Here is a 72089-nt window from a genome sequence, read left to right as displayed (position 1 = left end):
CATAGAAGATGGAACAGGTTGCAAGAGGCTGGCAGGAGCCATCCCTGTGGTTACCTGTCTTCCTTGTAGACAAAAAGGTATTGGTGACCTCGACAGAGGAGGTGGACTGCACCAGCTGAGGTGGGGGTCACTAAGAGGGCTGGGTAATCTGTGGTGATGAGAAATGAGTTGGTGCCTTCACCTCAGTTGAGAACCTCTCTATGTCCATGTAAACACATGCTTTATGCAACTCTGATGGGCTTTCCCCAAAACCTTCCCAGGACGTGGGCAGCTGAAGTATCTGAGGAATGAGCCAGATTGCATAACTGTCTTCACTTGGTCCAGTCCAAGGCCTGCTGCCTCCGAGAGAGGGCTGAATTGAAAATTCTAAAGATTAATCTCCCTGATTCAGCAGGCAGGAGACTTGGAAGTTGTTCTAGTTTATACTTACATTTTGGGTTCCTCTCAAAATAAAGCAGACTGCTTCAGGACCTCTAGCATGGGGGTAAGGGGAGTTTTCTTTTTTTTTTTAAAAGTTGCAGTTATTTTAATTTGTGTGTTCGCGCCTCTGTGCACACGTGCACAAATGCCACAGCACACACATAGAGGTCAGAGGACAACTCTTGGGAAATGATTATTTTTTTCATGTAGGTCTCAAGGATTGGACTTAGGTCATCATGTTTGGGTACTGAGCCATTTCTATGGGTGTTCTTAGTAGTAAGAGTGATTTCTAGGGCAATTTGATTCTAAGGCTCCCGAAACCAAAGCAAATGCCACAGCCCCCTGGAGAGCCCATGTTTTCCTCTGCAGGGTGAAGTAACAAGGTCAACCTGTGGATTATTGAGATGGCTGTGATGATACTGGCAGTACCAGTGGACAGCAAGTTTTTTCCCTCAGATTCACTAATGACTTATTTTTCTTAATTATTCCACACAATAGCTCTCTGAAGTCAGTGTGGTGGTCTGATTGAAAATGGCCCCATAGGTTTATGCATTTGCATACTAGGTCTCCACATGAGGAATTTTTGGAAGGATTAGGTATGCATCCTTGTTAGAGGTCTGTTGGTGGCAGTGGGATTTGAGGTTTCAAAAACCCATGCTAGACGTAGTGGATCATAAATTCACCCTCTGAAACTGTAAGCAAGCCCTTGATTAAATGTTTTCCTCTATGACTTGCTCAGGTCATGGTATCCCTTTACAGTAATAGAACTGTGACTAGGACAGTGGGGATTCCATCTTATAGGTGAGAAAAACACCTCCTAGGGAAGTGAGATCACTTGCTAAAAGCTATTGTCTGTGAGTTAGAAGAGGTAGGTAGGGCTTTTAGCCAAGGCTGGCCTTGACAGAAGCCACTGTTTTTAACCCCAAGGTTTACTACATTTACCACAAAATCATAGACATGATAGGTTTTGTCTTCATGTTCAGGTAAATTGGGTAACACTGCCTGTCCTGATTAACAATGCAGACTTTTGTGGTTGATCTAATCTATTAAACCAAAAGGCAGCTTTAAGAAGGATTTCATAAGGACCCACTGTGGTAGCATGAAATTACCACATGAGGGGGCCAACTGTAGTAACTTGCTATGAATCCAGGGTCCTTGACTCCCCAGAAGCTTTCAAACTTTAGAGACAACTTTACTCACAGGATAAAGCCCACTAGGATTTCCTGGCTCCCTTAAATAAAAAAATAGAACCATTTAGCTTTGGGTCTTTAGGCAAGGCCAAGTACATCACTTGGAAGGATGATGTTAAAGATTCTTCAGATGTTACCCTATCTCTCCCCATGTTCATTCTATTCTCAGATAAGATATCCATTCATGCATCACAAATCTTCTTACATCTTCTGTAGAAATAATGCCTCTTTTCAACAATTGTCATGAGAGGTTTACAGTTGAATTCTACTGGTTTTGACATCTAGCTCCTAAATCTTAGCTCAAGAGTTGGACCATGTTAAGTAACATGAAAATGGTTCTATGAGAAAGGAAATTGTTTACCCTGAAAACAAAGCACTTAATCCAGGAGATGAGAGGATGGTAGGTACCAACCAGTCAAAAAGAAAGACATCCCCTCAAACTGAGCTCTGTAGAATCCAGTAGGAAGAAAGATATTGGGCAGGGCTGGAAACAAACTAGAAAGGACTCAGTGGATCTCGACTCTCAAATTCAGAACCAGAAGCAGAGCCTTCTGGTGAAGTTCTGTAATCCACCTACTCTAGAAGCTGAAGCAAAAAAATTGCCAAATTTATGGCTAGCCTGGGTAATATACTGACATACTATATGTAAAGAAAAAGTAAAAAGAGAGCTAAAGGTATAAATCATTGGTAGAGTGTTTACCTAGCATTTAAGGGTCAATTTTGAGTACTCATCTACCCCATAACAAACAAACAAATAGAAACACCAAATTACCTACTCCTCGAGTCACTGCTCACATGGTACAGGATGCAGGTGTTGATTGCCCAACTTTCTCAAGTCTCATTTCTGTGAGAGTGGCTTGGTATTTAACCAGATTTTGTTTTGTTTTGTTTTTTTGTTTTTTTAGAAATCTATTCTTTCTGATTTATTTTTTATTGAATGTATTTTGTTCAAATTTAAAATGTTATCCCCTTTCTCAGATTTCTCCCATACCTCCTATCCCACAATCCCTCCCCCTGCTTCTATGAGAATGTGGGAACTGGGTTCTGATGATGCCAAGTGGCCTTGGTTTCTGTTGCTTAGGTTCTTGGACTTGCCTCTTGCCATCGGCTTATGTCTGGTGTTAGCTGGTCTTGCTAATTCTGACAGTGGCTTGACCCTCCTGTAAGCCTGTGTGTCAGCACTACTGGGGGACCAGTTTTCTCCCAGCAGGGTCTGGGTAGAGAGAGCTGTGCCTGGGGTTAGCACAGGGTGCAGACAGAAACTGGAATGATCCTGTCTCAGACTGTCCTCAGCTTCTGTCTAAGGGCTCTGGGCGGGTTCCTCTTGGGCCAGGAATTTGATCAGAGGTGGTGGTCTCACCTGTGCTCTCAGATGTGACAGCACTCCTGTGAGATTGACTCTTTCCCAGTGAGGTCTGGGTACAGAGTTTTCTGGCACCAGGTCAGCTCCAGGTGCACATGGAAACTGGAAGGATACGTACCAGTTTTATGTGGGGATTTTAATTAAAACTTAGAAAATGTTATATCTCTTAATGGAGACAAATGAGAAATACGATACCCTGGGGCATGGGTGGATTTGAGATCCAAGCAGTAGCAAAAGCACCTGTCATGGTTGCAGTAAGAAGCCCTTAGGGCTATGAGAAAAGCAGAGGAACAGGGCAAAGGGGAGACTTATAGAACACTTCAGATAAAATTGTAAGCAGGTGTGGACCATCCTGTGTTGCACATTCTTAATATCTCCAGCCAGTTCAGATAGGAGTTTCACCCCATGGTGTCTGTACGGTTATGCAAACAAAGCCATGGTCAGTGGTGTCTGCATTGATTCATGAAAGAGCCATTTTAGGGTCTGAAGGGTAGACTATCTCTGCCTCTCCTAGGGGCAAAAAAAAAAAAAAAAAAAAAAAAAAAAAAAGATACTAAATGAAAGGACAATACAAGAGAAACATGGCTATTGTTGGAAGCCATTAGGAAGAATAGCAGAAGAACTAAGTCCTGCTCGGTGTTGGCCCTGCCTACCAACAGGATCTTGAGTGCCTTCCATGTCCTTGCCTGACATAGAAGGACTGAAGCTCACACACCAACTTCAATGTGTAGGACCCAAGTTACCTTAGTAAATCTTGACCTGGATAGGATGCGGGTTGATAAATATGTTTAGGATTCAGCTAAACATAACCAGGGGGAGCCTTGATTTGTGGCATTTGCTCATTTCTGTGGTATAAACTCTCCCAAGATAACCTCAACACATTTAGAGGTAGCAGAGACAGCCAACTGTAGGCCATGGTCAATACTTTCAGCACAAAGGGTATAAGTAACCACAAACTGTCAATTTGCTCAAGATAAAAAGAAATAGTCAGGAAGCAATTACTTATGAGTACTGATCTTTATATGCAATATAAGCCATGTACCCTTGATTTTAGAATCACATAGAAGTTTGAGATACACCTTGAGATGTATCTTTGAGGGTGTGTTCAGAAATGATTAACTGGGATGAGGTAAGAAGGGAGATCTTGCCCTGTATGTGAGTTATACCATCCCAGAGACTGAAGGCTTAGCCAGAACACAGTTGTCGAGAGGGGCGAACCAGCAGAGCCTTGATTTTTCTCCATCTCTTTCTGCTTTATGAGATCCTTACTGTGAACTAGGTTGATTCATTTGCCTTCCCCTCTATGATGGACCGAACCCTCTGAAACTTTCATTTCAGACCCTTTATTTCCTCCAGTTCTTTCTGTCAATTATCTACCACAGAAATGTAGCTAATGTATGTATCTGATGTTTGCATGTAATTTTTAAAGTTTTTCATTTAAACACAGGATTGCAAAGTAGCCCAGGTTGACCACAAACTCACTATGTAGCTGAGATCATCCCTGAACTCCTGATCCTCCTGTCTTCACCTTCTAAGAGGTAGAATTGAAAACTTGCACCACAATGCCCATCGCTATAGCTTTTTAGAAATAACCAGTACACTTAACAACTCGGTGGAAACCCAAAGTTAGGGAGTGGCATTGGTGGGGACTTCTGCCTGGCTCTAGTTCATGGCTGTTTTTCTGTTCGCATTCTTCCTAGGCTTAGCAGTGGTAATGTTCTTGCTTATACTTTCTTCTAAGTGAGGCAAGACCTTCATGTCTTCCTCTCCAACTCCTCGGTAGAGTCTTGCAAAGCATAGCAAATGTCACAAACAAGTAGCTCCTGGGTACAGCGCGGCAGTGGGGGATGCAGAAAGGAATCCTGGGTCCCTGCTCCAAGTCGATGCAGCCCACAATATGTTTTGGTCCTAGCAGCCATTACACAAATGGCCATCTGCTTAATGACTGTTTTCATAGCTGGGCTGACCCTTCATGAGGACAGGGGTTTTGTCTGGCAACTCCCCCAAGCCCGGTGTTTGGCAAACAGTGCATGTTCAATCAATACTTGTTGATTCTGGCTGGCTCTACAAAGTTTATAATGCTTTTCTAAACTATCCACACAAAAATACACAAATGTATTCTGCTGGAAAAATATTCCAACATTACAGATAGAGAGAAGTATCTTCCAAGGAGCCCCCATCCCAACAAGGTTCATTAGGGTGAGGGCCACGGGCTTTGGTAAGCATGTAGCCTTTACTTTTTCTTATTTGCTTTCAGATGTAGCTACAAGTGTACATGGAACCATTTTGAGGCTTGAACTTTGATTTTGAACTAACCATTGATCTGCAAGATATTTTCATAATGATACAGTGAGGTCCCTCCCAGTTGTTCCCAGCAGTCACTTCTTGTATAACTACATGACAATATCAAAACCACAGACGGGCACTGATATAGTTCTAAACTGGATTCCACAAGCAGATGTGTGGTGCTACCACCACAATCAAGATGTGGAATTATTCTGTCAACACACCGTTCTAATTACATCATCACCCATCCGTCTGTAACCATACTTCTCCCCACACCATGGTCTCCACTCATCTCATAGCCAGCCATTGGTCGGCTCTCCAGTTCTACACCTCTGCAGTCTCCTCAGTAATGTACCTACGCCATTAGGCCACGTCAAGACTCTTGACAGTACTGTTTTATTTCTCTCAATGTAATTGTTCTCAAAAGTAAACCTTTGTAAAGCATGATTTACTGTTTCACACATGCTTTTTAATTAAGCCCCCTCAGAATACACAGGTATGCCTGCATCGCCTAAACTCTCACATAATATTCTGTAAATTTAAAAAGTTAGCATATATTCATGAGGATATTGTTGCTAATAAATTCATTTCTCTTCTTTCAAAGACACGCTTATGGTCTTCAGCCCTGGGCCCAAAGATCACCCTAAGTTGCCATTAGCTAGAACTGCAAAGCAAAAGCAAACTGACCAGAAGTACCCCCAATACTAATAGCAAGAATTTCAAATCATGCAATGGATTTAATTCAGGGATTTAAAATTAGTTGGTATGCTTGGAGGTTACTCCTTATTTCGACAACCTGGAAAGAAGAATCAAGCTCTAGGCAAAGGATATACAGGAATGAAGTCACTAAGTCACTTTTGCTACTGCTGTGATAAGGTACATTGAGAAAAACAACTCAAAGGAAAAGAATTGTTTTGTTTTTATTTTTTGGTTTTTGTTTTTTTTTTTCCTTCTCCCATCCCATTATCATGATGGGGGCTCATCCACATTCAGGAAGCAGAGAGCCATGATGCATGCTGCTGCTCAGTTTCCGTACTCCACTTGTACAGTCCAGGATCTCACATAGGGAATGGTGCTGCCCACAGTGGTTTTCCTACCCCAGTGCAATCAAGATATCCCCCAGCAGTATGCTCAGAGACCTGTTTCCTAGGTGACTCTAGTATCTGTCAAGCTATGTTAGTTGCTTACTAATGCCAATAGGGGCTTCCTCAGTGCTGCAGAAAGATGTGTTATACACATACATATACTTACACACTTCAGTGCAAGAGAACATGATACAATGCCAGCTGTCTTTTGTTGTTATGTTTGCATCCCCCCCACCCCCTTTGCAAGTATCACGATTTTCTTGAGTGGCAGGTAAATACTAAGGTATCCCACGAGCTGCCCCTGAAGGTTATTGGCTGTAGGAGAACAGAGTGGAAGGAATCAGATAGATGTGAACCTCTAGAACCCTGATTGTAGTCCCACTGAGTCAGCAGACATTTCAAACTGTCAGCTACACCCAGAAAAAACCCTGTTGTGATTTCCGGGCCAGAAAGCTTGGATAAACCCCAAGCCCTAAGCTTCAGAACCCAGGCAAATCTGAATCCCAGGCCCCTCTCACCTTCCTCCTTTGCCTCTTCTTTTTTCCTCTTTCTTTTGCCAGCCATGATGTCTTATACCTTTTGTACTGAGTCTTGGGCCTGTTTGTTATCCATGTCTGGAAGGCTTGGGGCTTTATTTAGAGTTTTCTTATTCTGTGGGAGAATAAAACTGGACTCACTTTAATAGATAAAACCAGGAATCTAAACTGAAAGCAGAGGCCGTGTAAACAAAGCCCTTTTATGTGGTGACTCCAAATGAGTTTACTGTAACAAAACCAGGGCAAGTAAATATGTGAGGTTTACAAACATAAACTGCAAAGTTGCTGAAGTGTGAGGCGAATTGTGGAAGGCCCTCCTGTCTCAATCCTATGGCCTGGTTTTCTATATTTGCATTTCTATCACAGTAATCTAGGGAGGAGGGAATTGTTCTGGCAAAGAATCTCTAGTGGTGGAGCAAGTCCTTGATCGGATCAGGAGGTGTTTTGCAGGACCCACCAGGACCAATGCTTTTCCACTCTTAGGCCCATGAAAAAATTTGCTGGAGCATATCACCTTCATATCACACAATTTTGAAAGAGACTCTCAGAAATGACCTGCTTTGATCGCATGACCCAGTGTGGAGGGCTGGCCGGTGAACATGTAGAAGATCGTTGAAAAAAAGTCAACCCGAGACTGGGGGAATGCACTTGCTTTATAAGCATGACAATCTGAGTTCAGATCCTCAGAACTCATACAGATGCTCTATGGGCTTGGGGGCTGCTCTGTAATCCCAGCCTCAGGAAGTGGAGAGGGGATCCCTGGGGCAGAGGGCTAGCCAGAGCGGCCAAATTGTTGAGCTACACATGAGTCTAATGAAGATACCCTGCCTCAGCATTTAATGTGGACAGTGATCCGTGACACATGTCAACCTGTGGCCTCCACATTTGTGAACATACACATGCGTGTACAAGTATGTATACACACACTCTCATGTGAATATGTACACATACACATGCTCATACAGTGTATATATACACACATACATAAAAAAGAAAGTGCTGAACATGTAGTTCAGAGCTAGAATGCTTGTTGCACATGGAGTAAGGGAGGTGGGGATAGAGGGAGTGAGGAAAGGAAGGACGGAGGGAGGAAGAGAGGAAGGGAAGGAGGGAAGAAGGGAGGGAAAGAGACTGAAAGAGATGACGAGACAGAGACACATAGAGAGATAGAGGCAGAGACAGGCAGACAGGCAGACAGAGTGAGAACAGGGGTGTGGGTAAGAGAGAGAGCCTGTGCATGCCCATCAACTGTAGGTGATGCTGGAGGGAAACATCCCTCCTTAAATCCATCAAAGGCCCAGGGTGTGGCCAGCAGGTGGGATTCATTAAGGATGAGTGTCTTAGCCAGTGGGGTTGGCGACCTGGCATTCAACCACTCTCCCGAAGGAAACAGCTAAACATGGCGTGAAGTTTCATCTGGATGGTTCTGAGACAGTTGGATTTGGAGCTGAGGGGCAGGGGTCAAGCCAGTATGAGCACTGTGGGAAAAGGGAGAACAGGGGAGGGGCAAATTAACCTCTCTGCTATGGTGTGCTAGTAAATATTTAACAACCAGCTCTCAGGACTGCAGGGAGACCGGGTCTGCTGCCTTTGTGGCCTTCACTGGTACAAATACATCTAGTAGGGCCAAGGGAAGGCTATCAAGTCACATGGCTCCCAACAGTTAAGAACATTTAACAACCACCTCTCTCTAGTCGTTATTTTTTCCTCCCACACACTGCTGCTTGTGTGGTACAGGAAGCAGACTGTAGAGGCCTGGGAGTGAAGGGGACTGGGACTTTGTGAGAGAAAGTAGTATCAGAACCACATCTGCAGGAATTTTAAGCACATGGTTTCCCAGTACTTAAAATATGTTCCTGTTCTCCTTGTTGCACGGCAAGACCCATACGTATGTTCCACTGGTATAGCTAACTGATAGCTACTGTGCTGTGAATCTCCTGGTAGACCTCAGATGTGTTGTAATTGGTCCAGTGGTCTTTCAGATGCTCTAATTATAACAGTCTTTATACCACTGGGTGAATTCTGTAACAGAAAGAATACATTTCTATCTCCACCTTGGCGTTTTGACTTCTGATTGTGAAGTCCAATAACGGGTTGCTTCTGCCTGCGCCAGAGCTTGCTAACCATGGAAGCTTTGGGAATCAGCATTTGAACAAGACTTTTGGATGGATTTTGTACAAACTCAATTTTTAAAATAACTTCCTAATGAGGTAGATTTTGCTGAGGCAAAGGCACTGGTAAATCTTGGTAAAGTCTTCAGAGTTAGATATTTTAGTAATACCTGAACCCACAAGTGTGTGTTAACACGAAACTCGTCAACAAATGAAATGGATTAAAAGAAAATGGGTTTGGCTGACTGAGTGGATGAATGAATGATGTTTCTACAGGCTGTGCATTCTGTGAATCAGAGGGAGGCATAAAAACCAGGGTTGGGGGGCAAAAGGAGATAATTTTACTAGTAGGGAGATAGTGAGGACAGGAATGGAATGTCAAGGTCAGACCTTGAAGTACAACTGTAGTTTGTGTATCTACCGTTCAAAGTGCCAGGTACCTTCCTGTGATCTCATCTCATCCAGAAGGTCTCAGCAGGAGAGCCGTTGCTGTCATCCATGTTTCTCAGTGTGATTCAGAGAGGATTACATGCTAAGCTTAGCACTTGGAGGCAGAATATTTGCAGCCCGAGTCTCCATTTCATTGGCTCTGTTCTCCTTGGACTCCTGGTAGATTAGAATTCAAGCCTCCACTGACTGAGGTGGGGCTTGAAGACCACCATGAGGAGGACTGGTGGGAAGTTGTGGGCAGTGTGATTCCTGCTAGCTGAGCATCTGCAAGCCGCCGCGGCGCTGGGAAATACGAGCCATGTCTGTTTGGTTCCTGGAAACTGTCATTGTTGCTGGGGTATCCTAAGCACTCGCGTGGACAGATGCTATCTGCTGTAGAAATGATTTCCTTATGACTCTTCAGTAGCTTCAGCCTTGCTTTTCGCTTTATCCCATGACCATGTGGGGGTCAAACGAGGCTTGGGAGCATGTGTTCTGGGAACTGGGGCTGTTTCCTTGGAGATAAAAGTCATCCGGGGGTAATTAAAACTTCAGAATGAAAGGAGGTGATTTCGGAAGAATGTTCTCTGTGTCGGGCTTTTCTCCCTCCTCTTCCTCTTCCTCTTCTCAGCTCACAGTTCTGCACAGAGATAATGACAAAGTTATGAAAATAAAGTCCTGATGGCTGGGAGAGGCACATATTTGTATGGTGGGGTGGATGGGGTTGGGGAGTCAGCCTTCTGCCAGCAGGCTGGCCTTCATGGGAGGCAAACTTCTTGAGCCTCAGGGTCTGGAACCAACATGACACAGTGTAATTAGTGAGCAGCTTGGTGTTTTGCAGACAGTCTTTCTTTAAAGAATGTCCTGTGGGCAGCAAGAAGATAAGACCCCAGGCCAGGGTTAAAGAGGCAGGCACCGACCAAGTGGCTTTGGCATGCTCGGACTTGCACTTGTTGACCCATTTTTCTGTTGGTGAAATGAAGATGGTTCCTATGTCCCTACTGGGGGTACAATTGCTTTGGAGGACACAAGTTGGCAAAGGATCACATTGGTAAATACTTTCCTTGGACTATCACAAAGCAGTAAGTTTAAGTGTTGTTACTATAGCATAATATACTTATTATACATTACTATAAATAATACATACCTATACTGATATCTTTATACTGACTAGAGAGTAGGAAATGGCTTGAATTTATGCAAGAGATAGTTTGTATCTTACTGTGATACGTTCTATAGCATTTGTGATTTGTGGCGGTTAGTTTTTGTCAACACAGACTGGAGTAATCTAGGAAGAAGGACCTTCAATTTACAAGTTGCCTCCATCAGACTGGCCTGTGAACCTGTCTGTGAGCTTTTTTTTTTTTTTGTTGTTGTTGTTGTTGTTTTTTATCTGCTTGATGGTTGATGCGAGAGAGCCTATCCCATAGTGGGCAGCTGAATCTCCTGAAAGGTCATCTGGAATTACCTAACAAATCAGGCTAAATCGGCTAGTAAGCAGCACTCCTCCAAGGTCTCTGCTTCAGTTCCTGACTCCATATTCCTTTCTTGAGGTTTGGCATTGACTTCCCTCAGCAATGAACTGTCACTTGTAAGACATAATAAGTCCTTTCTCTCCAAGTGGCGTTTGATTGGTGTTTTATTGTCATAAGAGAAGCAAATGAGGAAAACTTCAAAATAGATAATTCTTATTTACTTAAGTGAAATTAAATATTTTATATATGTATACATTTGTATACAATGGGGATTGGTTTATGGGATTATTGAAGCCACACCCTACCCCAAATCTGCCATCTGAAAGCTGGTGAACTATGAAAGTTCAAAGTCTGATGTCTAAGTCAACAGGCCTGAGACTCTGGAGTGTGGATTCCCATGTGTAGAAGAAAAAGATAGATGTTCCAATGCACCCAGGGCAAATGGGTTCTTACCTACTTTTTTGTTTTTTCATGGCTTGGATAGTAGTTAGTAGGATGCTCACTCAATCTGGGGAGAGCCATCTTTACCAAGGCTACAGATTCTGATGCAAATTACATCTGGAAAGAGTGAGTGAAACCCTTCAATGGTTTGCTAGCAATGTGGCATCGCTCAGTCCCAGTGAGAGGTCAAGTCGGCATCACCCTGGATAAAATCATCTTCAAAGGTAAATATAAAAGCTCCAGGATACTATCATGAACCAGTTAAGGCCACACACATAGACTGCAGGGGCCCTCATGAATTTACAAAGTGTTGTGTGCACCACCTTCCCTCTTTGCGGCACCCTGATTGGCTTTTCCGCTCCATTCCCAGGCTCTGGGGTACACTTAGGTACACTGCTTTGTTGAGCTGATTTCACAGCAGTTCTAGTTCACAGAGCACCACAAAGACTCAGGAAGCCAAAACCTATAAAAGTCCTGTCTTTACTTTTGTCTCTTGACACACAGGCAATTTGGAATTCCCAGCACCATAAAGATCTCACCAGGTGCTGAAATGTGTGCAAAGTGTCTCAAGTTGATGGGTCTGGAACGTCACCCCCCCCCACTCCTTGTCACTCTGCCATTCACTGCCTTGTGTGGTTGCTTGGGATTGGCAAAATACATCCTGTGCTTTTCCCCACTTCACACACTCTGTCTCACATGGCACCCTAATACCACCACCACCTTCGCCAGTTTGAAAGTGAAAGCGAATGCAGTTCTTGGCAATCCCTCTGCTTCCCAATGGTGTCGATTGCTGTGTGACTGGCATGTGGTTTTACAGTGGCTTTGCAGTTCTCTTGGCAGCATGCAGGCATTGCTTGTGTACCTATGTATCTATTTATTAGCATGTATGGGTCTTCCCAGTCTTAGTAGATTTTAATGAGAGCACTCCTTTTGCCAATGGTAATAGTTGTCTCATTAAAATTAGTACAAAGGTCACTGAGAGGACTGAAGAAGGGGAGTGGTAATTTGCCAAGTCAACAAAGCAACCAGAGTCAAGCCCTGGAGCCTACATAAAGGTGGATGGAGAAAACCTACTTCCCAAAGTCATTCTCTGACCTCCGCAAGTAAACCATGGCATGTGTGCCTGCATATATACATCCGACACACGCTCCTCTCCTGATGGGGTCTAAGGATGGACTGAACTCAGATGAGGCTGTGTACTGGGTATGGATGGACATTTATATTAATAGTAGGATGTAAATAAATACCTCAATGTCACTTTGTTTGAATTGATGGGGCTGAGCTTGTGATAGCGCTGAGATTGTAGACTCTACATTTTAGGCTTGAATTTTTCTCTTTACCCATGTTCTGTTCATAGGGAGGCAAGTATGTTAAGGTAACTCTCACCTCTATTATGATCTTTCATTAAGTCCCTGATACCCAGATGAGCTTAACAGTAAGAACAGGAATAAAGAGATCAAGAAATCCATGAGCCAAGCCCTACTGTCAAGGCATAAGCAAACCTTAGTGCTGATCTTCCTATACCTCCTAAGAGCAGGCTCAGAAGGATCACTACTGGCTACACTATCAGCTGTGACTCCTTCCAAGTGTGCCATGCTAGTTGACAAGGTGCCTTCTAAACAATACCCAGGAACCCATCCTTGTCCTCCAACATAACTGCTCCCCATTTTCCACATGCTACCAAAACAAAATTTGTAGAGTTGAAGATGCCAGTGAATTATAGTCCTTCAGTAGTCAATCTGGACATTTTTCTTTGACTAAAGTTTCTCTCTCAAAAGGCAGGGTGAGAAGAGATCAAATTTTTATTGTATATATAATATTTATAATATATTATAATATACATGAAACATATTATGAATTTATATATTTATATATATGCTACATAAAATGCAAAAGCAGACATATTCATTGAGTTTTAGGTGAGGTTTTGATATACAGTGTGCAATGTATAAGTCAAATTTTATCATCTTCCTAAAGCACGTGTATCATTTCTTTATAGTGAAAATACCCAGAATTCTTTCTTGTAGCCACGTAGGATGGAAAGTAGATGATGCAGGTAGCTATAGTCACCACAAAGCCCAGATCCTCTTTCTCTGATTTAATTGTAACTTGTTACTCACTGATCAACTTTCACCCATCTCTCTCTTTTCATGGGTGTTTGTGTACACACACACACACACACACACACACACACACACACACACACCTACACGAGAGAGAGTCTGTTGCTCATTTTTAAACAGTTGATATTGAAATAATAGTAGGGTCTGTGCAGGACAGAAGGCCCAGAAGCTAAGAGCACTAAAGGTCTTATAGAGAATATGGATTTAGTTCCTGGTACCCACTTTGGGCATCATATAAAGGCAGATAATTCTAGCCACAAGAGATCCTTCTCTCTGGCCACCATGGGTACCTGTCCTCATGTACACATAGTCCTACAAAGTCACACCTGCACACAGATGATTAAAAACAAAACTTTATAAATGTTTAGAATTTCTTTTGTAGTCTACATATTTTGAGACATATATTCTCTCCTATCCCATATATAGGTTGTATCTTCATTCTGATGGTTCTTTACTTCTGCAAGGCTTCTGAGTTTGCCATAAATCTTTTTACTTTTGGTTTTGGTTTCTGTTTAGGGAGGGTCCTGTCCAAACCCTTGTCCATTCTAAATGTCTTTTTTTTGTGTGTGTGTGTTTTCTTCTAGTAGCTTTGGGTCTTTATGTTTAAAACTTCCATTTATTTTCAGTTAAGCTTTAAAACTGTTAAAAATAGAAATGGAGTTTTATTATTCTCTATGTGAATGCCCAGTTAATCTAGTCCTGCTTCTGAGGACGCTGCCCCTCCCTTGTCCCTTAAGGGACTATGATTTTATATGTTTCTAACCTTTCTCTAATGTTGCAACTTCCTTCATCATGTTGGTCCTGGACCATAACTGGTGCGCCTTCCACCTCTGATGCCGCCAGATTGTTGAACGTGTTGCTTCTTGGAAGGCCAGATCTGGGTAGCTTAAGGTGGCTCCCAGGGCCCTCCATGTACCGCCCATCTGCATCCATCCCTCAACATTACTAGCACCTCATAAACTTCTCTCCCTTGGTTGAACTTCCTCCCAATCCATTTGTACATCCTGCTCTCCAAAGTCTCTGAGCCACTAATTGAATAAATCCCCTCTTCCCAAATCACTTCCTTCCTGTGTTAAAACGGACTCCCTACCCTTATTGGTAAAACAATTTATCCCTAGGGCTTCCGAGCCACTCACTTCCCATGGGAAGCCTGCATGCTGTACCACATCTCAAGCATCTGTGCCAGGAATTGGAACCCCAGATCCCAATTCCTCTGTACATTTGATTATCACACTATTAAAGGCTTGATCCTTTTCTGATGATCTCTGACCCCTTTATTCTTTCAAGTTTATCTCTACAAAGTCCCTTGGGAAGAGTCTCCCAGAGAAGAACATTTTTTTTTTTTTCCCTGTAAGAAAGGCTGCCAACCAGCTGACTTTTCAGTAGGGCCACTGCATGGAGGGCAAGCTGTATTGGCTGTTACAGTATGTACAGATGGAAGAGTTTTTGTAGAAGGTTGTTCAATGCAGATATATATTGTATTGGAAAGCATAATTTTGGATTCTGGGATATAATTTTTTTTTACTCTCCTCCCCATCCTCTGAATGCACATGAATGAAACTTTGTCATTTGCCCCTCCAAATGCAGGAGATGACACATCCACCAATGTGATTATGTGTCCTCACACCTTTGGAAGCTAGCAGATGACAGACAGTATATGGGAGAAGGTGTCCAGCTGTCTGGGTCACTAGGGCATCTTCATCTAGACAAAAGTAAATACTCCTGTGGTCTTATCTCAGCCTCTTCCCTCTTTTCTGCAATCATGGCAGAAACTCCTGGAGGCCCCACTGATTATTGCTGGGCTGGTATTTTTCCGTGTCAATTTTTTTCCCCTGTTGCAGCTGGTGGAAACTTTTGCTTGACTCCTTGCTTTCTAATCTCCCTACTCCCCCACCAACTCTGCCAACAACTTCCCCATATTTTCCCACAGCTTCCCTTCAGGGCTTCCTTCTTGCATTTGTCTGCATCACTTCTGGAGAGAAGGGATGCTCCTCCAGGCCAGTTTCAAGTTCCATGTCTTGGGAGGCCTGCTTTCCTCGGTGTGTTATAGGTGTAGCATCATCCAGCATGCCTCTATCCCCCTCTTTAATTCTATACAAAACCAAGAATGACTACACACACACACACACACACACACACACACACACACACACACACACTTATTCTGCCCATAATCATTCAGTCTCATGCTTGAGTCTGTTTCTCTCGTCTGGGTGTAACTAGCTTGGGTCACGTGTTATGTTCCTGGAGGACAGTGCGGTTGATTTTGCCAAGTGTGTATGTGTGTCCATGTGTCAGCAGGTAACTGAAGTGCTCTGGCTGGAACAGCTCTGCCATATGGCCTGTTTTACTCAGCCAGGTGTAAAATTTTGCCCTTGGCTAAGTCTACAAAATGTCTCTTTCAAACTGACTGTTCCTTCCCAGTGTGGCAAGACCAGGAAAGGTGTTGAAATGTTTCAAGAATAGAGATGAGGGTCTTGGGGCACTGCCATGTCCTGCCACAGAGAGGGGACCTGCCCTGTAGTCTTCAGCTCTCAACCTCTCACGCTGGGCTTTTCAAAGGGCTGCCATGGGAGACCTGTTCACTAGTCCCATGGAACCATTTATAGAAGCCAAGCTGCCCTTGGCTTCATGTGGAGAGAGACAGACCTTCCCCATACAATGGCCCACTGTTCCCCAGAAAGCCTAACAGAAAGGCAAGAGGGAACAGGGCACAGCCAGCCCCTCTGTAGGAGGATAAAAGCTCTCCTCATCAACCCAAAAGGCATCTCCTGTCTACAGCCTACAGAGTACTGTACTACACCGGGCTCTTTGATAGAGCCAGTGGCACAAAGGACATTGTATAGGCCTTTTGAAGCAGATTCAGGGCCAAGACCACTCCCCCCTCCAATATAGACCTGGGAAGAAGAAACTACAGAACCTAGGTTGGTCCTTGCATTTCACAAGTTGCATTCAATAGTACGGGTCCCTTCCTGCCTATTTTAGGCTCCTAATAGCATCTCTTCATTGCTGATACTATCCAAGTCTTCAATTCATGTGGTCCTTAGACTTCCTTTGGTGTCTCTCCCGCTGGTTTCTTGCAGTTAAATCAATGGGTTTCAGGGACCTGAGTTCAGAGAAATTTGGGGCGGTCATTCTTATCTGGTCTGTTCTTTATGGGTAAAACCCACATTTCCTCCCATACTTTCAACCAGGTCTCTGGGGAAGGCAGGGGGAGAGACAAGCTTTGTTTATACCCTGTTCATGGCCAGCCCAGGTAAAGAGTCTTGGCATTGCTAAGTGTCTCTCTGGCCTCTTATGTCCTTGAGAATGGTCTTTATTTTTTCAATAATTTTTCTGATCTCAAGCTCCTGGGAACTTAAGAATAATCTTAAGAATTTCCAATAATCTGGCTGATCTCAAGCTCCTGGGAACTTAAGAAGCTCTCACTTTGCGACAAACTGATCACTAACCTAAGCTATTCTTAAGCTGCTCTGTGTGTGTCTGCCTGTCTGTCTATCTGTTTTAAGTCACCAAAGAGATTTTGAAATGCAAGCCTCTAGGCTGCACAGAGATTGTGATTCTGTAGGTTGATGTAGAGGCTGGGAAAGTTTACTCTATTAGGCCTGCTATGATATTAGCAAAGTAGTCACCAGCTTCTACTGGCTAGCTTACTGATAGGCACAAATTATCCCCACTTCCTGCTAGACCTCTGTCTTTGTTCCTGATAGACCTGTCTTTGCTGCTTGGACCTCTACTCTTTCTTTCCTTAAGCTGAAATGACAACTGCTTTTCTGGTCTAATGGTGTTGTTTCTTCAGACCCACGCTGTTCAGAGGGTGTTTCTGAGGTGAGCTTTATGTTGGGTTATTGTTGATGTGCTTTTGTATGGTATTGCTCATAGACTACCCGGCTCCTTCCCATGCCTGATTTTCTGCTTTTACATGTTGCCTGCATGTTTTTTATCACCAACATAAAAGAGCACATGTGCTTTATTTGTGTATTTTCTTCTAGGAACTTCTATTCTGCCCCCTGTTGCTGTTGTTTTAGTTGTTCAGAATTCAGATGAATATGTGAAAAGTACTGGCTTGAACAAGTGAATAAGAGAAATATAGGCATACTTGCTTATTTGATATATGCACAATTATTTCCAATATCCATATATTCCAGGAGTTTATGCCAGTACCATGAAATCCAGGAGTTTAGCAGACTCTACAAATAAATTCATGATATGCTCCCTAGTGGTAAGAGCAATGTGCTCTAGATCATTGTAGTATGAATTTTAATAACACAAAAGGATGCATCCATCCTCACAGAAAACTTCTGAAAAGCAAACAAAATCCTAAAACCTTTCAACTCAGAGTAAGAAAAAAAACAAAACAAAAACATAAAAATTAAAAACCTTATCAGGGAGACGGGTTGACTTGGATTTCTAAGGAGATATCAAGCGGGGGTGATGGTACAGATTTGATTAAGGAAGCCAGGCATTCAGATTCACATTGATATGGGAGAGAACAGTGGGTTAGAAGACAGAGGCAGGAATGTGTACCCAGCCAGGAGAGACTTCAGCACCTGACAGTCAGGCTCTGTGACAAGAATGTCCCTTACATTAACCTGCTGACTGACATCTGAATTCACATTCCATGCAAGCAAGGGGCCAGGAATCAGATGCTGGCTTGAATCCAGAGGCTGATGTGGGCTCAGAACCTGCCTGAGAAATGGGACAAAGGAAAGACATTGGCCTAGAGAACACAAGAAGAGATGTTGCTAAGGTAATTCTTGGGGTTGGGGTGAGGGACCAGGAACAGACCAGACACAGAAGGAGGGGGTTTGAATGTGGATCCCGGAAGGTGTCAGGCTTCATGCTTAGAAATGGAGCCCTGGGGTCAGAAAGGGAGGAAGGAATTGGTCCCTGAGGCCTTAGATGGAGGGGTCAGTTTGTGGGGCACCCATGTCTTTGCCTGTGAATAGAGAAGGAGTTGTTAAAGGCGCCAAGCTGATTTGGACAAATAAAGATTTCTTTCTGAGGCTCCTTGTGTGTTCTCTCCTGCTGGCAGGACCACCTACCCCTGGCTGAACCTCCTCCTTACTCCATGTGACCAGTGAAGTTCTGGGTACCGAAAGCACTTGTGTGGAGGAGACTGCCCCCTGGGCTCTGTGGTCCTTCCTCCAAATTTCTTTTCAGTCCTCGGGTTTTTCCGTGATACTTTTCCAGGCAGTGGAAGAAGACAGGACCCAAAACATTTAGCGCAGCACAGTGGTCATGTAAAACTGGAAGGTGGTTTCAGTGTCCCCAGTGAGACACATTTGCTAGTGTCTGCAGCCCCCAAGATCCAGGTTTTACAAGCTATCTGGGCAGTGCTGAGAGGGGCCCCCGTGTTTTTCATATTTGGACTCTCCCACACTTGCAGCCTGGTGGGCGGCTTGCACTTTAAAGTCAGAAAACATTCCAGCCCCTGCCCGTTAGTGTGACTCCTGATACGCCTCATAAACTATTCATAAAACAAAACGATTCCAGCCTGAGTTGCCTTTCCCTTCTTCCTCCTCCTGGGGTTTATTCTCCTCAGCTCTGTTCTGCCCTTCCACCTTCCCAGTTAACCCTTAGGGACCCACGTAACCAAGCATTGTAACAGATACAGTTCCACATGTTGTAGTACCAATCTCGGGCACCCCACTACCATCCCAAATTCCTCTGACGGCGGTGACATTGTTTTTCTGCATAACCTTAGGTTTTCAAGATTAAGATACCATGGAACACATCAGCAAAGATAATCCTTCTGTTTTTTTTTTTTTTTTTTTTTTCCCCTGCTCCACACGGGCTGAGAAGGTGTGGCAACTGGTTGTCATTGGATGGCTTGAGCTTTTCCTCTGTCCACAGGCACAAAGCATGCTTTTAGAGGAAAGGATATGCTCGTGGACTAGAAATGAGGAACAGTGTGCACCATTCTCTCTTTAACAAACCATTGGCCCGTGGGGCACTTTGCAGGAGTTGCAGTAATGTGCAGAGCTGTATTTAAAGCCTGGATGGCCTAGTTAAGCCTCTGTTTAGCACTCAACTACTACCACCTACCCATACATATAACCATTCATCTACCCACTTACCCAAATATCCAGCTACAATTGTCAATTCATCTATTTACACCCATCACCATCTGTCCATCCATCCATCCATCCATCCATCTATCCATCCATCCATCCACCCATCCATCCAATAATTAACAGATACCTTTTCTTGGCTAGCCCCTGTTTTAAACACTGGAGACGTTGAGGTGATAAAATACATCTTTCTGTTCTTTTGAGCTGACATACTTATGACCTTGGAATTTTAAAATAACTTAACCTAGCAGCTAGTATAGGCCTACAAGATACAAGATAAGATATGTGAAATATCTGTTAAGTTCAGCTACATGACATTGTAGGGGTTTTTTGTAGACAAAAAGATATATGGATATCATTCATTTTATTAGAATCAAGGCAAGAGTAAAATGCACAGCACCTAGTAGGTCCTTAATGAAGGCACAGGAAACGACTGGTTTAAGTACAAAGGGTGCATGTGTTCACCAGCAGGAACCAAGCAGCCTTCCAAAAGTCTCATTCATTTGATGGAAAATGCAGTTGAAATCAAGGATTATTTACAGCTTGTGTTTTTCTTATTGAGTGCTGGGAACCCATGAAGGCTTGAGAAGCAGCTGACAGGAAGTGGCTTGTTGAGTTTTACTCCAGGTTTTAACGTTCCCGTCCTGTCCTCCAGACCGTAGGAACAATATTTCAAAACAGTCTGATCCTTTCTCTCAAGTAAATCAGCAGAGTTTAAAACAGGCTTTGCATTATTCAAAGCGCCCTCCGAAGAAGAAACGGTGGGTGAGGAGGAAGACCTTGTGTTAAACATTTACGTCTCATTGCTAAATTGCAAATGTAACCCATCTTGACAAAAACCCCTTCAAATGGCTGAAATAAATTTCATACAATGGGCCTATTTTCCCCCTCCAGAAAATATACAAAAGCAGGTGTCTAGACTTCCTGAGATGTTAAAAAAAAAAAAAGTAGCGCTTGGTTTTTGTTTTGTGTGTGTGTATGTGTGTGTTTACTTGTTTTTAGGTGCAATTAAGGATTGTTAAGGAAACTGGAAGAAGCCTCCTAGAGAAGCACATGGCTGAGACATTTTGCAAGGCTTCCCAGCAGTCAGACACCTCTGTTCCCGGAATCAACGGCAGCCTCACCCTGTGCCCTAGGGTCCACAGGTCTGCTTTTCGGTCTTGAATGCCACTCTCTAGGAGAATGACCTTGAACAGTTTTCTGCCTCTGAGATTCTTCATTTATCAACAGGACAGGAGACCCCTGCCTATGGCTCTGGTTGTCTAGAAGAGAAACACGGGGAATGTGTGTGTAAAGTGCCTACTATGGTTGAATGTATGTAGAGCAGTGAGTTCTCAGCCTAGGTGCTATGTTTGTTGGTATGAATGCTGTTATCTGTGTAGAGATTTTAGCGTCCAAGCCTCTCTGGAAACCTTAAAAGGTATATAATTCCTTTGTAGTAAGTAGTCATTTTTGTTCTGTCCAAATTCATATTCAGCTCTTATCTGTTCAGGTGTAGCCCATCTGGACTGGAACATTCAAATTTTGGGGTTCTAGTTGACTTAGAACAATGACAAAGACCGTGGATAAATGAGTTCATAAAACCTCCAAAGTGTTTCTGGGTGGGGCTGGTTTGGTTGGAAAAATATTTTGTGATTAAAACTTTCCTTATATGGTTTAGAAAATACTTTCAGTTTTTTATAGAAGAAACAATAATAATAGAGCACTCGATGGGGTGTGTGTGTGTGTGTGTGTGTGTGTGTGTGTGTGTGTGTGTGAATATAGACGCTGGAAGCTAGGGACATCATAATCCCCCTGGAGGGATTCTTATAGCCACGGACTCATCAAATATTTAAGATGCTAGGAATTGAACTCAGGTCCTCTGCAATAGCAGGATGTTCTTGTACTGGCTGGACCGTCTCTTCAGTACCAATATGCCTTTTTAGTTGGAGCAATCAGGAGGCAGAAACAGGCTGATCTCTGTAAGTTCATAGCTACCATGGTCTACATAGTGAGCTCCTGACCCTGTCTTAAAAACAAAACAAAAGAAAACAAACAAACAAACAAACAAACAAACAAAAAACACTCAACCTCTTATCTATCTTCTTAAGAGATAACCAGTATCTGATACCAAGGCTTGAGAAGAATAGCAATCATTTTAAAGCTGTGATTCAAATATTTACTAGGCATCCATTACATTCTGGGCATTGTGGGCATTGTTTTGTTTTTTTAATTAGTTTATCATCATCACTTTTATTGTAAAAATCAATGGGTGTCATTATGATGTTGCTTTTTTTTCTTACATGCATAAAACAGTATTTGAGTTCTCTTTTTATTGGCATATTCTCATTTTACACAGTGCTGGGTTTCCTAAGTGCACTTCTGTGTAAGTCTCTCTCATATCCCTCATCTCCTTCCACACCACCCCTCTCCCGTTAGTTCCTTAGGCAGTTTCCTTTCTACTTTCCTGATAGTGTGACATTTTCATGCAGCTATGGGAGATTTTTGCTCACATTCGCCCATCTCTTTGCGCCATCATAGTCCCCTTCCTACACATAGATTCTGTACATAAATAGAAACATGCACTGGTCTTTCTGAGCCTGCTTATTTCAGTGGACATGGTTATCTTTAGTTCTTCCAGTTTTTCTCTAATGCCATAATTGCATTCGGCTTTAGAGCTAAGCAATACAGTATTGTGTAGAAAGGCATTACATTTTCTTTATTCACTTATCTGTTGATAGGTATCTAGGCTGCTTCTTTCCCATCTCTCTGTGGTGAATGGTACTACAGTAAACTTGGGTGTGTGGGTACCTCTATGGCATGCTGATTTTGATGTCTAGGCATATGCCCAGGAGCGGTATAGCTAGATCACACAAGAGGTATGGTTTTGGTTTTATGAGGAAACTTCACGGTGATTTTCATAGTGGTTGCTTTAGTGGACATTCCCAGCAGCTGTGTTTGGGGTCCTTTTTGGGGAGAGCATCCTCGTCAATATTAATTGTTTTTCCTGGGTTTGTTTCTGTTCCTTACCTTGGTGATAGACTTTTTGACTGGGGTCAGCTAGAAACGTGTAAAGGTTTGATGTACACTTCCCTGGTGGCTAAGACTATTCAAGTATATTTCACACACACACACACACACACACACACACACACACACTTAGCCATTAGTACTATCTTTGCAACTCTTTTTCTTTATTTGTTTAATTTGGGTCAAAGCTTTTTAAAAAATTCTTGGTGTATTCTCAACATTACCCCTCTGGCAGGTGTATGGCTGGCAAAGATATTTTTGAGGATATTGTACTTTAACCAATAGTTGTTTAACTGAGGACCTTGCCTCAAGATTAATGAAGATGTAGTTCCAAAATAGCAACTTTTGCTGTTTTTTTTTTGGTTTTTTTTGTTTGCTTGTTTTTGAGGTAGGCTTTAGGTATGTCAAAACATTTCTCTTTCTTTGGCTTGGCCTAGATTAGGGGTTAGGTTTGGTGGCTCGTGAGATTAAAAATCCCAATCTTAGAAATTTGACCCTCATCTTTGCTCCCTGGTTGGCCTCATGGACGTCTCTTTTTCACAGTGCTTGAGGGACCTGCTTTAGCCTCCTTCTCTTTGGGAAGGATCAGACAGGTGGCTTCAATGCAGGGTCTTAGCACCTCCTGTACCTTCATGAATTTTCTCTGCTGCTCACTCCCAAAGGCACATAGCATTTTAAGGTTCCTTTTGTCACTGAATAAAGATACACATGGTATGGGGCTGGAGAGATAGTCAGTGAGTAGGAGTATTGTAGAGGACCCAGGTTCGATTCCCAGCAACCACATGGCAGCTCATGGCTGTCATTAACTCCAAGATCTGGCACCCTTACCTGGACCTACATACAAGCAAAACACCAATGCACATTAAAAAAAAGATACACATGGTAAGAGAGATTGTACATAAGATACACACATGGTAGGAGAATCTGGACATCCACATTTGTCATTGAGTGTGGTCCTGTATCGTAAAACCTGTCAATCACCTTTTCCTTCGCTGGATGTCTGACCATAAACAAGATTGACACAACTCCTGGTTTTAAACAGGAGGCATTATAGCTCTCCGTGAAATGTGGTAGTCAGGAGCTGCATATGCCTGCTTAAACTTGAATTAATCTAAGTAAAATTAAATTGTGCATGCGCATGCACGTGTGTGCAGGTGCATTCACCCACACAGTATAAGTGTAAAGGGCAGAGTTAGTTCAAATGCCCTCCTCCATCATTCTCTATGTTACAGTTTTAGGGAAGGTCTCTCCTCTCATCAAGCCAGGAGTGTGCGTGCTATTTCAGCTAACATGGATGGCTTTCAAACCATGTCTCTGTTACCCAGTGCTGGACTCTCAGGCACATACCATTTTTTTTTGTTTTGTTTTGGTTTGTTTCTTTGTTTTTTTTGTTTTTGGTTTTTATATAAGTGCTGTCAATCCAAATTGAGGTCCGTAAGCTTACATAACGAGCACTTTTTACCCCCTCAGTTATATTTATATATCTCTAGTTCCAGAAAATTCTTAATTCCACTAATGCATCCATTTAGAAGTTTAGTCATTACATATATCTAGTGGCACTCATCACAGACAATAGAGAAACAGTATATCCAACATGGGCAGTATTCTATTGCACAGTGCTGGTCTGGGGAGATATATGGATAGCAAGCATCAATTATAAAAGATTATATTATTCATGAGATCCCACAGCTGGGGAAGGATGAGATTACTGTTTTATTTAGATGCCTTTTGTTATAAATGATGGAAAACTAGCACTGTTGTTTATGCATTGACACAGCATGATGCCTAGCAAATCACTCTTAATCTTTGCCACCTCTTTTATTTAGTTAACACGTCTAGGGTGTGGACAAATTTACTTAGTTTATCATGATCATTCACACGTACTATGGTTGGCTTGCTAACTGGGCCTTAGGAGTCTCCTCCAGTCGTCTGGCTCTGACTTGTTCGAATTGTAAGATTGAATGAACAAGTTCTGTCAAGAAAGCACATCTCAGGTCTCGGTTCCTTTCTCCTAAGCTGATCACTAAGGCAATTTAGAAACCATTGTAATGGTTCATAGAACAGAAAAATCATAAAACAAAGCCATATATATATACATATATATGTATCTCTCTCTCTCTATATATATATATATTCTTCATATATATATGAAGACTTGGTATATACATGGGCATAATAGTCAAAGAATAGTAATAACAATAAAAAGGAAGACACTCTTCCTTTTTCTTCAACGAATTAAAAGGGGCCTCTACATTAATCTACCAACAAGTTTTAAACCAAACTTCTCCCCCAGGTTATTTAGAATTTGTCAAAGACTATAAGTAGTCTCATTTCAGTCATGACAGGACCCAGGTGCTCAAATAAAATGCTTAGTAGTTTGTCACAATTTCTTATCTCTGTTGACTACTCTGCTGGTTTCTTTTTAAGTAATTTGCTTCTGAGAGGTGGGAAAGAGCCCCCTGACAACTGTAGATACAGCTTGCCAGCTTTAAAACCCAGCAGGAAAGCTCTGAAAGTCTCTCATCGGCCTATCTTGGCTCATGCACCCACCTGAGACCTAATCCCTGTAGCTGCAGGAATGACAAGGCTCTAGTGACTGGATGCATGCAGACCCATTGAGCCTAAAAGGACAAAGATAGAAGGAGGCAGGGGAGAGAGCAGATTCTCTCCAAGAGAATTGCTCTGACTGTTCCAGAGAGGGGCTGATAGATGCCAGGGAGGGAAATGATAGCTGTCCACTGAAGGAAGATGCTGTGAAGCCCTGTGTGTGTGTGTGTGTGTGTGTGTGTGTGTGTGTGTGTGAGAGAGAGAGAGAGAGAGAGAGAGAGAGAGAGAGAGAGAGAGAGAGAGAGAGAGAGAGCTAGAGTAAACATGAGGTCTAGCAAGATCTGTAATAAGTTTAATCTGCAGTGCCGAATAGCAGACTTGAGGTCAGGCAGCATGAAGGGAAGAAGTGGGGAAGTGTAGTAAATAATGGTCCAGTGTAAGTCATTTTAAGAGAATGGGAGTTAAGGGAAAACAGTAAAAGAGAAAACCGATAAGAGAAAGATGAGAGACATGTGGAGTCTGGGGAGAACATCTTCCAAGTTCCTTGGCATGGCATTTGGGGTCTGGCCTTCTGGATGTTTGCATTCAGATCTACTGAACAATTCTAGCAACTCTTTCTATTGCTTTTCTTAACTATACCATAAGCACTAGAATAGCCATTCTGTCTGTCACATAAAGCTGGTCTAAGAGACAGGAATGCCCTTTAAGGACTATGCAAATGTGACTTATTTTTTGTTACTGGAGGAAAGAGGGCTTTCATAGAAGATCTTACAGAGGACACCCTATTCCAACTCATGAGATCCCTCCATTGCTCATAAAGGAATGGAGTCTGAGACGATGAGGGTAGTAGGTTCAGAAAGGAAAGAGAAGGTCAGCCCAACTATGAAAATTCCAGATTACTCTGCTTTGGTTTTTAATTGACTAAGGGTTTATGTTTCTGGAACATTCTTAAGTTTCTCTTGGATGACCTTTTCTTCCTTCTATTTTTCAAACCAACTATTGGCTACATCCTGGATTTTTCCTAAACTCATCTGTGGCTGAAGATGCAAAGACATGTAAGGAAAAAATAAATCTCATCAAAGATCACTAGGAAATCAGGAATAAAAGACTGTCCTCAGGGATAGAAAGGTTCCTTTTTTATCTTCACTTCTAGGTAGAACTTGATGCCATGTGAGGGTCCACAGTGGATTTCAGCACCAAACCAAACCAAACCAAAATTAACCACGATCTACTATACATATCTCTGTCTCGGGAATATGCATATTTTTTCTTATTGCTCCTGTACTTTTTAAGTGTAAGGAAAGAGTTACTGTATAAGTATTGAAAACCCAGCATACCATTATCATTTACTTGTAACCTAGAATGGACATGGATATTATTATCCTTACTTTATTTAAGAAGATGTGAACTTTACATAGGACTGGTGAATGCTTAGGAAGACCACACTGCCAGAAGTTACAGAAGAGGGGCTTAAGTTAGGGTTTTGAACTCCCCCTTCTATCAAATGGCCATGCCTGGATTCTACCCATTGCTAATAGTTCTTTCCCATTTCTACCATCCTGCCTTCCTTTTTCATTTTCTTCTCTATATTTATCCTCTGTGAAGAGAGATACTGAACTCTAGAAGGGACCACTGTCTTACCTTGTAATGGAAGCATCACATTCCAGAAAACATGTTTGACTCTAAGCCAGTTTCACTGTCTCCTCTGAGGATGGAAGGTCATTGTAAATATGTATATGTTGTAGGAATGAATAAATCGAGGCTCACATTGGACTGCTGGAGGGCAAACTGAACAACCCATACATACGCTTGCTATACCATAGCTACCTCAGCAAATGACCCTCTACTGAATGGTCCCCCACTTCACACTCAACTCTTGTATTTTTTCCTTCTTGTCCTACAGATATGCATCTATTTTAGTCCACTGATTTATTTTAGACACGTCCCATGCTTACCACCTAGTTTAAGACAGTATTGGACCAAGATATAAACTTTATCTCTCACAAGGACTCAGAGCAATATCCAGATACTAGTAGGTGCTTCTGGAGATTTGAATGTGAAGTGTTCTTTGCAGGATTATGTGGCTTGAACACTTGGTCCCCAGCTAGCATCACTGTCATGGAAGATGACATGGGTCACTGGGGATGAAGCTTGAGGCTAGAGAGCCTGACCCAACTTTCTGTCTGTTTTCTCTGCTTCCTGACTCTAGGTGAAATGGAGCTACCCACTTCAGGCTGATGCCGCCCATGCTTTTCCTGTTATGATGGACTGTGAACCTTGGAACTGTAAGCCAGAATAAACCCTTCTTCCCTTAAGTTGCCTTTTTTTAGGCTGCAACAACTAGGACAATCACACAATGATCCACAAATATTGGTGCAATCAGTTGGATTCTTTAAATTTCCTTTGAGTCTGTAGCCTAGAAACTAGAATCATTTAGTGCCTGTCAAACACTTTGCTATACTACATGCTTTACTCTAATTTAGCTAAGCTTGATGTTATGACTTACGTCTCACAGTAGCTCTATGAAAATATAAATCATTGTTATTATTTATAACTTCCTTATGCTCTCTTAGTGAGAAGATAAGTAACCCTGTCAAAATTACTCAGTACATAGCCAATGGGAATCAAACCAGAGCTGCCTCCACAAACGCCACGGTTTTGGATCTCCTGTCCCTGAAAGGCCTTTGCCATATAAATAAAATGTAGCCAATTAAACACCAAGGGAGTATTACGTTGTGTGGTGTGGTCTGCTGTCTTTTCTGGTCTACAGAGAGAAAAGGGTTAAAGAGTTCCAGACTGTGGTCTTTATAACACTGATTGGGGACAGGACTAAACCATAGGAATGGGACATGGAGGGAAGCAAAGGGGATAATATTATGTAAGCCATCAGAGAGAGTTTCCCAGGTATATGTGGAGAGAGAAGCCATGGGGCAGCCGAGAGCTTGCATTTGGCTCCACTGTGCTTCGCTTGTAATCGTGGTCCGATTCCCTCTGCATTAAAGCCTTGGCTTCTACCTCTATAAAGTGCAGAGTAACTGGCACACAGTAATCACCCAAGAGTGGCCCCTACTTTCAATGTCAATACTGCATTTTATCTATTAATTATGGTCCCCGATGTTAGTAAGGTGCATGAATCAGGCAGCAAAATTACATTCTTCTCAGTTTAAGGACACCCCCTCACACAGCCTTCTGATTTCAAAGCTCCAACTGATAATTTCCAAAATTCCAGTTTTTTCCCTTCTGATACTTTAGGTTCTGTAGTGTTCTTTCCAGTTTGTCTGTCAATCACTACTGGCAGTAGATTTCAAAAAAAATCTTTCTGCTCCTTCTCTTAAAACTGGGCCATGGTTTGATTACCCACTGGAAATCTCCTTCAAGGAATCTGTTTGCAAGTGATGGTGAATTCATCAGGGATACAAACTTACACCACACATGCAGAATACTCAGCCCTCCTCACTTCTGGTCCAGCTTGCGTCCTTGACTACAGTCAGAATCCATTTTACACTTTGTGGATACATTTATATGCCCCGTGATCCATGACACTGTAACATCCAAGATTTCCTAATCTAGTTTAAAAACCCAAGTACCTCAAGAAACTTGCCCATACACCCCGAAATTTAAAGCTTCTTCTTTGCCAGATCCTTCTTACGAGGTGTTGGATTCTGCGGAGAGAAGCTTCCAGAACTGCTGTTGGTGGGGCTGTTGTCCAAACCTCAAGATGGCTGGAAGCATCTTCTATTGTTTAACAGCTTTGCACATGCCTGGGTCATGCTTGCCTGTGCCTTCCCCCTCTATTCCTTTCCTTCTTGTTCGTGGTGCCTTTCTTTCCCTACACTGAAATGACAACCTTACCACCCCGGTTTAGTCTTTCTAGTAAAATGGCTAATGCCCCTTCAGATCAGTCCTGCTACAAGGGAGAGCTATTTCTAAGCTCAGGCCAATTCCTGAGATATTGTGTTGCATTTGCGATCCAAAGCTTCAAGATTACTTTGCTCCCCCAGAGTGGCCAAACAACAATAAGGTACACAGAATGGGAAACAAAATTATTCTCATGTGCTTTTGGAATTTTTTTAATGACCTAATTAGCTTTTTGGAGCTTCATTTCAGGCTGGGTATGAACTGTGGACTCAGTCCTTAGGTGGAATTGAAGGTGTGGAGAGGAGAGAATATGAGCTGTGCTGGGAAGAGGGAATGGACACAGGGCTGGGAGCTCTTTGTCATGGGAAACATGCTGTAAGGTCTGTCTTGGATGGTCCTACATCACAAAGCATCTAAGGAAGGATGTGTCTTTAATGTTTGCTTTTAGGAGCACACTATGACTTGGGGAGGCTGGCTGGTTAGATGTAATTTTTTTTTTCTGGAAGGCCAAGGCTAGGTAGGTTTTCTAAGGCACACGACAGATGAACCTTTTGAACAAATGTTGGAAGAACCTCTCATTGGGAAGGTGCCATGGAGAACACTCAGCATCAGTGCCCTAGACCTTTCCTTTAATGTCCAGTGTAGCTCATGTTCAAAACAGCAATGGAAATGTGTGGTGTTTGTTGCAGGCACATATGTTTGTAATCAAGGTGTAGCTCTCAGGGATGAGAAGCAAAATGCAGTAATTTGCTGTTGGGCATCATGGCTCTCATATATTCAGTGAAATAGCTTTATTTATCTTCTTCTGCATATAGGACCTTCCATATTGCAAATTTATTGAATGGTTAATGGCCTAAAAGTATGGGGTTCATTACAGAGAGATGTATTTATTGCAGTGTTAATTAAATAAAAGCATTGTAATCTTTCCAAATTGAACAATTACGTTCATTTAAACATTTTAAGGAGAGAAAAAACTTCTATATACTAATTGAGTTCCATAATGAAAAGCATGTGTAATGGAAATTTAAATAAAAACAAATCCTGAAATAATTCAAATAATTCTTTAACAATATAAGATGTCTACCTCCATCTTTATGAGAGATACTCTCAGGGCCAGCCTGCTTCAGAACCTCTGCCCTCTAAGCTGGGTATATGATTTCAGAGCCTCTGGGCCACCCTCACATACCAGCTGGCCAACCCTTAGACATCAAAGTCCTGGTTGGCTACCAGCCGCAGCCCCTGACACTCTGGCTGCTTGCCTGGATCCTGACAGGCTGGCTGGAGGCCTGGAGGCTGAGCTGACAGCCTCTTCTGGAGTCTGATGAATGGTTTCTGGCAAAGGACAGCTCTGTTCTGTCTGCCTGTGGGAGCAGCACCCCTTCAGAAAATGTGCACGGTCTCCTGGCCTGTCCAGGGTAGGAACCCTGAAAAGTACTTGGGGCTGCTAAGTTTACACGCCAGGTCTGTGTTTGCTTTTGGAATTCCCACCCCACCCCATATGTATCAGTCTGTGAAGGGGCTGGCAAAATAAACTGCGTTATCTAGTACGTTAAAGAGATTCTCAGTTTCTGTGCCCTCTTGTGAAAGTCCTCTGCAGCCTACTGTTTGTGGTTCTCTTCCCTGCTTCAGTTACATAGGGCTCCGGCCTTAGCTAACATTAAGATGCTAGCTAGGAGAGAACAAGGAGGCAGAAAAGCGGCACATTTTTTTGACCATGCCGCTCACTTCCTGGTTCTGCAGGGAGATTTGTGTGGGATCCCTGGTTTGCCCGCAGCTTGTTCTCTTGTTTGGAACCAGTCGTCAAGCCAAGTGGGACTCAGTCAGCACCCTGTCGCACAGACACGCAGTGTGAGGCAGGAGGGCTGCCCTCCACTTTCTGACATGAGGATTTTGCTGGGATTATCAGGAAGCTTAAAGAGAAATCACTGCCCTAAAACCTTCAATTATTAAAAAGTAGCAACAGTAAGTTGCTTTGGAAGCAAATTCCTGTTTGCCTTATCCTCAGGATGAAGTTTTAGAAACAGGAGTATCTAATCATAATCCTTGTGCTGACTAAATGTATTAATAAAAGAGGCTTATGGCAGCAGGAATGAGAAATGTGGACTGATTAGGTATATGACACAGGAATATGTATTCTATGCCCCATTTATGAATGCCTGCCAGAAGTATCACTAAAGCCAAAGGGACATAGGAGGACCCAGAATAACGGAGGAAAAAAAATCCTAATGTCAATGACAGCCCAAGAATTTAGTGGTGAGATTGATCAAGACAGGGAAATACTAAAAATATAGAAAGACTTTCCCCTGAGCTCACTAGAATCTTGGGTTATATAGAACAGGACTGGCCCCTGTGCCTTCAGAGTCTCATTCATGCCTGTGACTTTCTCTTCCACTGGAAGCAAAGAGGTCCTTCAGAGGGGAGCCATGTCTGGATACACCCATCCTCTCTTCCTGTTCGAGGCTCAGCCCAGTCCTAACTTCCTGTCTAGTGAGCAGGAGAGAAACATGGACTTCTGGGATTAATCAACTGACTGCCGTTGACTGGTGAGGACATTCATAGTTTAGGAGAAACTCCAATCTCCAATTTTCTTCTCTGTGCATATAGGTTACTATTTATATTTCAAATTCATTTCCCCATTGTTTAATATATTACGGTCATAATCCTAGCTGTTGTTGAAAGGTACTATGTTTGCAGAGTTTGATAGGGAAGGAGGTCTAGCTTGAACGTGGTTTGGAGAGCAGATCCTGAGGTATTTATGAGGAGTTAACTCCATCTCATATTCCCAGTCATACCCCACTTTCCAGCCACACAATTTAAAGAGAAATCTCCAGCAGTTTCTTGAGAAGTAAAATCATTAGACACCACAACAGCAGCAATGTCAATAATTTGCCTATGGTCAGGTAGCTACTTAGCCATAGAGTTGTAATTTGCAATTAGGTATTTAAAGCTCCACCATTAACTATTGGTATTTTATATACTATTACAGTTGCCCGATTCTATGTCATGGTAGTTATTTGAACACTTATTCTATTGGAAATCCATTGCTGACAGTCCTGAAAATGGTAGGGGCAGCTCCTATGGACCAGCAGTGCATCAGGTCAAACAAATTCTGATGCATCCTCATATCCTGATTGTCTTAAAGCAGGCGATCTTGGAAAGTTGAACTTTGTGTTTTCATTTCATGTGTGGGCACAGGTGAGGCTGAATGTAGCATCCAGCCTGGGACTGAGTGTTATGTGTTGCAATGCTTTTCTCCATCATTTTCCCCTCCTCATCTCACCTATAAAGGGAACATGGCTGATTTAGTGAAGGTGACACTCACACCAGGCAAGTTTGCTAATCACAGGTACATAAGAGGAAGGTGGGTTTTGTTTTTGTTTGTTTTCTTCTTCATCGTCATCATCATCATCATCATCATCATCTCCTTCTTCTTCTTCTTCTTCTTCTTCTTCTTCTTCTTCTTCTTCTTCTTCTTCTTCTTCTTCTTCTTCTTCTTCTTCTTCTTCTTTTTCTCCTTCTCCTTCTCCTTCTCTATCTCCTCCTCCTTCTTATTCTTCCTGGGGCAAAATGTACATTCAGGTTCCTGGGGGCAAAATGTTCATTCAGGATTACCAGAGTCAGAGGACTCTACAGTGATATGATTAGCACATGACAATTTATTTTGAAAAGTAGTTTGTACATGAATGGCTCCTTATGGCAGGGTTTACCATCAGTGTGCAGCCCTAGGCAGTGTTAGAAGCTACTGTCAGAGGTGTTGGCTGTCCATTCACTCTTTGGCTCATTCACACATTCCAAGACTCAGGTGCTGATCAGGTGCTAATGACATCACACTAAACAAGGCAGGAAGATGGAGGCTGTCTTTTTGACACTTACATTTCAATGTAGAGACAGACGTACCCAACCATTCTGCATAACTGTTAATAAGAAATAAAAAATAATAGAACTGGAATAATGGCTCAGTGGTTAAGACCATACATTGTTATTGCAGAGGGCCTAAGTTCAGTTTCCAAAACCTATGTAAGGTAGCCAATAACTCCTATGAATCAGGCCCAAGGGGATTTAAAACCCTTGGCTTCCACAAGTATATGCACCCAAGTACATATACCAACCCCGTATACATAATTAAAAACAAATAAATAAGTAGACAAATACTTCTAAAACAAGAGTTATGACATTTTATATCTGGAGAGGTACCTTTTCATTGGTACAGTTCCCTCGGCATTTCCACGTGTATAATGGGGTAAGAATTTTTCTCCAGCACAGGGCCATGTGATGTCTGTGCCAGGCAATGAGCTAGATGCTGAGGGTAAACACTGAACATTATAGGCAGAGCTCCTGCATGTCTGGACTTATAAGCCTAATTGCAAATTTGAAGTAAAGAAAACCCAGTTACAGTATGTGTGAAGTCTACTGATCAAGGGTCAGAAATCCTCTGCCTTGCCATGTATAAATAGCCAGGGAGTGAAGAACTAGGCTTCACTTTGTAGGTTATGACTATAATTATACTTACTTGATTCTGCCATTTCAAGGTGGAAGCAGTCACAAGGTCATGCATGTGTAAATGAAGAAGCATGTTTGCCTACTAACAAAACTTTATTGATAAAAGCAAGAAGCCCACCGTATTTGGCCCCCGGGCCACAGAACAAAGTGGGGATTATTAGAATCTCTAGGCACATGCTCTCCCTGGAAGCTGACATTTGAGAACTGAGATAATAGAAGCTAGCCATGGACTGAACATCGGAATCAGAACAGTGGTCATCAGCTGCCTGGTATGGGACTGAAGAATATGGTCTAGAAGTAGGTGAAGTCTGAGGAATGGGTGAGATGTGAGGGAGGGAGAGAGGCTGAAAAAGCAGACAGGGGCCCCATACTGTTTCCTGGGTCCTATACTGAGGACAGAAGCATTTCCTCTGTTTACTTATTTAGAAGTTGTGTGTGGACACCTATCTAGAGCAAGGGTTCCCAGAGATGACAGTTGCAAGGTCATCACATCCCTTTTGACAGGGTGAGGATAGTGGAGAATACAGCTTAAGATCATCCGAAGGAAGGAAGCTGATTCTACCCAGAAGTCTTTATAATACCCTGGCCCAGATTCCTTCAATGGCCGCTTGCTATTTAGAGCTGATAATTATACACAGCTGTTCTTACTCAGGATGAGAGAATCCTAGCACCTCACATGTTCAACTCACATAAAACAGTTTAATGTTTGATTGCTCAACCTTTTCTTATGGGCCAACAGGATAACTCTTACTATCCACCTTAGAACCTTCCCTAGAGACCCAGTACTGAGCAGCAGATCCCTTGGCCCTGGGACTCTGAATACCTTTGCAGTGTTTTATACAATCCTCCATGGCTTGGCCCCCATGTAAGATCACAATCTCCAGTTTGCTATTCAGTAGAAGTTCAGCCTGTGGGAGGGGGTTTAACAATGGATCACTGGAAGAGTCACAGAAAAGGCTCTGGAGGCATTCTGAGGACTTTCATTTCTTTCTGGGCCATGGCTAAGGCCTAGCTTGAATTTTTAGTCTTTATCTGGGAGCCAGAGCTGTTCTTGCTCAGCAAACATTTTCCAACCTCATATACCCCATGTTGGTGACATCTGTCTTCTGTTGCTTGGGTATATTTTTTCTGGAGTGGATAAAATTTTGAGCAAAGATTTCTGTTTTTATTTCCGGGAATTTTGTGCGTCACAGTAAATCACATGTAATTATGTGTATAAGAACCAGGAGAAAAAAAAAAGAAAAAAAAAAAAAAAAAAAAAAAGAAATATTTGGGTTGGAACGCCAAAGCTTTGATTTGGCTACTTTAAGCAGTGAAAACCAATTGAATGGAGTCATTTAAAATATCCCTCAAAAGGTAGTTAAGTTCTAGTCATTGAGTTCTGCCCCAGAGGACTGAGTGAGAAAGTACGGCCCAGTAAAGAAACAAAACACTTATCCTCAATGAATGGAGTGGCATACAACAACACGATATGAAAACTCTTCTTGTGCATAATAAAACAACAGAAGTAATATTGAGTATTTGAGAAAAAATAGTTTCTCTGGTTGAGCTACCAAGAAGCCCATAAGACCCAGACTGGCAGGAAGTGCCCCCTAGAAGGATTGACACATGTGCACAGACAGATGTGAGCTCTTCAGTCATCACCAGGCTGCTCACTGGGGCCATGCTCTTTCAGAGCGTGGTTGAAACCATCACCGGGTGTGTGCCACCACCATAGAACACTTCCTCCTGAAGCATAACCTTGGTGAAGTCTTGGTTGCTGGCAGTGGAATAGATCTGGGTACGCTGAAGTGTTGGGGGAATTCATTAAGTGTCTATAGGTTCACGCAGGGGGAATCACACAGGCTGAAAAGGTCGTAGAAACGGAAAGGGAGGCTAGGGAGGTCATACAGGGCTAAAAGGCAAGTTAAAAAAAAAAACACGGAAGGAAAAAGACAAGCTGGAAACGTGTAAGTTTGAGGGGTATGAAAGGCCTGGTAGAGACCTTTAAGGGACCATAAGGGAAATAACCTGGTCCAGCCTATTCAGAAAGTTCTATTACTGCTCTGGAGATTGGCCTCTTGACCTTGACTTCAAAGACCAATTCTCAAAGTCTTGGGACAGAATCCTACTCTGTGTATACCCACCATCTATGAAAGGTGGGCTTACCTCTCGTGTTTGGCCTTCCCTAGAGGAAGGCAGTATAGGATGTATAGTCTCTGAAAGGCACTAACAAGGAAGAGGTTATTTTCTGCTATGGAAATAGCTCATTGGGAAACTTAGAAATTAGTAAAATCATAATGCAGTGCTGAGGATGTAGCTCAGTTGTAGAGCTCTACTAAGTAGGTATGAATTTCTGCGTTTGGTCACCAACACCACATACACTGGGTATGGTAATCCCAGCATGGGAGGATCAGAAGTTAGAGGTCTTCTATGACCGCTTAGTGAGTTGGTGATTAGCTTGACACTGTGTCTTTAAAAACAGGAAAAAGAGAGGGGGTGGGAAGGGGAAGGGAGATGGAGAAAGGAAGGAAGGAAGGAAGAAAGGAAGGAAGGAAGGAAGGAAGGAGCTATGATGAGCAAGAGAGAGGAAGTAGAGAGGGGAAAGAGCGGTTCAATTTTGAGTTATTACAATCAAGTACTTGAGACAGATGCCAGACAAGATTTATTGAACTAACAGTGCTGTAGGTTGCCAGCCTTGTTGGTTTGTCTTCTGAGTGGGGTCAGACTGACTCCTACTGTACTCACCTTTGTGGGAAAACCTGAAGGGTCTCCTGAGAAATAAGTTCTACCCTTCATGGCACAGTCTTCCACCGAGGCCCCACCTCACAAAGGTTCTACTAGCACCATACCTTGTAGTCCAAGCCTTCAAACACAGTGGGGCCTCCTGCTATACTAACCACATTCAAATCATGGCAGGGACTAAAAAAGGGCAAGACACACTTTGTACTGCCTTTTCTATAAAGATAAAGCAAAGCTGGACTTGTAGGCTCTTGACGTAATGCCTTCCATCTCAACCAAAGTCAAGTCCAAGTTCGAAGTTTTGTTGCTTCTTATTTGCTGAGGTTTCTGCTTTTTTTAAGGTGGAGGGTGGGGTTAAGGAATTGGAAGGGGAGCACAGGAGCTACAGACTGGAATGGTTTGTGTATACCAATCCCTCAGAGGTAAATCCCGCAGCTAGTGTTCTCAATTCTCTTCATCCTGAATATGCAATTTCAAGGTCTCATTCATTCTTGGGCTATTTTATTTTCCATGGAAACATTTGATGATATTGACCTTGTGAGAGGCTTTGGAAAGCTGGAGCTATTAAGATCTATGAGTTCCACTGCCAATCCCCACCTCCCAGATGGGACATAGGGTCTTCAATCAACAGCAATAAAAGGGAGAGTGCAAGGACAGGGAAGACAGAAAGTGAAGGAGAGATGGTGTCTGTTTGAAGAAAATCAGAGTCTGCCCAGAGGAGATGGGACTTGAGCCAGGCTTTGGAGGATAAATAAATGTACCATACACTCTAGGGAGCCTCCAAACAATGCATTTGCTGTAATGAAGGAGATGTAGGTGTGTGTGTGTGTGTGTGTGTGTGTGTGTGTGTGTGTGTGTGTTTGCATATCTGCGTGTGTAGCTCCATGTATGTGGTTCCCTGTATACATTTGGTAAAGAAAATTGAAAACTTTAGCAACAGGGAGATAAAGAAATACTTGGTCTCTGATCAGTTAGAAGTTTTCCTGGCTGGTGCAGCATCCCAAATATATAATATTTAAACACCATTCCTGCTTGAGTGGAGAAGAGAGGACTCCTTCTTTAACATGCTTCTTTTGGCCAAGCAGGACCATACTCATCCAGGTCATCTTGGGGGATTACCCCTTTTATTCTGTTTATCTTGGCATTGAATGGATATGGGAATCCAATGTTCCTTTGCTAGCTGTGTTCCTAATGTATTTGTTAGCCTATGTGTTGACCTATGTTGAAGGCAATTATGTAATGTGAAAGTCTATCTCATTTGAAAAAATATGTCTCTTATAGTCAAGCTATGCCTGGTGCACTATCACAAGAACAGATATCTCTTTCTTTCTTGGAGGAAGGATTTATTTTATTTTATTTTTAAAGTATTTTTTTTATTAAATTGAACAACTTTATTTTCAAAAACAAAGATAAATGTACAGATTTTAAACATTTTTGCATAAAAGTATATGAATATATTTTGTCAGTACTTGATTTTTTTTAAAGGTTTTGATAGACTCAGAACATCCGCTACCAGGAAGAGCAGACACCCAGACAGACAGGACTGGGGAGAACCAGGTGAGAATGGATTCCGACTAGCCAGGGGGCAGAGAGATCTCCGCGGAGCACGCAGAAAGTGTGCACTGCTCGGCTTGATCCAGGGATCCAGGAACCTGGCAGCGGCATTGGACCCTCTGTTCCCAGCCGGCGGCTTCCAGGGTGCAAAACAACCACTCAGAACATCCTCCAGCAGGCAGAGCAGAGATCCAGGGACACAGGCCAGGTACAAGGGAAAGACGAGAACCACTCACTGACAAGATGGCAAGAGGAAAGCGAAAGAACGTACCCCAGGGAAACCAAGATAACCTGGCAACACTGGAGCCCAGCTCTCCCATCACAACAAACAGCAGAATGCCACACACTCCAGAAAAAGAAGACTCAGACATGAAATCCTACCTCAAGATGATAATAGAGATCCTTAAACAAGAACGGGAGGAAAAGCATAAAGAATTAGAAGCTTTGAAAGAAGAAACGAGAAAAACACTCAAAGAAATCAAAGAACTAGAAGAAAACAGAACCAAAGAGATGAAGGAATGGAAGAAGGAATTTAAAACAGAAATGGAAACAATAAAGAAAACACTAAAAGAGACAACCCTAGAGGTAGAAATCCTAAAAAAGAAATCAGGAGTCACAGATGCAAGCATTTCCAATAGACTACAAGAGATGGAAGAGAGAATCTTGGGGCCAAAGACAACATTGAAAACATAGACAAAACAGTCAGAGAAGATGCAAAAACCAAAAGCTCCTAACCCAAAATGTCCAGGAGATCCAGGACACAATGAGAAGACCAAACCTAAGGATAATAGGAATATAAGGGGGAGAAGAATATCAACTAAGAGGTACAGTAAATATCTTCAACAAAATCCTGGAAGAAAACTTCCCTACCCTTAAAAATGAGATGACCACGAGCATAAAAGAAGCCTACAGAACTCCAAATAGGTTGGACCAGAAAAGAAATTCCTCCCGACACATAATAGTCAAAACACCAAGTGCCCAAAGCAAAGAAAGAATACTAAAAGCAGTAAGGGAAAAAGGTCATGTAAGATATAAAGGCAGACCAATCAGAATCACACCTTATTTCTCAACAGAGACTGAAAGCTAGAAGAGTCTGGACAGACATCATGAAGACCCCGAGAGAGCACAAGTGCCAGCCCAAGCTGCTATACCCAGCAAAATTATCAATCACCATAGATGGTGAGACGAAGATATTCCAAGACAAAACTAAATTCACACAATATATGACCTCAAACCCACAACTACAACGAATTATAGGTAGAAAACTCAATACAATGAGGAGAACCACCCCATAGTAAAAACAAGAAAACTGCTAAGCAAGAAAACCAAAAGAAGAAAGACACACAGGCACAATTCAACCTACCAAAGCAACAATAGCAGGAAACAGCAACCACTATTCCTTGATATCTATGAACATTAATGGACTCAACTCCCCAATAAAAAGATATAGGCTATCAGACTGGATACATTAACAAAACCCAGCATTTTCTTGAATACAGGAAACTCATCTCAGAGACAAAGACAGACACTATCTCAGCATAAAAGGTTGGGAAAAAACCTTCCAAGCAAATGGTCCCAAGAAGCAAGCTGGACTGGCCATTCTAATATCGAATAAAGTATATTTTCAACCAAAAGTTATCAAAAAAGATAAGGAAGGACACTTCTTACTCATTACAGGGGAAATCTGTCAGGAGGAACTCTCAATCCTTAACTTATATGCTCCAAATACAAAAGCACCCATATTCATAAAAGAAACCCTAATAAAGCTCAAAAAATACATTTTACCCCACACAATAATAGTGGGAGACTTTAATATCCCACTCTCACCAATGGAAACAGAAACTGAACAAAGACACTGTAAAAGTAGCAGACACTATGAACCAACTAGAATTAATAGATATCTACAGAACATATGATCCGGAAACAGAAGAATACACCTGCTTCTCAGCACCTCATGGCACCTACTTGAAAATTGACCATATAATTGGACACAGAATAAGCCTCAATTGATACAACAAGATTGGAATACTTCCATGCATCCTTTCAGATCACCATGGTCTAAAGGCTGGTCTTTAATAACAACAAAAACAACAAAAAGCCTATATACACATGGAAACTAAACAATGCTCTATTAAATGATAGCAGGGTCAAAGAAGAAATAAAGAAATTAAGGAATTTCTAGAATTCAATGAAAATGAAAACATGACATACCCAAACCTATGGGCTGCAATGAAAGCAGTACTGAGAGGAAAACTCATAGCTCTGAGTGCTTCCAAAAAGAAACTGGAGAGAGCATACACTAGCAACCTGACAGCACAGTTGAAAGCTCTAGAACAAAAGGAAGCAGATACACCCAAAAGGAGTAGACAGCAAGAAATAATCAAACTTAGGGCAGAAATAGACCAAATAGAAACAAAAAGAACCATTGAAAGAATCAACAAAACCAAGAGCTGGTTCTTTGAGAAAATTAACAAGATCGATAAACCCTTAGCCAGACTAACTAGAGAGCAAAGAGAGAGTATCCAAATTATCAAAATCAGAAAGGAAAGTGGTGAAATAAGGACTGACACTGAGGAAATTCAAGAAATCATCAGATCCTACTACAAAAACCTATACTCAACAAAGCTAGAAAATCTGGAGGAAACTGATGAATTCCTAGACAGATATAAGATACCAAAGTTAAACCAGGACCAGGTAAACAAGCTAAATAATCCCATAACACCTAAATAAATAGAAGCAGTCATCAAAAGCCTCCCAACCAAAAAAAGCCCATGTCCAGATGGGTTCAGTGCAGAGTTTTATCAGGCATCTATTGACGACATAATACCAATACTCTCCAAACTATCTCACAAAATAGAATTCGAAGGAACACTATTTAACTCATTTTTTGAGGCTAGAATAACCCTTGTTCCTAAACAACACAAAGATCCAACAAGGATAGAGAACTTCAGACCCATCTCACTTATGAACATTGATGCAAAAATACTCAACAAAATCCTTGCAAACCAAATCCAAGAACACATCAAAATGATCATTCACCATGATCAGGTAGGCTTCATCCCTGGCATGCAGGGATGGTTTAATATAAGGAAATCCATCAATATAATCTACCATATAAACAAACTCAAAGAAAAAAACTACATGGTTATCTCACTAGATGCTGAGAAAGCATTTGACAAAATCCAACACCTCTTCATGTTAAAAGTCTTGGAAAGAGCAGGAATCCAAGGCCCATACATAAACATAATAAAAGCAATATACAGCAAACCAACAGCCAACATCAAACTTAATGGTGGGAAACTTTTGAAGCAATCCCACTAAAATCATGGACTGGACAAGGCTGGCCACTCTCCCCCTACCTATTCCACATAGTACTAGAAGTCCGGGCTGGAGCAATTAAACAGCAAAAGGAAATCAAAGGGATACAAATTGGAAAGGAAGAAGTAAAAACATCACTGATTTCAGATGACATGATAGTGTACTTAAGCAATCCTACAACTTCCACCAGAGAACTCCTACAGCTGATAAACAAGTTCAGCAAAGTGGCTGGATATAAAATTAACTCAAACAAATCAGTAGCCTTCCTATATTCAAAGGACAAACATGTGGACAAAGAAATTAGGGAAAAGATACCCTTCACAATAGTCACAAAAACTATGAAATACCTTGGTGTTACTCTAAGTGAAGGACCTGTATGACAAGAACTTGAAACCTCTAAAGAAGGAAATCGAGGAAGATCTCAGAAAATGGAAAGATCTCCCATGCTCATGGATTGGAAGGATCAACATTTTAAAAGTGGCCACCTTACCAAAAGCAATCTACAGATTCAATGCAATCCCCATCAAAATTCCAACCCAGTTCTTCATTGAGTTGGAAACAGCAATGTGCAATTTCATCTGGAATAGCAAAAGACCTAGAATGGCAAAATCCATCCTCAACAAAAAGAAAACATCTGCAGGAATCACTATCCCTGACCTCTAGGTATATTACAAGGCAATTGTGCTGAAAACTGCATGGTACTGGTACAGAAATAGGCATGTGAATCAATGGAATAGAATAGAAGATCCAGAAATGAGCCCTTATGTGTATGGTCACCTGATTTTTATCAAAGGATCCGTAAACATTCAATGGAAAAAGGACAGCCTATTCAACAAATGGTGTTGATCCAATTGGCATTCAGCATGCAGAAGAATGAAAATAAACCCTTTCTTATCTCCTTGTACAAAGCTCAAGTGTAAGTGGATCAAAGATCTCCACATTAAACCAGGTACACTGAAACTATTAAATGAAAGTAGGAAAAACTTTAGAACTCACAGGCACAGGAGAAAATTTCCTAAACAGAACACCAATGGTTCGAGCTCTAAGGTCAAAGATTGACAAATGGGACTTAATGAGATTGCAAAGTTTCTGTAAGGCTAAGGACACTGTCAAGAAAACAAAACAGCAGCCAACAGAGTGGGAAAAGATCTTTACCAAACCCACATCAGATAGAGACCTAATATCCAAGGTATCCAAAGAACTCAAAAAGCTAGACACCAGAGAATTAAACAACCCTAATAAAAATGGGGTACAGACTTAAACAAAAAGTTCTCCATCGAGGAATATGGAATGGCTGAGAAACATCTAAAGAAGTGCTCAACATCCTTAGCCATCAGGGAAATGCAAATCAAAACAACCCTGAGATTCCACATCACACCAGTCAGATTGTCCAAGATCCAAAACTCAGATGACAGTAGATGCTGGTGAGGATGTGGAGAAGGAGGAACACTTCTCCACTGCTGGTGGGGTTGTAAACTGATACAACCACTCTGGAAATCAGTCTGGCGGTTCCTCAGAAAACTGGACATAGTACTACCTGAAGACCCAGTTATTCCACTTTTGTGCATATACCCCAGAGACGCTCCAACATACAACAAAGATACAGGCACAACAATGTTCATAGCAGCCCTATTTATAATAGCCAGAGCTGGAAAGAACCCAGTTGTCCTTCAGTAGATGAATGGATACAAAAATTGTGGTATATTTACACAATGGAGTACTACTCAGCTATCAGAAACAATGACTTAACAAAATTCTTAAGAAAATGCATGCCGTTAGAGAATATCACCCTGAGTGAGATAACCCAGTCATAAAAGAACAGACATAATATACAGTCACTGATAATGGGATAATAACCCCAGAAAGCTTTGAACACCCCAGAAACAACTCACTGACTGTGAAGTTCAACAACAACAAAAAAGAATATATTTTTATTTAAAAAGAACTGTATCACTCCTAGTCTCCCTCCTATCCTCTTAAATTAATAGCTTCTTTTCCTATATTGTTATTATATATACATATGTGTATGTATATATACCCACAAATACTTAATTACCTTAAATACCTTAAAATGTATTCATATACTTTTATACAAAAATGGTGAAAATTTGTACATTTATCTTTGTTTTTTAAAATAAAGTTAAAAAATAAAAGTTTTGATAGTATGCATTAAAATCGTACTAGTTACAATGAGCATAAAGTACATGTAAAACAAGATGTAACCTAGAAATAGTCAAAGTATTCTTGGTGTGTGAAAATTAAGCATAATGGTTTTTTATTTTCATTTTTTTTTTTTTGGCCTTTGTTTTTCTTGAACTTCATACAGTCGTTGAGTTGTTTCTGGGGTGTTCAGAGCTTTCTGGGGTTAGTATGCAATTATCAGTGACTGCATACTATGTCTGTTCTTTTGTGACTGGGTTATCTCATTCAGGATGATATTCTCTAGATGCATCCATTTTCTTAAGAATTTTATAAAGTCATTGTTTGTGATTGCTGAGTAGTACTCCATTGTGTAAATATACCACAATTTTTGTATCCATTCATCTACTGAAGGACAACTGGGTTCATTCCAGCTTCTGGCTATTATAAACAGGGCTGCTAGGAACATTGTAGTGTATGTGTCTTTGTTGTATGTTGGAGCTTATCTGGGGTATATACGCAGAACTGGAATAACTGGGTCTTCAGGTAGTACTATGTCCAATTTTCTGAGGAATCGTCAGACTGATTTCTAGAGTGGTTGTACCAGTTTACAACCCCACCAACACTGGAGAAGTGTTCCTCTTTCTCTGCATCCTGACTAACATCTGCTGACATCTGAATTTTTGATCTTAGCCATTCTTATTGGTTTGAGGTGGTATCTCAGGGTTGTTTTGATTTGCATTTCCCTGATGGCTAATGATGCCAAGCACTTACTTAGATGCTTCTCAGTCATTTGATATTCCTCAATTGAGAACTTTTTGTTTAGCTCTGTACCCCATTTTTTAAAAGGGTTGTTTGATTCTCTGGTGTCTAGCTTTTTGAGTTCTTTGAATACCTTGGATATTAGGCCTCTACCAGATGTGGTTTTAGTAAAGATCTTTTCCCAATCTGTTGGCTGCTGTTTTGTTTTCTTGACAGTGTCCTTAGCCTTACAGAAACTTTGCAATCTCATTAAGTTCCATTTGTCCATGTTTGACCTTAGAACATGAGCCATTAGTGTTCTGTTCAGGAAATTTTCTCCTGTGCTTATGTGTTCTAAGGTTTTCCCTACTTTCTCTTCTAATAGTTTCAGTGTACCTGGTTTAATGTAGAGATCTTTGATCCTCTTACATTTGAGCTTTGTACAGTGAGAAAAGAAAGGGTCTATTTTCATTATTCTGCATGCTGAGTGTCAGTTGGACCAACACCATTTGTTGAAGTGGCTGTCTTTTTTCCATTGAATGTTTACAGCTCCTTTGTCAAAATCAAGTGACCATGTATGTGAGGGCTCATTTCTTGATCTTCTATTCTATTCCATTGATCCACATGCCTATTTCTGTACCAGTACCATGCAGTTTTCAGCACAATTGCTTTGTAATATAGCTAGAGGTCAGGGATAGTGATTCCCGCAGATGTTTTTTTGTTGTTGAGTATGGATTTCACTATTCTAGTTCTTTTGTTATTCGAGATAAAATTGCACATTATCCTTTCCAACTCTATGAAGAATCAGGTTGGAATTTTGATGAGGAATACATTGAATCTGTAGATTGCTCTTGGTAAGATTGCCAATTTTACAATGTTGATCCTTGGAATCCAGGAGCATGGGAGATCTTTCTATTTTCTGAGATCTTTCTTAATTTCCTTCTTTAGAGATTTGAAATTCTTGTCATACAGGTCCTTCACTTGTTTAGTTAGATTCACACCAAGGTATTTCATATTGTTTGTGACTATTGTGAAGAGTATCTTTACCCTAATTTCTTTCTCAGCATGTTTGTCCTTTGACTAGAGGAAGGCTACTGATTTCTTTGAGTTAATTTTATATCCAGCCACTTTGCTGAACTTGTTTATCAGCTGTAAAAGTTCTCTGCTGGATTTTTTGGGTCACTTACATACACTATCATATTATCTGCAAACAGTGATGTTTTTACTTCTTCCTTTCCAATTTGTATTCATCTGATTTCCTTTTACTGTCTAATTGCTCCCGCCAGGATTTCTAGTACTATGTTGAATAAGTTGGGGGAGAGTGGGTAGACTTGTCTAGTGCCTGATTTTAGTGGGATTGCTTCAAGTTTCTTACTTGTTGTTTATTGGTTTGCTGTATATTGCTTTTATTATGTTTAGGTATGGGCCTTGGATTTCTGTTCATTCCAAGACTTTTAATATGAAGTGGTGTTGAATTTGTCAAATGCTTTCTCAGCATCTAGTGAGATAACCATGTAGTTTTTTTCTTTGAGTTTGTTTATATGGTGGATTACGTTGATCATTCCCATATATTAAACCATCCCTGCATGCTAGGGATGAAGCCTACTTAATCATGGTGAATGATCATTCTGATGTGTTCTTGGATTTGGTTTGCAAGGATTTTGATGAGTATTTTTGCATCAATGTTCATAAGTGAGGTAGGTCTGAAGTTCTCTTTCCTTGTAGAGTCTTTTTTTTTTTTTTTTTTTTTTTTTTTTTTTTTTTTTTTTTTTTTTTTTAGGAAGGAGGATTATTGTGGCCTTGAACAATGACTTAGGTAGTATTCTATCTGACTCCATTTTGTGGAACATTTTGGAGAGTATTGGTACTAGGTCGTCAATAAATGTCTGATAGAATTCTGCACTGAACTCATCTGGACCTGGGCTTTTTTTGGTTGGGAGGCTTTTGATGACTGCTTTTATTTCTTTAGGAGTTATGTGATTATTTAGATGGTTTACCTGGTCCTTGTTTAACTTTAGTATCTGGTATCTGTCTAGGAATTCATCCATTTCCTCAAGATTTTCCAGCTTTGTTGAGTATAGGCTTTTGTAGTAGGATCTGATGATTTCTTGAATTTCCTCAGTTTCAGGTGTTATGTCTCCACTTTCTTTTCTGATTTTGTTAATTTGGATACTCTCTCTTTGCCCTCTAGTTAGTCTGGCTAAGGGTTTGTCGATCTTGTTAATTTTCTCAAAGAACCAGCTCTTGGTTTTGTTGATTCTTTGAATGGTTCTTTTTGTTCATATCTGGTCAATTTCTACTCTGAGTTTGATTATTTCTTGCTGTCTACTCCTCTTTGGTGTATCTGCTTCCTTTTGTTCTAGAGCTTTAATGGGCATTCACTAGGCCTGTGTCCCTAGATCTTTGCTGTTCCTTGTGGCAGATGGTCTGAGTGTTTGTTCTACGTGCAAGGGCCCTCCGGGTGGAAACTGTGATTCTACAGCAGAGTTCCTGCTCCCCTGAACTAATTGGGGGGTGTGCTTTCTGCATTCTCAGCCCAGACCTCTCTGCATCCTGGCTACTTGCAGTGCAGTCTCACCAGGAATGTGTCCCTCAATCTCCGCTGTTCCTGGTAGCAGATCCAAGGAAGGATTTATAATGAAGCATCTGCTGATGAAGGTATGTCTCTTTTGTAGTCTGTGGGTGGAGTCAGGGGTTTTCAGGAACAGATTTGCCTTGTTGACTTTAGATCTAAATTCTGACAATGCAAACTTTAATGCCCATGGTCAGATGCTGGCATGCAGTTGGCCTAAACATGAACAATGAGTACCATTTGTTGTAATGGTCCTCCATGGACAGCATTCTTGACCCTCCATTTGCTCCTGAATGAGAATCAAGAAGCATTGACTTGTCTTCAGACTTCTTACCTTCTGGAACTTTCTTTCCATCTTTTTACCTCTAGCCAGACCCTACTCATGCCGTCTCTGGGTACCATATTCTGTTGATGGTGGACAAAGAGAAAAGAGTGACCTTCAGTAGCTTTCATTATGCCAAGTCCACAGCGGCCTCCTTCTGTCTGAATCTCACAACCTTTCAGCTTCCTCCTCAACCTCTGCTTTCATCAATCAATGGAGTCATTTCTACTATTTTGGAGTGCAGACTCATATCTGTGAGAGACACTGAAATGTTAGTCCAGATGTCTAAAGTAACATGTACCTGTGGTCATGTATGAAGTATATATTTTCTCATGCCTATGTGGTATCATGTTGTCAGACCTTAAATCCAGAGCTGGGATTTGAGTTCTAGGTCCACTCTTTACTGGTTATGTGATCATAAACAAAACAAAGACTCCATCATCATTACCACTATCATCATCACCACGACAACCACCACTACAACCATCACCATCATCATCACCATTGCCACCATCATCACTACTACTGCCACCAGTACCACCACCACCACTCAGTCAACTGAAAACCTCTTTTTATCCTAGTTTCTTTCTTAGTGAAGAGAGTGTAACGGTAAGATTGCTGTAAGGATTAAGTATCAGTTAGTATAGAAGCTTGTAACAGTGCCTGGTGACTTAGCCAGTGTTTGCTTCATTCTTGTTTTAGTTACCTGAAGACACAGCAAGATTAGTTACCAATGACAGGGAGTTAAGCTAGCTCTGTATCCTCAAGGTTAGGGCCAGGGTATTCCTGGTACCACCATGGAAAGGAAAGTGATCTCTAAAGGAGCCACTGTGCATTTTCTTTTATTCAGGTATTCTGATGGAAGTAGGTTCTCTGGACCCACTACCATTGCAGAGGTTGAGGTGGGGGACACTCTGTAACATAAACTATGTCTTCCTGTGCTAGCTAGATTTATATCAACTTGACACAAACTATAGTCATATGAGGGAAGGAATCCTTGATTGGAAAAATGCCTCTATAAGATTGTGCTATGGACCAACCTGTAGAGAATTTTCTTAATTAGTGATTGGTGGAGAAGAACCCAGCCCATTGTAGGTAGGCCACTCCTGGACCAGTGGTCCTGAGTTCTACACAAAGCAGGGTGAGCAAACTATGAGGAGCAAGATGGTATGAAACACCTCCCCATGGCCCCTGCATCAGCTCCTGTTCCTGCCCTGTTTGACTTTCTGTCCTGACTTGCTTCAGTAATGGAGTACAATGAGAAAGTGTAAGTCCAAGAATTCCTTTTTTCCACAGCTTGCTTTTTGGTCATAGTATTTCACCACAGAAATGGAAATCCTAACTAAAATACCACATGAACAATGTATTTTATATATGGTCTATCCAGCCTTCCCCTAAAGACTCAGTCTCACTTCAAATTGTATCCAACAGGAATGGGATGCCTGACATGTCTTACAGATGAGTCAGAAGTCATGCTTGGGTTCATGTGTTCAGCTAGAGATATGGCTTGGAATGGACAGGTCCTGTGCCTGAGTGTTAATTCAGAGAGAGAGAGAGGATATATTGAGAGAGAGAGAGAGAGAGAGAGAGAGAGAGAGAGAGAGAGAGAGAGAGAGAGAGAGAGAGATCTGTATAGACAGAGAAGGTCAAGTATAGAGCTGAACATGTTTACCCAACTAGGTGACCTACATAGTTTCCATGAGAAGATACTGCATCTTCCATCCATCCATTGACATTTATAAAGCAATTATTTGTGTGCTGGTATTAGATATACTCCAACTGAATAGGAGCCATGGAGCTGTGTGAAGTTATGTTAAAGTCTCATTTGAAGCATTTAAACCCATTGTGAGAGAAGTGGTATATCTAGTGTTAGAGCACCTACAAACCATGGACAAGGTATCTATCAAAAACAAGATGAAATAGTAAACACATGCACACACACACACACACACACACACACACACACACACACACACACACATGCATATGCTTGCATACATATACCTGAAGAGGATTCTGGTTTTTTTTTTTTTTTCAATGACCACATAACCTTAAGTACTTTACATTAAGTAATAGAATTTTAATCAGAACTTCAGCTCAAGTGTAATACAAAAAAAATGTATAGATTCTCAAAATCAGATGTAGTTCCTGCCCAGTGTCATTCTGGCTGTAACACATAACTTTTTAATCAATGTGCAAGATAACATACTATTCTGGCATAGAGAAAGTAGAGGTTCTTTCAGGTATTTAACTGTTTGTTCTTTTGGGATTTAACCTTATAAGGGAAATATTTATCTTACTCAACTATGAACAGTTATCTTAACCTATGAACTGTTTTCCTTGGCCCCAACAGGGTCATGAGAGCAGAACTATCCTTGTCTCTCAACTGCTCCAATACTCAGGACAGCAGGTCCTGCACCTTACCTGAGAAGCCTCACAGAACTGACCCTGGTGGCAGGGGCATGGGTAAGCTGGCACCAAATCATGAGTATGGGACAGCTGACTCTGCTACCTGTCTGTTGTGATGACATGAGCCAGTGAGCAATACCTCCTGTTGCCCTTGCCACTTACAGCAGGCAGGAAACTTGTCCCTGTCCCCTATCTGCTACAGCACTCAGAAGAGCAGGCACTGTACCTCACCTAGGCAACTCAGTAGAGCTGGCACTGGATGTGGTAGTTGTAGGAAAGCTAGCCCTACCTCTTGTCTACTGTTCAGTGGCATCAGTGTGGGAGAGATACCCACCCCTCACTTTTGCCGGTGCCACTGGTGGTAGGTAGGAGAGTTGGCCACAATGGGGTCATAAAAGCAAGAGAACTGGCTCTTCCCCTCACTTGCTGCAACACAGTAAAGCTACCCATGATGGTAGAACACAGGTGAGCCTGCCCCAAGGGAATGAGCATGGGAGAGCTGTCCCTTGTCTGCTATGTGGCAGTGTGAGTGAGAGAGTGATGAGTTCCTCGACCCTTGCCTTTTGCCACCTAAGGCAGGTAGGAGAGCTGGCCCTGGAATTATGAGAGCAGGAGAGCTGGCCCTGCCACTCACCTAATGTAGCATTTGTGAAGGCACTTCCCTGTACCTTGCCTGAGCAGTACAGGTGATCTGGTCCTCCACTTCAAGGGTATTAGAGCAGGAAAGCCAGTCCTGCTCCTATGCCTTATCTCTGGACAGTGGCATGGAAGAAAGAGAGATTCCCTTCTCCCTCATCCCTCACCACCCATGGCAGGTGAGAGAATTGATCCAAGAGTCATGACAATGAGAGGACTTGTACCTCACTGGTTGTAACAGTTGGGAGAGTGGGCTCTGCAGCTCACGTGGGTAGCAGGATAGAGCTGAACTTGGTTACAGGAGTTGCTGGTAAGCCATCAGAAAGGCATAAGAGTAGGAAAGCCAGTGGAATGACCAGCTCAGATACCTCTCAGACCTCAATCCAGGGCTTTGAATTGGCCCACCCCATCAGTGAAGTACTGGAGTGTATGAAGCAAGTCCTACAGATCTAAAACTTTAGGATCTTCATGACAGGCCAACAATAGGATATCCAAGAAGAGTCCCTGTGGGGTTCCAGCAGCTTCTTACCAGACAAATGAATCACTGGAATGAACATTTTCAAGCAAAGAAGTGTGGACAAAAGGGTACACTCTGTGACACACTGTGACATACTATAACTTCCATCACAGATTTTTTTTTTTCTTGGTTGTGAGGAGTTAAAAGGGTAGAGGGCAGGTACAATGGGAAAGGAAAGATGGAAAGATGAGTGGGATTGGGTACAGGATGTGAAATTCATAAAGAACCATTCAAAAGTTTAGAAAACTGCTTCCTGTTCTCCATCTTCCTCCAGCAGCCATCTTGTCCACAAACATATATGCATCACACACTGAGTGCTCAACAAACTCATGAAAAATTTTCTGGAGATGATGAAGTGTTTTGTTGAAAAGCTTTTGCCATGGGGGCCCTGGGAATTTCTGACTCCCTGATCATTTCATTCATCGGTCATGATAGTTGTTATAATTGCCTACACAGAAATATAAGAAATCATTAGGCTTTACATTTCCTTCTTGGGCTTAGAGTTCAGTGAGATCATACAACCACAGGTACTAATTGTATATCTTCCATGCCTCGGCGTGAATGAACATAGTTCTGCTTAGTGTGGACCAGATTCTAACTTTCATAATCCAGCCAATAATTTGATAAATATTTGATTCAGAAACTCAGCTTGGATCTCAAAGGGATAAAGTGTACAGAGTGATTTAATCTATCTCTAGCAAGCAATGCGCTGTGCCTACCCAGTTTTTTTTATATGTCGCTTTTCTTTCTCCCTGTGAAAATTTTGGAATGTTCATGTCTTCTGATCATACCTCTCTTTCTAACATGCACACTCACACTCTTATTGTCGGTGAGGAGGCAGTACACAGAATGGCCTGTTTCAAGCCTGGTGGGCTCAAGAGTAGTGGATGACCTATCAAGTGATGGCAACTCATAGATGTATCGGGTCCTAGAAAGGTGTCTGACACAAGAACCAAATTAAAAAGCGAATGGTTAAATTTGTGTAACCTACCCCATCACAAGACATTGCAGTAGAATGTGTGGAGGTCCTAGAGACCTTACCCATAGGTATGAAAGAAGGCCTAGCTGTTTGTTGGCTCTGTGGGTATAGAATTGACTGTGTGAGCTAGAACTCACTTTGAGATGTCAGTACAGACACCCCATTTGTAAGAAACATGATTGCAAAAATTATTAGATGGCTATTGAAATACTAAATTTTTCAACCATGTGCCCCCTTTCTATCTTTTTTTTTTTTTTCAAAAAAAACAGCAGTAGTCATAATAGCCACCCCTCTTCTGAGGCAGAAAGGAAAGGTGCTATCAGGTTCTCTTAGGCTCGAGCATTCTCCACCTGTCCTCAATTTAATGCACAAATGAAAGCACATAAATCTTTGTGACATTTTGGCATGAAGTACCTACTTCAGATGACTCCTTTAGGAAAATCTCAACCCAGGTGTTTGGTTTTTTTATAGACTTTGTGAAATGAGAATTGTAACATGACTGTACACACCCACATACAAACACATAAGCACACACACATACACAGACACACACACATACACATACACACCCCTCCTACAGAAGTTGATTGCCTATGAAATTTGTAAGGGCTGTGGGTAGGAGCAGGCAAATAACATGTGTGCAAACTTAATATTTCTTTTCCTCACCTTACGTTAGACCCAGACAGTTAAATTATAATTACAGACCCATCTGGGTGTGTGGGGGTGATGCAGTACTCAAGTGCTCTCAGCCTTTCAGCCATGGCTACTTTGTCAGGTAAAATAAACACATGTCTTATTCTTAGCCTGAGGTCAAACTCAACCAAAGCCATGAAAGATGGGGACACTCATTAAGTCCCAGATTGTGAAATGCTCAGCGCAACAGCAACAACAGGAAAGTAATAACATGGTTGGTTACTTCTGGGCCAGATGACTTGGAAAGACTGTCCAGGGTTACCATCAAGAATATACATTCTCAGCAAAAGTCTAGGTAGAGACTGCTGCTGGCTTGAACAGTGGATGGGTAGACAGGACAGGATGGGTAGCAGCACTTTCCTTTCAGCTAAACTCATTTCAACAAGGGTGGGAGCTCAAAAAGGACAGCACTTCCCCTTTGAATGTTTTAATTAGAACATCTCTCATCACAAAGTCTGTAAACCTAGAAACACATGGTGATGGTGTCCCATGCCACATGAAAGAACATGGTACCATTGTACAACAGGATGAAGGTAAACTCATAGTGACTGTGGTTATCTCCAGGAGACCCCAAGAAGTCAAGCCTGTCAAAATTTAGGTTTAGATTGGGAGGTGCTCTCTAGGACTCACCCCTTAGAGATGAGATATTGGCAGTTGGTTGATGCTGGGGAAATGTTCTGGTTTCTTCCTCATTGCCGTGATGAAATACTTTAACAGAAAACAACTTCAGGAAGGAGAGGAACTATTCGCCTTACACTTCCAGATCATTAAGGGAATTCAGGGCAGGAAGTCAAGTAGTAACTTGAAGCAGAAACCATGGAGGGTTGTTTCTTGCTGGCTCACTTACAGGCTCATGATTAGCCAGCTTTCTTTTACAGTTTAGCGTTGTCTGCCTAGGGATGAGACCACCCACAGTGGACTTGGTCTGCCTACATCTACTAATATCAAGATAATTCTCCATAGGTATGTCCACAGGCAACCCGGTCTAAGCAAATCTTCAGTCAAAGTTTTTCTCTGAAAACAGTCTAGGCCGCGTCAAGTGTATAAAGTTGACAATTAAGGTTAATCAGAACAGAGAAGGAAGATTGTTCCTTCTTAAAGGTGTTCCTGGAAGTAGTTTTCCTGTACTCTATTGGATGCTCTGCATCCATGTACATTTTTGAATTAATGGGTTGTATGTCTGTGATGACTATGTTGATAACAAAGAGGAGGAGGAGTGTCTTAAGGCTTTACTGCTGTGAACAGACACCATGGCCAAGGCAAGTCTTATAAAGGACAACATATATTTGGGGCTGGCTTATAGGTTCAGAGGATCAGTCCATTATCATCAAGGTGGGAGCATGGCAGCATCTAGACAAACATGGTGCAGGAGGAGCTGAGAGTTCTACATCTTCATTTGGAGGCTTCAAGTGGAAGACTGACTTCCAGGCAACTAGGGTGAAGATCTTAAGCCCATGCCCACAGTGACACACCTATTTCTACAAGGCAACACCTTCGAACAGTGCCACTCCCTGGGCTAAGCATATATAAACCAAAACTAGGAGGAAGAGGAAGGAGAACATGTTAGGAAGATTCATGGCTGAAGGGGGAAATCTAGGTTGAATATAATAGTATCTAATTGTGTACATGTATGAGATACAAATAATTTTGTAAAAAAAATGAAGTGATTAAGAAAGAACCAGAGACTGTTTCAGGTATGTTAAGATCCTTGAGCCTTACATTGAGTTAGGCTACCATTTCCATAATTTGGTTAAACAAACCGGTAACTCCATCCCCACCAGTTCTTGCCAAAACTAGCTTTGAGTCTCTGTCTTATGCTATTAAAAGGGTTCAGTTTGATACTTCAATGATGAAACTTACAAATGAGCTACTTTTGTTAGCCCAATATTATAAAAGCTAATAATGACAATTGCTAACACTTATTGCGAGGTTACTGAATTCCATGTCCTAGCCCAAGAATACTCTGTAAATATGTGATTCATTGATTCCATTCATTTACAAAGCATGCATTATTATATATGATGTGTGTATTATTCTCTTACATTTAATCCTTCTAGCCCCATGAAATAAAAAGGATATCTGAATAAATCAAAGCACAATAAGATTGAAACCCAAGCCCTCATAGCTAAAGGGAGGGGCAGGTTATATAACCAGGTTTTGGAGCCCATTTTTAAATATATATTTCCTGTTGCTCATTAGCGCAGTGTAATGGGGGCATGATACATCACTGTCATCTACTTGGATTATGGTAAGAGTCTTTTGGTGAGAAAGGGGGTTGCTAATGCTGAGGTATCTACAAATGAGATCCAAGCCCATTCTACTTTATCTATGTTACAGCCAAAACTCAACAACAGTCATTGACTTTTTAGCATTAAAGATCTCAGATTATGGAAACATCTTATCTTCCCATAACTTTTCTTTGTATCTTAGACACTTAGGTCTTAGGGAGAATATTGCATATGAGACACACACATGGCATACATGTTATAAGACACAAAAGGGGTGTGGCATAAAGAGGGGTCACATTGACTCTCAGTGGTTCTCAGTCTTTAGTGGACACCCACCACCCAGAAGAACAGACAAAAGCTCCAATTTCTATATTTTAGATCATATTCTACTGTAATGGGCCTGGCTTAGAGATCTTGCATTGACAGCTGGTTCTTACATGAAGCTCACGTTGCTGGTTTGGATACCCTGCTTTGAGAATCTTTCATCTTTGGCAACTACATCCAACCATTAATAAACTCATTTAAAATGTTTGGCCAACTTAGAACAATAACCACATTATTCTCTAGGTTGCTGGTACTTTTGCCTGACTGGTGCATATACCAACATAGCCACACCAGGTAGACACATTTAAGGAGTGTTGAGTCTAATTATAATAGCACATGAAAATATTTGAAAGGGTGAACATGAAAGATAACATTGAACTACTATCTCTTGATCCAACAGTTGATTATATGAGACTAACTCAAGATCAGACATTGCTGTGGGTTGTCTAATAAAGTCATTGTTTGTCATGAAGATGTGGTGCCAAGTAGTTACACACATCTCTTGTATACAAATGTGTCCTAATGTGTTATTGTGTATTTTCATTGCAACTCATCCCCCTACAATAAGAAATGGTCTGCTATTATCCATTGTGTCAACAAATACTTGTCATGCAGATGGTGTGAAGCAAGTTGGGCTGAGATCATTTTATTCTCTGCATTTTGGACAAAAAGATGGGTTGCATCCAAGAAAAGAGTCCTAGTGATTTTCCTTCTAGGAGTGGAAATGTGTTTCTTGGAGACACAGACCCAAAATAGGCATCTTTAATTCAAAACTTTGAAGAAAACCTGCCGTTCTTGACTGTTCTTGAATCCTTTCTTTGAGCCATCAAAGATGTCTCAGGTCTCTTACAATTTAGATTAATTCAACAAAAATAGATAGAAACAAATGTCTAGCTTAAGAGAAATGTGCTTAGTGGCCAATATTATTATCTTTGTGTTTATGAGAGAGCTCAGCCTGTAGTTTTCTTTTCTTGTAATGGTTTTCTGATGTTTTGGTGCTAGGGTTATTGTGACCTCATAAAGTGAGCTAAAAAAGTTTTCTTTAAACTCTTGAGCTTATGTTATATAAGATTGCTGTTATTTCTTCTTGAATGTTTGAAACACAGGACTCATGAAACCATCTGGGCCAGACTTTTCTTTGTTGGAAGGTTTTTTTTTTTTTTTTTTTTAAATTAAAAGCTGCGTTTCTTTAATAGATCTCTTATTTACTCTTGTGATAGTTTGGAAAACTTGTATTTTACAAGGGATTTATCTGTCTCATCTAAGTTGCTGAATTTATTGGTAAAAAGTTATCCAAAACAGCCCATTATAATATTTTTAATGTCTGTGTGAGATGCCATGAACTAAGCTTTTTATATCCTGACACCGGTGACTCCCCTCAGCCACCACCCCCAAAGCTATGCCCTTTGCTTCTGACCTTCCCTTTCTCTCTCCCTCCCTTCCTCCTTCCCTTCATCCCTCCTCCTGCCCTCTCTTTCCCCCTCCCCTCCCTCTCTTTATTCACTTATTCCTACCTTCCTCTCTTTCTTCCTTCCTAGCTTCCTTAATCATCTTAAACAATCTGTGTTTGATTTCATTAGATGTTTCCTCCTAGCAGCCTTGTTTCCTCTTTCTTTGCTTCAGCTCTAGCTTGTGCTGTGTTCTCTCTATTCATGTTGAGTATTAACTTTCGTCAACACACTTGCAGTTTATTGCAATAGAAGCATCAGGAATTTGTTTCCATTCCCATTTGCTCTTCTTTATACTTAAGGCTCCACATTCAGGTTGGAACACTAATTGAGCTGCCTCCCATACATTCTGATATATAGCGGTTATATTTTTGTCTAATTCAAAATATTTTCCAGTCTCCATTCTAGTGATTTTAACCTGGAGATTTCATAGAAGTGTGTCGTATAATTTCTAAGCATTTCTATACCCCCCCTTTTTTTATTTCCTTGATTGGTAGTCTAATTTCACATTTGGAATTCTTTAATTTCTCAGAACTGTCTGTTCTGGAAGTTGCTTCATATATGCTTTAAAAATAATGTGTATTCAGTAATTATAACCTGTACAATTTTATTTATTTTTAATTAATCAAGTAGAGAGAAAAGAACAAAATATTTCCCACAGCCCAAGGAATAAGAGGCACTTGAGTCTCAGTTTTCTAGAGACTTTTAAAATTACTGTTTAAAGTTAGCTTGCCCATGTGACAGGTTCTATGGTGGCCTTTTGGGCTTATGTGCTTTATACTGTGTTCTCACTCATCCTGCCCCCAGTGCCCTCCCGGAAGCTCCAATCATTTCTTATTGGTTCTTCTTCTCCTAACAGGCTCTTTCCTCTATAGCACAGGTATTACAGTACCATAGTCTCTTCCCTTAAGACAGTTGTCCCCCTTTTCATGATCCTCTTTTCTACTTTTATCGTCTACTGTCCCCTCACACAGGTATACATCGAGATGCAAATTAAAATCTAGCTTTCACACATGCAGCCTTTGTCTTGCTGTGTTAGGGCTATTCACAGAGGATAATCATTTTTAATTCTATTCATTTTCTGGAAGATATCAGGACTTTGCTATTCTTTAGATCCAAGGACACTTCCCTTGTGTACATGTCCCTAACATTTGTCATTCATTCATCTCTTGGTGGATATCTAGGCTTGTCCATTTTCCTAGCTCTTCTGAATCATATAAGAGGAAAAGAAATGGGTGTGCAAGTCTTTCTTTGCATATACACCCAGGAGTGGTAAGGTGGGTCATGTGGCTGTTTAACATTCAGGTTTTTTGAGGAGCCTCTATTTTGACCCCCACGGTGACTGCAGTAGTCTACCCAGCAGTATAGAAATGTTCCATTTCTCACACATCCTTATCCACATTTATTTCTATTATTCTCTTGTTACTAGTCATTCTGACTAGGGTGAGAGAGATCTCAAATTAGAGTTTAAAGATGTCAAACGCATCTAAAACTATTTATTGGTCATTTGTAATTTTCCTCTCTTAAAAACATCTATTTAGTTCCATTATTCTATTTGTTATTGGATGATTGGGGTTTGGGTTTTGATATTTTATTGGTATCTTTCTTTATTTATTCTATGAATTATTTCCTTTGCAATGTATACTGAATACAGATTTTCTCCAGTTCTGCTGATTGCATTTTCACTGTGGTAATCATTTTGTCCACTGGGCAGACCATTTTTAACTTCATATAATTCTGTGTGTTCATTTTGGGGATTATTTTCTGTGAAATTTGAGTACTTTCCAAGTTATTTTTCATGTTTTCTTCATTTTATTTTGGTAGAGCATATTGTTCAAGGATTTACCCATTTCTTGCAGAATTTCCAGTTCTATTTAAACGTTAAATTACTTCATGGGTCTGGATCTATTGAGAGTCAGTTGTAGTTCCCTCCCCATTCAGGATGATTGGTCTACAATGTTCTGAGTCCTTTAGCGTGCCCTATATCTTGAAGAGTTGTACCTAGGTTTACTTTAGCAGTTTCAAAGTTTTATGCTTTTTACCATGTTCCATCTTGAATTGACTTTTGTAAGAAATGTTCGCTGTAGGATACCTGCCAACAGTTTTAGTCTTCTTCAGATGGGCATCCATTTCCCCAACATTCTTTGTGAAAAAGCTGTCTTTTTATTTTAACACTGGATACTCCTTTACATGTTTGTGAAGAATTAGGTGGCTGTATCTGCGTGGCTTTATTTCTAAACTTACATTTTTCATAGTTTCATACAGTAGTTGCTGCTGTGTCTTGAAGTATAATTTACTATCAGGTATTATGATGTTTCCAAAATTGTTCTTTCTGCTAAGCATTGCTTTGACTACTCAAGTTCTTTTGTCTTTGTTTTGTTTTATTTTTGTTTACTTTTTACTTTCCATGTGAGCTTTGTTGGACTTTTCTAGTTCTTTGAAAAAAGTAATTGAAATTTTTATGGGGATTTTATTAAATATGAAAGTTGCTTTTGATAATATAACAATTTTCTTAGGTTTAATTCTGTCAATCCATGAACATGGGAGGTCTTTCCATCTTACAATGTTTTTTATTTATTTCTTCAATGTCTCAAATTTCTCACTGAAGAAAGCCTTTTATCTCCACAGTTAGATGAATTCCTAGTGGTTTTTTTTTTTTTTTTTTTTTTTTTTTTTTAAAGCTGTTGTGAAAGGGATGTTTTTCTCTGGTTTCTTTCTCAGTAAGCAGGAAAAGGTTATGCCACATCTTTAACCACATTTAACTACCTCTTTGGCTACAGTATTAGTGGTCCCACCCTACCTCCCTTAAACTATGCCTTATTCTCCATGTAGCCTGAATAAAATTTCCCATAGCGTTAAGTAGCTCATTAAAAAATGGAAGGCTTGGAAGACATTAAGGTTGTATCATCCCCTGAAAACCATTTGTGAATTCAACTTCTCTGTTCCTGAACACACTAATTTTCAGGGGGGGGGTTACAATTGTTCTTCCTTGTTCTTCCTTAGAATTTGAAACAACATGCAAAAGATGAGGGCAGTATCCCAATAGTGTCACCTTAAGTGCCACATGAAGGGGAGGATGCTGGAGATACCTGAAGACTCCTTAAAAGGAAAGCTATTTTTTTTTCTGGTGAATAATGGCTATTTTTCCCACTTTTGTGGGCAGTGAGAAATCATATGTGTGCATGATCTCATGTGTAGGTGCCAATGTATGTGCACATGTGGACATATGCATGTGCATATGTAGGCCTGATGATATTAGGGATCTCTCTCTACTTAATTCTTAGAACTATATCTTTTTAGAAAGCTGGAGCTTACCAGCTTTGGCTATTATAGATATTCTGCTTGTTCTGGGGACCCTCTGTTTCTGCCTTTCCTAGAGTTATAGGTGGCCACTATATAACCAAGGCCAAGACTCCTGCTTGGTTATATAGGTTCTAGGAATCTAAGCACTAGCCTTCATGCTTGTACAGTAAGCATTTTATTCTCTGAACCATTTCTCTAGGCCAAGCAATGCTTTATTTTTATAGATGTAAAAGAAGTGTTTTCTTTCTTTCATTCTTAATAGATCTGAATCATACTTCTTGACTTGGGTAAAGACATAACATTGTAAGATTATCATGTATCAGAGGTTCTCTAATAAAGAACAGAGGCACATCATTATTTTTCCCTATGAGTTAATCTAAATGAGCTTGCCAATCACATGGATCCCCATAAAGTCCAGAAATGTTAAGATATAATACAAAGCATATCTCTTCAAGAAGGTTGGAATAATGGTGTATTTGCCCTTTTCTGTCTGTCTTCTAAATTATACTTGATGTCTCATCTGAGTTCATTCAGTATAAGATTAGAGAGCCAGAAGATCAAGAAACACTTCTTGTTATGATTAATAATTTGAGTCTTATTTGTAACAGATAAGAGACCAATGTATTTTCCATGTATTTTCATGTTAAAAAAAAATAAATCTTGTTTTGAAGACAAAAAAAAAAAAAAAAAGAGAGAGCCAGAAGAGGTGAGATCTTATTAACAATAATATTCATGCACATCTCAAACTATTTATGAAGTCATTTGTTTATTTGTTGCATGATTCTCATGAGAAAAATGACTGCTTTAGATGAGATGCTGACACATGAAAGAAAGGAATCCATCGAAGTCTAGCATGGGGAAGCCATGAGTTGTTCTTATTTGTTTGTTTAAGATTTAATTATTTATTTTATATGAGTACACTGTAGCTGTTTTCAGACCAAGGCATCGGATCCCATTAAAGATGGTTGTGAGCCATCATGTGGTTGTTGGGAATTGAACTCAGGCCCTTTGGAAGAGCAGTCAGTGCTCTTAACTGCTGAACCATCTCTCTAGCCCCTTGAAACGATGAGTTTATTTGGGTTATTTAGAAGAACTTGGGGGACTCAAAAGCAGCATTGGTGAAATGTGTCCATCTCTCTCCATGGATGATGACTTGTGAAAAGCTGAACCACTGAACCGTCCCAATCCCTAGTGAACCTTCCCTGTACTCTATCTGCTCCTGTACTTTTCAAGACAGTCTATGTACATTAGGGTTAGGGTCGCCTGCAGCGGGGGGGGGGGGGGGGGCAGGAGGAAGTGGTGACTGGACTCTCCCTCTTCTTGGGAGGTAGGGATAATACTCATCATCATTGCCATAGACCAGGCTGTCACTATCTTGTGCTTACGTTATTGCTATAACCAGCAGCCAAGATTCTCTTTTGGTTGCCACAGAGTTTTGCTTATGGTGGAGAAGATCATGTCACACCTACAGGAACTACATCCATCACAAGAGAGTTTCTTGTCTTCTGCACTAGAATATAAGCTCCATCTGATCGCTCCTTATGCTTTCTGGAGTTCTAACAGCTACTGCCAGGAACTCAGTCAATTTCTATGACTGAATAGATATATTCATAAATTAATCGACAGAGAATAAATACCCAGATAAAATTAGTTATTTCACAGTCCTTTGGAGTTATCAATGAATCTCTTCCTGTAGGTCATCTTATCCTGAACGTAACACTTAGAATGCCTAGAGTTCTTAAAATATGCCCTGTATGATAACGCAAGAAAATCAGATTTGACTCACTCACAAGTAGTTTGAGTTGGCTTTCTGTACCAATACTCAGGTCACCATGCAGAATACAGAAACAGGAATTTATATAATATACCCTTCTAGAAAGAAATTTAAAAAATATGACCAGTCCATGAATAGACTACACTGTGGGCAGTGGTACTGATGCACTGCTATTTAAGATTAGCTTTTCTGAGGATGATGAAGAAAAGGCACCTTTAGGATTATTGCTTAAAATGAATCCTATTTTCCTTCTGATTTTTTAACCTAAAATTGTGTATGTTACTGCATCTTATAATCGAGAAGATGGGTTTGAGAGGGACTTGCTAATCATTCTCAGCACAGTCACATGAACCAGATAAGGGCACAGTCACACCTGTACTTCCCAGGTGAGAAAATTGACACACATAAGGAAGCTGCACATGAATGGAGTGGGTGTTTCAGAATCAAAACTTATGACAGTCATGTTTAGCTTCAAACTTAATCCTCTCCCTGCTGAAATCCATGTGGCTACTCTTTTAATGCTGGTCATAAAGCCTAATTCAACAAATAAGATCTGGGAGTCTTCAGAGACTGACTTCCTGCCCCACTCCTAACTACATTGAAACCCACTTCACATTGCAATAGTATTTACTGGAGGTTTGGGAATGAGGATGAACGGTGATGAGCCAGTCCTCATGAACAAGACATGAAAGAGACTTCACAGACCGCCCCCCTTCCTGACAGGTGATATTAGACTGAAAACCTGGCTGTCTATGGGCCTAGAAGTTCTTTTCTTCAGAAGCCAAATCTACCAAAGTCTTGCTTGGTTTTAATATTCCCAGTCTCCAGTATTTAAAAAAGTGGACTTCTGCTGCTGTCTCTAAGTTGTGTTTTTGGTTTTTTTTTTTTTTTTTTTTTTTTTTTTTTAATGCGATTTCTATTATAGCAGCCCCACTGGACTAAGTCACGAGAGTAAAGAATCAAGACTTCTTGAAAATTCGTATGTGAGTTGGTAGTAACTTAGCCAGCTTCACGTAGATGTGTCAGAACGTGTGTGCCCTACTTACTCGGACCCTACTCCCTCTTTTTCCATGTCCCTCACTAAGTGTTTGCCAGCCTGGTTGGAGAAACATGTTTCCAATTTTTCGGCATTCAAATATTGTTGTGCAATAAATTGTTCTTGTCTGTTGGTTTTTATGTCATTGCAAGATGCTGTTTCAAACCAGAACATTCTTCAGAGCCTCGTCAGATGTTGATGGCCCCATTAGCAGAGTAAGCTCTCACTTTTGGGAGCCTTTGCTCAGATATTCCTCGCCACAGAAGCCTTCCAGACTACCCTCTCAGTGACTTTCCTCTAAATCTGCAGCTCATTGTATTTTTCTCCCTCGTTACCTCTGACTGACTGGATTTTGAATCTATATCTTTCTACTTCACACAAACAAAATCATCTTATGAGAATGAGGACTTGACTGTATTCACTGTTGTGTAGCCAGAGCACAGTCAAGTTCCTGGCAAATGAGAAGGCCTTGTGTTAGCTGTTCATCAAATGAATGATGAATCCCATCACCTCTATCATGGATACCTTGACTCCCCTGTGTTCATAGCCTTCTTGACTTTGAGACATTATACATGACATGGAATCACTTCCTGAAATACTTGTATTCTGTGAATATTGATCAATATCTATCTTGGCCAAATCTGAGAGCATGAGTCAATCTTATTTGACTAGGATCCGAAGCATACGTTCTAAGCAAGGTGAGAATGGGTGAAGCCAATAATTCACAAACTTTGCTTATACCCGTGCTGCTATCCAATTTATGTGGACCTAAGATATCCAGAAACAGCCACCAGTTCTAAAATGTTATAATGGTGTTCGTCTCCCAAAGTCCAAAATGAATCAACAATTCTGAGTGACTTTCCTTAAATTCTCAGCCATCCCATTTGCCCTTGATTCACTTTTTATTTTATTTTATTTTTTAACAAATCCTAACACTGTTTACCTCACAAATAGTGTTAACGGAAGTCAATGCATTTTCTAGAACTCAGAAAAAATAACTGAGCATGTGTATTTTGGCCTCCTGCTGCTTTAGTGGAAACTGTTCAACCATTGGAAAGGGAGTGATGAAAATGATAACTTCCTGTTCTCATCAATATTTTTTCATGAGAGAAATTGTTCTTAAAGAAGCACAATATATTTGGAATTGTTGATTTATATATTTATTATATAGCCATAGTTTTAGTCATAAAAGCTGTTTGTAGGTCATTTGTGAGTAAAAATATTATATTAATAGTGTTTCTGGGGATGCTCCAGAAAGAACATAGTTTCCCAATGTTCTACCCCAGAGTGTGTAAAGATACCCCCAGGTTAGAAAACAATCCTTTCTGTCCGGGCTCTGCTGTGAGTATGATGGTTGGGGGTCCATGTCTTAGACCCTGCTATGGGGTATTTTATCTACAAATCCTCCCCTGTCCTCTGCCTGTGCATGTGTTTGTTTTCTCAGCCTGTAATAAGCAGCCTCATCTATGGAGAAGTTTCCATATGCATTCAAATAGTCTTAGTCTTTAGAAGACTCTCCAACAAAGCTCTCAGAGTGTGCGTTTAGGGGGCTAATCATCTCCAGGCACCCCTAGAAGCTGTCATTGCTGTCATCTTCCCGTAAAATGCTGGGTCCTTTGGAGTGCTCATAAATGGGCATTTTCATGCAAAGTCCATCATTTTGAATTGAATTTCAATAACCCCTCTAGTGGCTGCCTGCCAGCCTCAAAATGTCCGTGCTTGTGAAGCGAGCCTCGGTGAGTCTGTTTGGAAGCTGGCTGGCTCTGGTTTTAGCAACATACTAGGCTGAGCCCAGAAAATATTTTGTGATATTTATTTTTACAGTATGAATGAGCAAAACATTCAAGAAAGTGTTGATGGGGCTCCAATTCTTAAACTCTGGCGTAGAAAATAAAAATTTGGGTTCTTTCCTTAAGCCCCCAGCCTCACCCTGTTCTCCCCCTTTTCCAATGGTAGTGGATTGTTGCTGGCTTTGGCACAGGCAGCAATGTGTTGAAATGCTATAAATTACAGTTAATGTGATATGATTCTGTTTACCCTTGTCCAACAGTGTTGAACCTACCAAGTTTTCCTCCTTGGCTTCCCATGAATTAAGGCGATCAGAGAAGAGCCAGTTGGAAGGCTAGATCTTTTTCATTTTCACTCAGTCACTGACAAGTGCAAATGCTCAATTCTGGCTCTAAGGAAAAGGTTGTTTGGCTTCAAAGAGACATTCAGAGAAAGCCCAAGACACTATCCCGCTTGCTTTTGAAGAAAAAGAATTATGCTCTGGGATGTAAGGACTTGTAAGCATAACTCAGTTTCCCAGATAAGATTCACACCAATAAAACTGAAGTGGAAAATGCCAAAAATGTCCTGGCTAGGAGCTGAATTCTGATCAGATGACTGCCATCTTTGATTTTTCTCTTTCAGAACTGTAAGAATCATCCTTAGGAGAAAATAACACATGAAAATCACCCTGTGTATACCTGAGTCATTAAAGAACATTGTACCTTTGCAAACAAAGTGACTCAGTTGGAATACAAAGAATTTAGCTACTGTGCATGTCACAGAGCTGACTGACCAGTATGTCTGAGTGGTCCCAATGCCAGTGACAGGTTTTGTTGAGCAAGGGTGACATTGGTCATACTTTATAAGAAGTCAGAGAGTCAACAGTTTCCTGTATATTGAAGTTTTGAGAAAGGGTGTATGACACACACACACACACATACACACACACACATATATTTTTTAAGATAAAATACCCACAGCCTTATTTAAAATATAAACATATATTTTATATTATATAATATATAACATGCATATTATATAATATACTATATAATATTATATGTGATATGTATACTGTATATTATATGTTATATATTATATAGTGTACAGTAGAAGTATATATATTTAGAAAGCAATCTATTTGATTAAATGTCTGCAAATGCATAGCTGTGTCTTGAATTACTAGTGAAACACAGTTGAAGAAAATATCCCTTTTATCACACAGCTAATAATTAGCTTTTTAAACCTCTGTAGAATTGGCTGGGAATAGCTCAGTTTGTAGAGTACTCACCTTGCAAGCACAAGGAGGTGAACCCATGCTTATAACCCACATAAAAAGGAATCTCGATGTGCTCATGTGGAGTTGTAATTTCACTGCTAGGAAGGTGTAGACAGGTGAGCCCTTGGGCTCACTGGCCAGTTAGCATAGCCCAATTGAGAAATTCTGGACTAGCAATCTCATTAGTAAGACAGATTCTATTGTACTAGGTATGGAAGAGACAGGAATTTGACTTTGTCTTTGCCTTAGAGGCATATTCTTTTGAGTGGTAGAAAATGCAGGCATATAAAGAAGAGTTCTCAACAGAAAATGGTACAGAAAGAGTTCTCAACAGAAAAGGGATGTCAGCTGCAGCTTCCTCCCCCAGGCAGCAGTGCCTCACCATCACCTCGCCTTACCTGCGTCCTCCCTCCCCATGGTTTTCGTTATCCAGAGTCATCTGCAGTCTGAAAATATTAAAGGAAAAACCTCAGAAGTAAAGAGTTGACATATCTTGAGATCATACTGATAGTGCAAATGAGTCTCTTAGGATCTTGCTGGGTATATGGTTCATCCCTTTGTCCAGAGTATAATACTGTATATGCAACCTGTCAGTCACTCAGCAGACACCCCATTACTGCATTGATTAGCACAGTGTTTCAAGGCTGGATTGATATTTAATTATGAACAAAACGGTAATGGGAGCATTACTGTTAGTTTGGATACTCCAAAGAGAAGCAGTAAAGGGAGTTGTTAAAATAAAATGGTAAATGTTCTACACCTTAAAATAAAAGGTAATGTGCTGATCGTGCTAAGATTTATGAGCGTGATATATACATTATCACTGAGAGAAACCATAACCACATGCCCTTCAGCATAGTGTTCAGCTGCAATCGGGTTACTTCATTATTGTTATTTTCTTGTCGATTTATACACTGAGCTTCATTGTAGGTAGGTATGTATATAAAAGTCATATTCCCAGCTTCTGCCTGGAGTTGAACCCGTGTTACAGCTCCAGACACCAATGGGAGAGAGCTGGTTCCCCAGAAGTGCTGAAGTACCTGAGAGCACAGGAAAGACCACCACTTCTGCTCTGAGGCCCTGCCTGGAGCCCTCAGGACACAGGAACCAAGAAGCAGTCTGGGACAGGATCCTTCTGGTTTCTGCCTGTGCCTGGAGCTGATCTGTGCCAGAGCACTCTGTACCCAGACCCCACTGGGAAAAAGCCAATCTCACCAGAGCACTGTCACATCTGAGAGCACAGGTAATACCACAATTTCTGCTCTGAGGGACCTGTCCGTATCCTTCAGGACATAGGAATCAAGAAGTAGTTTGAGACAGGATCCTTCCAGTTTCTGTCTGTGCCCTGTGATGACCCTGTGTCATAGCTCTCTCTACTCAGATCCCCCTAGGAGAGAGCTGGTCCCCCAGTAGTGCTGACACACAGGCTTACAGGAGGGTCAAGTCACTGTCAAAATCAGGAAGACTAGCTAACACCAGACATAAGCAGATGGTGAGAGGCCTGATAAAGATGTCTCCTGAGAGGCTCTGCCAGATCATGACCATAACAGAGGTGGATGGTTATGGCCAACCACTGAACTGAGAATGGGGTCCTTAGTGGAGGAGTTAGAGAATTGAAGGAATTGAAGGGGTTTGCAACCCTATAAGAACAACAAAACCAACCAACCAGAGGTCCCAGGGATTAAATCACTATCCAAAGAGTACATATGGGTATAACCATGGCTCCAGCTGCACATATAGCAGAAGAGGGCCTTGTTGGGCATAAGTGGGAGGAGAAGCCCTTGGTCCTCCCTAGGCTTGATGCCCCAGTGTAAAGGAATGGCAGGGCAGGGAGGAGGGAGGGTGTGGATAGTTGGGTAAACACCCTCATAGAAGCAGGGGGGAGGTGGGATGGGATAGGGTGTATGGAGGGGAATCCAGAAAAGGGGATAAGATTTGAAATGTAAATAAAATACATCCAATAAAAAAAGAAAAAATACATCATCATCATCATCATCATTAAAGTTTACCCTATTTATTAGTCAAGTTCAAGCAGTGAAGTGTGTTGTTGGTTTTACTCCTTATACTCTTTAAATTATTAATTTCCTTTGGCTCAAAGATAGACATAGGGACCTTCCTACTCTGTTGCACGATTGGCATGTTCATTGGTAAATCTTTCTGTGTTGTATATATCCTTACCTAATGACGGACCCTAGAACACTGCGCTTATTGCAGGGAGCAGTTGTCTTAGCACTGTGATCCAAAGCAATTAACGCCTGTATCGTTTTCTGTAATTTATACATGACATTTACATAAACTTGGCAGCCTAAGAGAACACTACTCTAGAATCTCAGTTTCTTCTGGGAACCCAACATAGTTTGTCTGCATCCTCTGTGTCCATTTCTCATACGTGTCCACGATATGCTGGCTGGGGCTGGAGACTGGCCTGAGACAGTGAGAGAGGAGGACACATTTCCAGACTCACAGGGTTGTTGGCAGGCTGGGGTTATTGTGAGTTGTCAGAGATAGGCTGTTCTTAGCTTTTCTTTAAGACTCTCCAACAGTTATTGTGTCAGACTTGGTGTAATCCACAAGGAAGAACACACCTACAAGAGACAACTTAGAATCTTTCCGATTGGATGGATTTACTTCTTCCTACTAATTCCCTCATTATCAATCTTTCTTCCATGTATATATGTATGTATGTATGTATGTATGTATGCATGCATGCATGTATGTATGTATGTGCTACTGTGTATGTCCTCAAGCCAGAAGACAACTTGTGGAAATTGGTTCTCTTGTTCCACCCAGGGTATCAAACTCAGGTTATTAGCCTTAGTGTTAAGCACCTTTACCTACTGAGCCATCTTGCCAGACCTTTCTCTCTCTTTCTGTCATGATCGGACCCAGGACCTAGTAGGTAAGTGAGCCATGTTACCAGCCCAGATGCAGCATTTCATCCTTTTGTGTTATTTGGACTATTAGAAGTAAACCATTAAGCTACCCCACATTGAGGGAGCAAGGATTACACAGGGTGCAAATACCAGGAGATAGGGAACATTAGTGACCATTTTATAATCTGCCCCCAGTGAAACCAAGTGCCCATCAAAAGAGCAAGTCTGGAAGAATGCTGGTGGCTCTGTAGCATGGGAGGAACATCAGCCATCTATAGGAATGCTATCTTTACATGGGCCTGGACTTGGATAGAATTTTCTAAGTCTCCCAGTAAGTAGATAAGGCAAGGAAGTGTTTTTGCAGGCAACAGACGCACATTCAAACCAGTTGTATGAAAAAAAAAAACTATTTTTTTCAAATGATTCATACTTAAACAAATGGAAAGCTTGAGAGGAACTTTGGCCAGTTAGGACTAGAAGAAAAGGTATATGGGCTAGAAATAAGCAGCCATCATTCTTATTGATTATTAAGTCTAGGTTGGCTTTTGTTTAAGTAGGGGAGTATATTTGTGAACTACTATTTTTTTAAAAGTTAATAAAATACAAAACCAGGAAGGTAAGGATCAAGTCAACCAGTGTTCATTTTCCAGACTGCCACATGCTATTCATAAATAGCACAGATTCACTGTGCAAGTTCTTAAGGTCTACTTGGCATTCCATCCCAGAGTCACTATTGGTAATTCTGTTCTTAGAACAAGGACACCAGTAAGGCTGTGTTGTCATACAGGAGCTGTAAGAGCGGGGTTTCAGGGATCTGGCAGCTGGATCCTATCGAACACCCTTCTTTCCCGGACATAAAAGAAGTGCCACAGTAGCCACCCAGAGTGAGATTGATGCTGTGGGGCACTTCTGGGAGGCCACAGGAAGGGATGTGGGACAAATGGGCCCTATTGTGGCATGTCTCTTTGTTTTGTGACCTACTTTGTCATCAGACCAGAAGCCCACAGTGGAGGAACATTTGGAGAGCTACCAGCCTCTGGTAACTTCTGGGGGGGGTGCCTCATCTCTTGGTGCCTTCAGCTGTCAAGCAGCTCTGTCCTGTATGCTACAGCCATGCTGTAATGACAGAAGGAGCTGACACACCTGTTCCCCAGAGCTTAGCAAGACATAAGGGAGGCCAGCAAGGCTGCTGAAGGGGTGTCTACTTGGATCCAGGAGAACTGGCTTGTCTAGGCTGTCCTCTTCAGCTCTTCATAGTTGTTGAAATGCCTTGACCCATTGAATCCCTAAAGCCTCCAAGGGTGGAAACAACTCCGAGTTTTCCTGGTTTATAGACAGGACCATTGAGGCTCAATTACTTCTTTAAGTTCATAAACTGGGAAACAGCGTTCCTGAGATTGAGACTGGGGTCTGTGTGTCTCTTAAGCGTCTATTCTCAGATGCTCCATAGAGACCTAGTCCGCAGTACTCTGCGGGAATCTAGCTACCCCTGCTTGATGTTTCTTCTTATACTGTGTAGAACAGTAGCCTTCAGGCAGAGGCTAAGAAGACAGTTAACTTCACTTTTGAGTGCAAATGCTAATGTATAAACTATATCGTCTTTGTGCAAGTAACTCATCGATATCTCTGTCTGCTATAAAGCATAAGGTACAGAGTGATAAATTATTTTATTCACTCAAGTAAAATGAATTTTAATTTTAATTCTATTTCATTCACTCAAACCTATGAATTTGTCAATTAGAGCAGGAACACATGGGCACATTGTTATATAAAAATCATTCCAAGGACACCAGACTTTTCATTATTAATCATACCAGATAGGACTCTCTTACATGGAATTATATAAAAAGAAACATCCCAAGATGGAGATGTGGCAGGCACATTGGGGCATCATCTGGTTCCTTATCATGAACCTTGTCCAGAACATTGCCTCTGACCCATGGCTTCCAGCTCAGTTTTCCATTCTAAAACATAGCCCACATAATACTGACATTCCAAAGTGCCTGCTACCTAGATCTACAATTGATGAAGATGAGCCCCCCATTTACCCACCATAGAGATGCTTCTTATGTCTTGGCCAGCTATCTGCCTGTGCCTTAAATAGGACCCTTTGTTTGCCATTCTATAACCTGTATATTATTGAGTGATGTGTAATCTGAGAAGTAATATTAGTTATTAAGATGGGTATAAAAGAACCCATGTTTGCCAGTGCCCAAAGATACCCACTGAAACGGAGAGTGCTCAGTGCATTAAAGCCAATGAAGTTGATGGATCTGGTGACTATATTGTTTACTCAATAAATTTGGATCATATAGAAAGATGCAAACGTGTCCAGGCATGTTTCTGACATATCTCACTCAAGACACACCCATATTATTTTGCTCTTGGAGTTTTAAAAAATCGTTATCAGGCACTATGGGTCTTGGGAAGAGAGCAGAACACTTAGGAGAACATTATCCGGGAGGCCTCTGGGAAGTTACCACAGAAATGTGGACAGAAAGATGAGTTATTAAGTAGTCAGCATGAAAACTGCTCAGGACTTCCTCAGAGACCAACTAATCAATCAGTTAAATGACGATACATCTGATTTGAGTTACATACTTCACATGCTTGACATGTGTGTATGTGTTGTGCATAATTATACTCATACACATATGGAAGATTTACAAAGTCATCCAAGACATCCTTTCCCTTCAGTGGCACTAATAGGGGCACACTACGACAGGGCTACAAGTGTGCCAGGGAACTTTTCAGATTGCCTTCTTTGGTCCACCGGAGCTGCTAGATGGGTTTATACAGTAATTGTGATGGATAATAGAGAAAATCTACCTTTTACCTGAGTGGCCCCTAAGAGTGGGGCATTGATCCAGCAAAGTGGTGCTGTTTGCTCAGCACAGCACTGAAAGGGAAAACCCAGGCCTCCTGGTGCCATGACCCAACCGTCAGGGTCAATATAGGTCCTCAGAGGGAAAAAGTACTTTAAAGTTAGTTAAATGATCCTCCCGTTCATCTCGTGTTTATTCTCCGGAACAAAAGTTCAGACTGAGAATTCCAGCCTTGATTGTAGAAGCCAATATGATAGATCAGTAGAGAAGAACATGTTCTGTCCTTCCAGAAGAGTTTCAATCTCAGAACCATGCTGGGCAGCTCCCAATTACCTGTGACTCCAACCTGAGGGGGAATTTACTCTGTCCAGCCTCCACAGATGTGGGACTTTGGACGGGAGGTGGTGGGGACACGGAGATCTCTGGTAAAGGATGGGAGTGGCTTCCACCTGTTCCATTGCTGGGTCTGGCTAGGTGCGTGGGTTCAGGCGAAGGGGAGAACTCAGGGCAGAGAGGGAGAAACTGGTTCTGCCTCATCCACTGCTGCGAGGCACCAAGCTGGACAGAGCTCCAGTGTGGGGTTCAGGAAGCCTCGGGAGAGGAAATCTCTTCCTAAATAGTGGTGCTACAGCTCTTATGGCAGAAGTGCTCATACAGCGGAATTATTCTTGCACACCTTTAATTTCAGACAGACCCAATATATAGTTTTGAGAAGGTTCAGAGTCTGACAACAGGTGTTTCCTACTGGCTTGGCCTGAGGGCTTGGGAATGCTTTGTGGACATATTTGGGGGTGTGATCCTGCTTCTGTCTTGAGTGGGGTCACATCCTCACATGCAGAGGAGGGATTTTGTACTGTGACTTGTGCCACTTTACAAGGGGGTTGTGAGCTGTATGAAGGGGTTTGGTTTCTCAGAAAACTAGGGAGTGCCTGCCATCTCACCTTGACTTCCTGGGGCTTCACTTATCTTGATCAAGGCATCCTTTGTAGCCTATCACCCCACATATGATCGTCAGCTCTCCTCTGCACATTCCACAGACGCAGAATCAAAATAAATATGTCCCTTTTCAATCCCTGATCATGAAAAGGCATAGGGTTATGAATAGTGTGAAGATGTGCCAGATTGAAACACTATTTCCTTGCTTCTGCGAATTAAAAAAAAATGGTGGAGCTTCTTTGGAA

The sequence above is a fragment of the Micromys minutus genome (assembly GCF_963924665.1).
Source record: "Micromys minutus genome assembly, chromosome: 12".
In the NCBI taxonomy this organism is placed as follows: Eukaryota; Metazoa; Chordata; class Mammalia; order Rodentia; family Muridae; genus Micromys; species Micromys minutus.
The sequence above is the reverse complement of the archived record's forward strand: the minus strand, read 5'-3'. Positions refer to the sequence as shown.